Source organism: Oculina patagonica, chromosome 11 (genome assembly GCF_052425735.1).
Source record: "Oculina patagonica isolate OP01 chromosome 11, crgOcupat, whole genome shotgun sequence".
NCBI lineage: Eukaryota > Metazoa > Cnidaria > Anthozoa > Scleractinia > Oculinidae > Oculina > Oculina patagonica.
This window is the reverse complement of record NC_135768.1, coordinates 6,128,130-6,200,218: the sequence shown is the minus strand read 5'-3', so window position 1 is coordinate 6,200,218 and position 72,089 is coordinate 6,128,130. Positions and strand designations below refer to the sequence as shown.

General features: G+C 37.3%; 4 protein-coding genes and 1 long non-coding RNA gene across 7 annotated transcripts in view; 2 read left to right on the top strand and 3 right to left on the bottom strand.

Annotated features, from left to right (window-relative positions):
* LOC144629972 (BMP-binding endothelial regulator protein-like) overlaps window positions 1-1,383 on the bottom strand; it is a 26,761-nt gene extending 25,378 nt beyond the window's left edge. The window contains exons 1-2 of one of the 3 annotated variants that reach the window (XM_078488232.1): window positions 472-1,383; window positions 286-371 (exon numbers count right to left, since the gene is read on the bottom strand). In XM_078488232.1, the coding sequence (XP_078344358.1) occupies window positions 286-371; window positions 472-568 (183 nt within the window). In that variant the 5' untranslated portion in view covers window positions 569-1,383. The remainder of the gene's footprint in view (window positions 1-285; window positions 372-471) is intronic. The other 2 variants (XM_078488230.1, XM_078488231.1) reach the window with 2 other exon arrangements.
* Window positions 1-11,814, top strand: part of LOC144629976 (uncharacterized protein RP689-like) — a 137,665-nt gene extending 125,851 nt beyond the window's left edge. Inside the window, exon 2 of the mRNA XM_078488236.1 lies at window positions 11,804-11,814. The gene's annotated coding sequence lies outside the window, so the exon portion shown is untranslated. The remainder of the gene's footprint in view (window positions 1-11,803) is intronic.
* A 12,768-nt stretch (window positions 11,815-24,582) lies between these two features.
* LOC144630490 (uncharacterized) lies at window positions 24,583-25,974 on the bottom strand. The gene is made up of 2 exons (XR_013566559.1): window positions 25,930-25,974; window positions 24,583-25,151 (listed from the first exon to the last, which is right to left on the bottom strand). It is a non-coding gene; the product is annotated as an uncharacterized LOC144630490 (long non-coding RNA).
* An 8,394-nt stretch (window positions 25,975-34,368) lies between these two features.
* On the bottom strand, window positions 34,369-36,287 carry LOC144631010 (uncharacterized). The gene is made up of 2 exons (XM_078489371.1): window positions 36,009-36,287; window positions 34,369-34,738 (listed from the first exon to the last, which is right to left on the bottom strand). Exons 1-2 carry the CDS (start codon window positions 36,241-36,243, stop codon window positions 34,389-34,391), a joined length of 585 nt encoding a protein of 194 aa, XP_078345497.1. The 5' UTR covers window positions 36,244-36,287; the 3' UTR covers window positions 34,369-34,388.
* A 2,677-nt stretch (window positions 36,288-38,964) lies between these two features.
* On the top strand, window positions 38,965-63,524 carry LOC144631035 (uncharacterized). The gene is given in 27 exon segments (XM_078489397.1): window positions 38,965-39,220; window positions 39,341-39,613; window positions 42,027-42,338; window positions 42,773-47,760; window positions 47,763-49,410; window positions 49,939-50,202; window positions 50,924-51,232; window positions 51,629-51,682; window positions 52,012-52,113; window positions 52,658-52,752; window positions 53,262-53,450; window positions 53,935-54,003; window positions 54,491-54,602; window positions 55,326-55,454; window positions 56,126-56,192; window positions 56,291-56,393; window positions 56,627-56,673; window positions 56,891-57,017; window positions 57,922-58,028; window positions 58,297-58,346; window positions 58,914-59,200; window positions 59,701-59,775; window positions 60,024-60,098; window positions 60,364-60,438; window positions 60,860-60,934; window positions 61,249-61,364; window positions 61,561-63,524. Coding segments are annotated over 27 exon segments (9,894 nt in total). The 5' UTR covers window positions 38,965-39,135; the 3' UTR covers window positions 61,622-63,524.
* Window positions 63,525-72,089: the final 8,565 nt, after the last annotated feature.

Here is a 72,089-nt window from a genome sequence, read left to right as displayed (position 1 = left end):
ACAAGTGGTCGGCACAAGGCACAAGTTATCAGCAATAATTTTTCCTCCATCTGAAAAGTAAATATGTCTCTTTGCTTTCCACCCACCGAATGTTTACGTTGAAATTTGAACAGCAATTTCGCCCATTTCCTAATCCTATAAAAACTTCGCTCGCTTTTTATAGACCCGCTTGAGTTTCATGCCAAATTTGTCACATAGGTAGGCAGTTCTTGTCGAAAGACTCCGGACAAATGTCACGATGTCGATGTAAATTCTTTGATAAGAAAAAGGAAGAGTCTTACAAACCTTGCAGCGGCACACAAAGCAAGGATTTCCCGCCAAAATTGGTAGGTCAATGACTTCGTTCTCAACAGTGCAGGCTGCCAGACTCCCTAGGTGTAAACATATTCGCAGTTAGTGGTTGTAAAGGTGCTCTCCTGCGGTTTTCAACCTTAAAAAGAGCCTTACGTGCGTTAACGGAGCCATACAAACCTTCTAAGCCGGGTGCTGTTCCATCCGCATGGGAAAAAAGCAGTAAAAACGCGAGCGAGCTTAACAGCTGTAAATTAGCTTGCCGTGAATCGAACATGCCAAAACGATTTTCTAAAATATAGTCAAACCTAACCCGATTACCAACTACCACTTCACTGTATCTTAAGAGTCCAAGCTAGTGCTTTGTAATGACAAGTGAGCGAGTGTGTCTCGCTTTTCAACAGATTTTTCCCACTTCCGTCACAAAGACTCGGAAATTTCTCGCCAGCCAGGCGCCGGCGCGTTCGGGGGAGGTGGAGTGAAGCGTCGTGTGATGTATGACTTGCACTGCGCGTCTCGAGCACGCGAGCGGTAATCGATGACCGCATGACATTAATCATTGCGTTGGGCACTAGCTGGCTCATTTCAAACATACCAGTGCGTAGCTCGATCATTTATCATCGCGAACATACTTAAAACAGGTCAATCTGTCAACAGAGATTTACATAACACGGTCGCGAGTGTGTGTGTGTCAATATGTACTTTTCCATGCTGTAGGGGCTTGGTGCAAATTGAGTTTTAGCTCAATTGTTTAGCAGACGCCACGAGGAATAGTTTGTTAGTGTTGTGCGTAAGTGTGTATTTTTCCCTTTTCTTTATTTGTCTGCGGGTTCTTTGTTTGTTCCCGATTTCAATGGACAAAAGGTGTCTGATATAATCGCTAATGCGCTATTGATACAGATCTTTATGATTGAACTTCTACAACTCATCGAAAGCGCCCGAGTATCTGTCTGTCACTGTCGATTCCCATCGCGCGTTGGAAGTGGCTAATTTGTTTTTAATTCCATCACACTCCTATGTACACAACACAGCGAATACGTTTGGGTGTAATTTTGAAAAAATTTCGGCACTAAGTGCAAAGTTTATTCAATTCATTATCAAGAATGATCTCTTGAATAAGCCCCGTCACCCTGGCGCCCGTGTTACAAGGCCCAAAAAATTGGCTTAATTTTGAACGATTTAAATAAGTCACTTAAATCTCTGAAACGTGTGTCGCCTGACGCCAGGAGATGTATAACCTTGTTAAAGTTACTTTCCTTGTCGCTTAAAGTGATTTCTTTAATTACCCCTTATCTCGTAAATCTTTTAACGAAATATACGTCAACGCTGTTGAATAAACTCGCAAATGACACGTTATCTACCGGGAAATAAGATCACTCGCCGACCTTGTTATCTACTTTGGGCTGAGCGGCGAACCTTTGACTTTCCACATCATTGAAATAGTTAAAAAGAAAAATTACATATTCGTGTAAAGACGCCGTTCTGGCGAGGTTGCCTCTATGTTCTTTCAAATCTTTATACCCCTTTATAAGGTGTTAAATTGATAAGAGTTGAAGCCCAATCAATGAACTGTTGACTGTTTTTTTGTGTTATCACATAATGAGAATCGAAGAGAGCTCGCCCCAACGGTATTGTTCGTTTGTGTACAACTTTGAAGTATAATTTTCGCAAAGAGTTTTGCTAGTTGAGTCCACTTAGCTGATGTCAATTCTTTTTGTCATCTGCTACCTTTTCAAGATTATAACGTCTGCTCTTTCACTTCCCTTTTTTAATCTCAATAAGCAGGACTTCTTTTAGTAGAATTCAATGATGGATTGCTTGAATTACTTGGACGCTGACATCTGACAAGCTTAGTCCCAACATACACATATTTCTCTGCTTAAAAAATTCGATCTTTCTAAAGCTTTAAAAACTCTGACCCCTAGCTACAACCAACTTAGTCATGCCGTAAGTCCAGAACACGGCTAACAATATGCCGTAAACGAAACACGTTGTGCCCTATATAATCGCCAAATATCTTTGACCAGCAGGTGTGTTCGAATAAGGACACAAATCTACAAGTTGTCAAGCCGCTCGTTTTCAATATCAAGACCACTTAAAACATGTGATATTCAAGTGTTTTTCTACAATATCATACGTTAAATTAGTTATTTTTTGTGTTATTCCTTACGCCATCTCATGACTCATTTGCCAATGACGTTTTTGTATTTCCTGTTTGTCATATAAAATGATATTTTCAACTGCTTTCAGTTATATTATTTCCTTGTGATTTGAAGTTTTTAGTGTTCTTTATAAGTGGAAATTCCACAGCGAATTCCAAAAGAATTTACTTTTCAATTCTTAATTCAGAGAAGCTGAAAAACATCTACCCCTCCAATATTGCTGCCCAATGAAGCCTGCAAAAAGCACGTTCAATTATGTTATTTAAAATAAATAGCGATCGTTTCACGTAAGGAAGGGTTATTACTTTTTACTTTTTTCAGCAGTTCATTAGTGAGCAAAAGGAGAGATAAGTTAAAAGCTCTCTAAATTCTAGAATCATTTTGGGCTGTGTACTTTGGGACAAAACAAACTGGACAACGCCAGAACAAATATCGTTTTTTATTCAAATGTGAGGTTATTTTATGAAAATGATACAAGCGCTTTTATATTCAAATTAAAACGCCCAGCTCTGCCAAAAATGCATACATACATACATACATACACATACACATGCAATGAACTAAATCGATAGTTTTTCGTGACGACCAACTGGAGACCCTTCATTAATATCGGTTTCAAGCATGTACAGAAGTTTGCTTAACAAGTAGTTAAAGTGATGAGACAACCTCTTTCACCATTTCAAATAGTTTCAGTTGTATTGGAGCCTCATTTGCCAGTAACCTTGTCAGATGTCTTGGCCGTGACAGATTTATACTTACAAGAACGCAAAGCACTCGCGTTCAAAAATAGATAACAAAGATCTAAATTAAGCAAACAAATCGGTCTTCTTGATTTGTGAAACCACTTGAACTCGTTAACAACACGTGCCGGGTCGAGACATGATTTGATACAAATCGTAAACACAGGGAATGTTGAAGACGTGATCATGATTTAAGCATAAAATAAATATCGCGCCCCTTTAAACTACATGGTTTGTGGAGTTGCTGCTCTCGCGTCGCAACATTTCGTTGCTAAGCGACAACGATTTCACCTTGTGCTCGATCTGTGCGTTGCAATATGTCTTGAAAATTCCTGAAAATCCCAATAAAAATACACACAGTGAAAGAGAATGAAAAGCCGTGTCGAAAATCGGATTAACGTAATGAGGATTTTGCTCTGAAAAATCGTAATCCCCCTTATGAAACTATGGCAAAATTGCAAGTAATTGAAAATCTCTTTAAGTAATTTAAGATTTGCTTATGTTTGTGCTAAGTAGCCCATGCCGTGATTTTGTCCCGGGTAAAGGCCGTGGGGGAAGGGTGGGGAAAAACAATTCCGTTTATTTTATCGCTTAAGCTTTTCGATTTCCATTGTAAGTGTTACAGGGAAGGCGAAATGATACCTCCGCATTGAAATCCAGAATATAAAATTTTGCTGCCACGATTAATTACAAATTTTTATTTATGAGTAACATTCTACTTCCCGTCGAAAACAAGACGCAATACGAGATGTCTTATCCCTCAAGTAATTACTAATTGATATTGAAATTGTATTACTCGTCTTGTAGTGAAATATACACAACACAATCTTCCATTCCAGACCCAATCTCATAATTTAATTTTACGATTGTTCAGTGGTATTTATATCAATCATTTCTCACATAGTTTTCTTCGCCCCAACCGGATCTTAACAAACACTAGAATTAAGGAAATCACGTTAAATCTTCACGCTTCAAACGGCAAGAAGCTAGAATTTTATGTTAAAAATAAAAAGAATTGGTGAAAATAAGTGAAAGTGCAAAGCATCAGCGCACTAGTTTTAAACGGTTAAGGAATTTTTCAAAACGCTAACTTTAAGAGGATTTTGCAGCACTGGAGGTCACAGCTTACAACAAAAAGCATATAAACTTGTAATTCCTTGCTATTCAAGCTAGTCTCCTGAAGCTTTCGAGTTATAGTAATTTAATTTTGACCTTTTCTCGTCAGTTCTACGAGCAAAGATTTCTTACGTGGTCGTTGTTTTAGCGGTGTCCATTTCGCGTGACGTGGCGCTTCCATTACGTCATCCCTCACGAGTCGAAATTGAAAGCTCTTAATAAAAAAACTGTCACGAATTGTGGAGACGAAGACAGACAGCTGTCAATCAGCCAAGCTGAAGTAGGTATGCCCGACACCTTCGGTCTGTCGATACCAAGAACATAATTTCACTTTTCTGCCTGCGTTTGTAAATGAAATTCAAAGTCGGCTCTTACCCGGTGGCCCAAAAATTTTAGGCAGATACAGTTACCAATTTTTTTTTATTTTATTTTTTATTGTTGTTGCTGTTTGCATGCGTGTGGCCTTACACAATAGAAAGCGGAAAGAGATTTTGTTATTATAGTCAATTAAAACAAGGTATATAAAGGTGAAATGTCATTATTTAACCCCGTAAAAAAATTTTAATGCCATCAACGTTATTGATATTGGTATAAATCGTCGCTTTTGTCTCTACCTTACAGACCTTATATAAGAGCTTTCCCTTTGTTTTATAATCTGTGCACTTCTTTTTCTTAACAAGGCTGCGACTGTTGGCGCGCACATTTCCAATAGGGAGTTTACGCAACCACGATGGCAACGCCGAAGGCAACATTGATCAAAAAATAAATTTAAATTCCACTTAAAAATTTCGCGATTAAGTCTCTAGATCTATTCAGTTTGTCCCTCGGTGTCAGAACTATTCTCAGCTGAACGTGTAAGGATAGCGTTCAATTTGGAGATAGAAATATATATAATTCGCCAACGCAGGAAATGGTCAATTTATGTTGCGTTTTACAGAGGAAGGCTTAGAAATTTAGTAAAGATGTATTTCGCGCATGCCAAGCCATTTAACAGCTGCTCTGTTAAATATTTTGTTCCGGACAGTTCTCTGGGCCTTCGCGACGTGCTTCGCTTAAATTCTCTTATTTAAGTGTCGTTCAGTGCTCAATTCTTGATAAATGAAAAATGGTTAGAAGTGCTGTCAGGGTCCTTCGTGCCTTCCCTCTCCTCTACGGGCCATTTCTAATAAATTCAGGCGAGGCGATTGAGAAAATGGCTATAGATAATTTCCTGGCTTCTTTCCAACAGGTGCGAACATGAAACTTGGATTATTCTGAGATTTCACAATATGAACTGAACGAGAAAAGGAAAAAGAAAGCTGAGATCAAACTTTCCAGTTGGTAGGTTTGCCTTTATATTCGAACCTTTTTTCGCAGTCTTCGCGCTACCTGAAGCGCACATTAAATTTCACAAGTTTTTAGGAAATCATGCACTGTAAAAATAAATGATGACATAGGAAACATGGCTGAATTTAAGTTTGCGGTCTTAAATCGCGATTTCACTTTTTGAAAATAACTTCGTTATCTTCATTCCATAACGTGATAAACATCTTCTCCATTTATATTCGGTTTAAAATTTAACGACAACATGGAAAATCAATCAATCGGCCATTAAATCGTTCAGTGATGTCCCATTAGTGATTTCAATCTTTCATTAGTTATCTGCGAGGCTTAGGAACTTGTCACGAATATATTTCCTACAACAAGGAATTTACTTTTCAACTTGATGACATGCCTTATATCATCACACATAAAAATAGAACAACAACGCATATTTCATGATTGTTTCAGTGCTTATCACGACTGCAGACAGTTTATCCAGCATTTGTCTCAATCACGGGACAAAAGGAAGACAACGCCCTTCCGTTGAGCCGTGAAATATCACGAGTTATCAGCCCTTTTATCCAGGCTACAATTCTTGCTGAATGGTGCTAGAAATAGACATACCCAGAAAAAATATTTATATTACATAAGACTAAATTTTCTACTTTCCATACCCAAAAAAATCTGTAAGAAATAAAATAAATCTGTTTCATTTTGGATATTTTGTATGAAAGAGAACCTGAGTAGAGCCGTGGAGAGCTGAATCTCTTAAATTCTTACAAGAGCACAGACATACTATTTAGACACAAAAACTTCGGACGTTTTATTTCGTAGACATTATTTTTGGAATAATCGCTCGTGATAGGCACTGACAAAACTGATCGGATATTGTAACGTCGAAAGCCATTCTTGAGAAGAACTGGCTAAGGGTTTGCATTTTTCGGCTCGATATGTAGTTCAAAGCCGTGAGTCTTTACTGTTTTCTGTGGATGAAATTAGATGCGGATATGAGAAAACCCGTGGGATATATACGAGGTAATGGACGATTGTGGGAAGACACTGTAGTCTAGGCGTTCCCTGAAACCCTGGCTTTTTAGGAAATGCAAAGTGCGAACGAGTTCCTGGGAACGAGTCACTCACTCAGAGTGACGTCATAATTACGCGTGACGTCATAATTACACAAGTGAGGCAATAGGGAATGCCTACACAACTTTAGGGCTTTCCACCAGTTGCTCGGGCAAAGTTTTCCATCTTTCGAGCATTTTTTTCCTTTCGAGCAACTTTTTGAAACATTTTGCAATTTGGAGCCAGTTTTTGCAACTTCAAGTCTGAAGATTGTCCGAGTGATATTCGAAGACCATACGAACGTTTTCGAGCATTTTTCGGACTTTCCGAAGATCGGTTAACGAAATTTGCCGAAGATTTCCAAGGACGTCCAGAGGATGCTTCAACTTGTCTTCACGATTGTTTTTAGTGTAAGAAATCCTTGTATTTCAACAAATGTTGGCCTTGAAATATTTTTTAGATGTTCCTTTTCCAGTACAATCGCATGGAAATGCTTAGCAATCTTACCTTCAAAGGGAAATTAGCATATATTTGGAAAATTTTCTTATTTAAAGCCACGTTTTGCAATTTTTTGAAGCAACTTTCGACAACCTTTTGGAGTTTGGAGCAGCTTTCGAGCAACTTTTTAAAGAAATTTTTTGAGCAACCTTTTGGAAAATCTCGAGCAACTTGTGGAAATCCCTACCTTCCTAAACGCCACTTATTTTCTTCACGCCAACAAATAGGTAATTCCAAGATATGTTAGACATCGAAATTTCAGCTTCCAAAGAGTATTCAAACCCTATGAAATCCTTGTCTGAAGTAGTCCGAAATTCTAGAAGTAGCCGCCGCCATCTTGGAGTAACTTAGCAGCCAGGCGATGCATGTGTGACGTCAAAGAGCTCAACCTGAAGTTTGGCAGGAAGTTAAAACATTAATTGTTTAAATACTTGAAACTCCTTGCTTATTTTTTATTAGCTTTTCTTTTTTTTCTTTTAAAAAAAAAACCAAAAAAAGATGAAAAACGTTTTTCGAAATGACTGTTAGTGCAGCATCATTTTGCACAAACTGAGCTCCAAGAGTTAGTAAAAGTTGAGCTCTTTGACGTCACGCATACATTTCCAGGCGGCTAAGTTACTCCAATATGGCGGTGGCAGGTTCTCAATTTTTGGATTACTTCAGACAAGGATTTCATAGGGTTTGAATACTCTTTGGAAGCTGAAATTTTTCTAAGTAACATATCTTTGTATTACCTTTTCGACGGCGTGAAGAAAAATAAGTGCCATTTTGGAATGAACTTCCCCTTTAAAGTCATTTAACAAACAAATTATAACAAATTGATTTATAACATGTAATAATCACTTGGCTTACCAACCTGATTGCTGATTACCATGATATGTGATCTGATAGGAAGTATTTGAAGCTAAGACAGTTGACACTTATGGTGGCTGGCAACAGTTTCCAGCACTTTTCGCCACTTAAGCGTTGATGGCCGCGTCAGCCCTACTGACCAATCAAACTATTAGAGCTGGAAAGTGCTCAGGAAACCGTTTTCAGCCACCATAATAAATAAGGTTTTAATTTACTTAATTTACATCTACAAAGTTAACGTATTTCACATTTAAATGGCTCGCTACTCTTCGAGAGAACAATAGAACAAACAACAGGAACAATGCCCATAGCACCCAAAACAATAGCAACTACTATACTAGAGAACCAGTAGAATTAAAAATCAGATTACTAAGACAAATTTAAAAAAATCAAGTTTTTTCGTTAATGGTCTAATAACTTTGAAACGTGCAAACAGTATATTTACAACAAATTTAAATGCAAACAGAGTTGCGGACCTCACAGGAAATTTTTGCTTGTTTCGTTTCGATCCTAACGTTTCTAGTAATTTACGGGTTTGCCGGTCAAAACACAAGTTTTTAAGTTAACGTTTTTAGTAATATCAGTATAATTAGTTATTATGATTATTCGTCGCCAAGGGCGGGATCTGTTAAGTATAGACAGTATAGAAGAGTCCAAACGAAGGTATTCAAAGTTTAAACTATAGGCTATTTAACGTCGATTAGTTGATTGGTCGAATGGTTCTTTCAATTCACTCGAGGCCAAACTTTGACGTTACGCAATATTTCAAATGCCAAAAGCAGCCAATACTCTTAATGATGTAAAGTGTCTTCATTGTTGCTGTTATTGACTTAATGCTTTAAAAAGGAATTTATGAGAAGGGTCTCCATTGCCATGCATTGCCCTTTATTCAGGTATATTAAAATCTTTAACGAGGTGTTAAAGTCAACAGGGAATTTAATATTCCTAATTTCCTTATCTGAGAAGTCCTAATTATAATCCTACTCAAGCTACGAAAAAAAGGTAAAAAAATCGTCGTAGTGAACCTATGTAGGACACACAGTACATGTCATGATTTCATTTTCTAAATAACGGAGGAAGGTGTGAAGTGAAAGGAACCTTGAGAAGTTATTTGAGAGGTACCATTAACCACATAAGGCAAAGCCGTTTTATATCTTAAATAGGGTCATGGTTTTTGCCTTCTTGCTCTGAAATAAGGGATTAGTAGCTCAAAGTTCCTAATAGATATACTGTTAACCCATAAAGCTGTCAGTGGAATCAAGAGAATATGAAGTTCTCTTGGTGAAATCCCAAATCTCAAACCTCTAAGGGAAACGTAGATTGGCTCGAGAAATGGGGGTAAAATTGCATTGTCTGACTGAGTGGAGCAAAACCAAGGGAAACGACTTTGGTTTGAGTTATCGGGAGGTTCGAGAAATTGGGATTCCAGTTAATTATTTTTTTAAACAAAAGAATTTTAAAATTTATGATATTCCGGATGAACATGTTTTTTTTAACTGTCATCAAAGCAGAATTCTCGCGCACTCATTGGTTGCAAGTTATGGTCCATGAGAGTATAGACCTAGCCTGCGAATACAGCCGCCTCCCCGCGCTCCGACCCGCTTGCTGCGTTCGTAGTATAGACCATGAAAATGAAATAACATATAACGCAACGTAAAGCAAATTTCAGAAAACTTGAGAAATTGTCGCGACGTTTCAAAAATATAGACTTCGGCAAGTTTTGAAAAGTCAGCTGGAACATTCTAAACGAAATTTCTCACACATTCATCTATATGGAATAAAATCTTACTACTCGCGCGACTGATTTCGTACTCAGTGATTTTCTATCTAATTTGCCAGTAAATTTTCCTTGTTATTATTGTATAAAACAAATCGACCAAATTTCTCCATGGTCTACACTCTTATAAACCAAATTAAATTTATCAATTCGACCACCTTTTTCCATGGTCTACACTCTTATAGGCCGTAGGAATGACACCATAAAATGTCCAAAACTTTGCAGAGTTTTTTTTTCCATTGCGTTTTGAACATTTCAGGGCGTAATTTCTATGGTCTATAAAAGTGTAGATCGTGGAAAAAGGTGGTCGAATTGATAAATTTAATTGGAATTTTTAAACGTGATCATAGTAAATTCAAAAGTGCAATCTAAACTGCTTTGAAGTGAAAGCGAATGAAATCGATGGCAGAATTTACTTCTCACACAATTATGGCCACCATATTGGTGCCCCGAAGAAAGACATCAATTCAACATGGCGGCTGCATGCGACATTATGCAATTTTCTCCAAATTACTGTTAGAAAATCTCGGTTATAAAAATCACTACAAGGTTAAACTTAGACAAAACGTTTCTCTACCTATAACCTTTTAGTTTGTTGTCGTTGTTACTCATGCAAGGGAGCATATTTATTTTTTGACTTTAATAAAAACCACCAATGACGTGTAGCAAAGAAAAGTTGTTGAATTCGGCAAAACTCAACAGCAACAAAGTTTAAACGATCTGGTCTCATATCAGGTAAAGATTTTCATTGCTCCGACGAAGGGCTAACGCTGGGAAAGTCAGCTTTTTTAAAATTCGCGAGGGCGGTTTTTCTACGTTTATCAAACTCAGTTGATAATCAACTAAGTGTTTCACTTGCCCACCCACCCAGCACAGCAGCTTCTTTAGAAACTAATAACTTTGTTCGAAGCTTTTATAGGTCAGATTTCAGAGAGCGTGGAAATAAAATTCGGTTACACGAAAAGAGTTTGAAGAACTGGAGCGTATCGAACAAGAATTTAGAATTTTTGCTTATAATAGCTTTGTTTAATAATAGTCGAATTTTATTTATTCCAAATTTCTTTTCCTCGAGGAGACTGGGGAGACCGTCATGGCGGCTACACGCTCATTTTGACGGTCCGGCAAATTAGGATCTTTTTGCCAAATGATAAAAACATTTCAGCACTTGGAATGGAAAAAAGTTGCTCCTTTTGAGTCCTAAAGCAGTGGTGTTCTTTAACCGCCTTGTATGGGCGGTAAAAAAAGAAAAAAACCAAAACGCGGTTCAAGTTCATCAGGCAACGAAGAAGACATGATGGCTGCTTCGAGCGTCGACAATGGCGAGAGCATTTACAGCGACCTCAAATACTCCATCGATAGTCTTAGAAAAATAGTGACAGAGGGCTTCGCAAAAGTACACACCGATTTAGACGTATTACGGGCAGAATTTAAAGCCGACATCGACCAAGTCAACTCATCGATAAAGGACATTGAGAAGAGCTTGTCCTCCACGCAGAGTGAAGTAGAAGAGCTCAAAGAACAGTTTCAAACGGAGCAGAAGGCACGTTCAAAAGACTTGGACGCATTGAATAAAAAGATTGTTGACCTGGAACGGAGATTGAAACAAGAAGTGGAAAACAATATTACTCTGGAACAATACACGCGGCGCGAAAACCTTCGCTTTAACAACATTGAAGAAGACGAACGCGAAGACAGCAAAGTGGTGGTGTATAACATTCTGGAGAAAGAGCTTGGTGTCGATGTCTCAAACATCAGATTTCACGCGGTGCATCGAATTGGCAAGAAAACCGAAGGCAGGTGTAGACCAATTATTGCAAGATTTGTGTGCCGGGAGGACCGAGATCGTGTGTGGTCAGTCAGAGGTAAGCTCAAAGAATCAATTTTTCACACTGATGCATATATCACTGAGGATTTTGCCAGAGCCATACAGGAGGAGCGGAAAATTTTGATTAAAGCTATGATGAAAGCTCGCAAAGAGCATGGCCTCAACGACGCAAAAGTGAAGGGCCGATTTCTGTTTATAAACAATGAGAGATATGACTTTAAAAACATTCCCGAATACCTTAGGCAATCTCAGGAGTAGTACTATTATTTACTAATAGGCCTATGTGCTTTTTCTTTCGTCATTGATACGACGACTTCTTAGGATTGAGGGTTTTTGTCGTTTATATTTTTTTCAATGCAAATCTCTCATAGCTAAAAGCAATCCCAAATTACGATAGTTATTTCCAATGTGCGCATCTAATTATTCCGATTGGCAAAAGTCCTTTGCAGCTTAATGATGGACGTTAACACCTATGAACTCTGCTGGGACTCTAGTCTAACAATTAGAATTTTTTATATGTTAATGTATTTGTGTTATTTGTTCAGCCGTGTAATTCGTAAGCTAAAATGCGCTCTCCATTTTAATTTCATTAGCTTCGACTCACGCTTGTTTTTTCAACTTTATGGCTTTCCAAAGCGCTTTTTTCTAAGTCTAAATGGCAACGGATCTTAAAATATGCTCACTAAACGTTCGGGGTTTAGGAGAAAGACAAAAAAGAAGGGAGATATTTAACTGGTTGAGAGCAAAAAAGTTTTCAATTTATCTGCTGCAGGAAACTCATTCTTCTGAGAACACAACCACAACTTGGTCTTCGGAATGGGGGTATAAAACTTTGTTTAGCTGCTGCTCTAGCGCTAGCGGAGGTGTCGCAATTCTCTTCAATAATAATTTCGCCTTTCAACTTCTTAGGTCGTATTCGGATCCCAAGGGCAGGTTTATCATTTGCGATATCAAAACATGCGAAAAAACTTTCACCCTGGCAGGACTTTATGAAATGGTTGGCTCAAAATAAAATTATGTTGAAATCCAACACCCTTGCCCCCGCTATAGTCATTGGTCTAAGGTCGGATACCCTTTCCCACACAAAACAATACTTTTACTTTCTTGTGGCCAGGTATTTCATATGGACCTGCAGAACAAAAGAAGTAAAGCCCAAAATAGAACGATTTCCAGGCTTTCTTTCTTCTTTTGGTGTATATCGAAATCTTGCACCCCCATAAAACAGTTTTCACTAGAAACGTTTGCAAAGGAAAAGCCATGCATGCCTGAGAATACATTAAATGACAATAATTTAAGTGCTAATGAACCTTTAATTTATCTAGCTTACTGAATACATTATATGTAAATTAGATCTTTTGTGTGAATATTTATGTTATGTTTTCCTTTTCTTTTTTTTCCTGTAAATATTTGTGTAATGTATTGTAATTTGATGTAAATAAATGCTGTTAATTAAAAAAAAAAAAAAAATTCTTTTCCTCAAAAATAGAACGTATTCGACAGGAGTTGCTTTTATGACCCATTAACAGCTAAAACAGCACTATTGTATACCTTGTCTGGTGATGCATTGTATACAAAAGTGGCCTCCTTTTGTAGACAGAATCTAGCTTATAATTTAATGTTATGACTGTGCATGGTATTAATTTTACCTAAAGCTACTACCTTGTTTTTCCAGCCCAAAACAGTTATGAACTGTCAAGTTATGTTGTCTTTTGACATTATTTCAAGATTCTCGATAAAGGATGGCTTGTTGTTTTTTCTATTTGTCTCTCAATTGGTTACATAACCACGTTATTTTCGTCGAGTTCGTCCGCAAGGCAGACTATAACCGAAGCACGTTTTCTTCTCAATTTTTGACTTTTATAATATAGCCGATAAAGCCTTCAAGAAACTAACCGTTCAAGAGTACAAAAAACTTCTTAGCCTGGCTAAAATAAACAAAATTTTCCACGTCCTTTTTATTCTATACATTCTCACAATCGCAGGCGAGCGACGGTTTACATCATTAGATAAACTCCGTCTGACATGTTTATTCATGTCAGTTACTAATGTTGTCATTTCTTGCATCAATACCATTTTTAGAGATATTTTTGGCACTTGTGAAAGTTACTGATAATATGGTGTTTACTTGTGGTCTTAAATTGTAATCTTTGCTTTTTTTAAAATATTGTGGTCCATTATTGACCTTGTTTTTCTTAGTTCAGTGAAAATGCCAGAGCAGATTTCAATATAACATTTGTTTATAGACTTTTATTAGAGAAAATGCTGATTATTAATAGTTTTTCCAATTTTGATCTAAGTCGTATATTTTATGATATTTTCAGATGCTTGAACTGCTAAAAATAATCTCAATCTTTTCAAATTACCTAACTAAATTCCTAAAAAAGAAATAAAAATTCGTCGAAATACGACTTCCATAAGGATTTTTCTGAGGATACAATACAATACAATACAATACAAATTTTATTGTCACCTCCCCATGGGGGCTTTTCAGAGACAATGAAAAAAAAATCATCGGCCATAAGACGCTGTCTAATTTGATCAAGCTCGGCGATGCATTTTTCATTTGCACTCTTTAGAACCTCGATAAGCCTCGGCACAGAGTTGTTTAAATGTGCATTCCAACTGTGTTAAAGGACTTTTGACATGTTTTTAGTGAACTTTCCATTTTTTCAAACCCAGTTATGCAAAAAATGGGTTTAAAAAGTGAATCAATACTGCAATGCCCGGTTCATGAAATGAATACTCTTGGTGTTTGAAACGTGTTCAAACTTTGTTTGGCACGTTTTCTAACACAATGATGCAATTTCACTGAGTGTTCTTAGCAGTTTCAATTTCACACTAAGGAACCAATTTATTACAAATTTGGTCGTGATATTACATACCAGAACACAGAAAATCTTTCAAAATAAATACCAAAGGTGACAAAAAATTAAACCAACAAGTCAGTCAGTCTTGATTTGTGAAAACCACTTGAACTTTCACGAGTTGATTTCGTTCTGGGCGAGATGTAATTTGATGCAAGCCCTTTATCACATAAGTATTGCAAAGTTGCATGATTTTAAGACTAAACTAAAGGTGTCAAACTGAATTAAAACACGAGGCTTACAATGTTTTCTCAATTTTGGCACACACCAAAGTCTGTTGCTAGGCAACAAAGCTGTCACCTACATTTTATGTGATTCAATAAATTGATCGATGAGTTGAGGAAGTGTATTGATAATCCATACAAATCTCAATAAAACACAGTGGAAGACAATCAAAAGCCTAGAAAATGTCATTTAAGAAGAAGGATTTGCTATTGAAAATCACTAATCTCCTTCTTAAAATATGGCAAAAATTGCAATTAATTGACAATCCATTTAAGCTTAATATTTACCTTGCTTATTCTGGCCATCGCCAGCTATTCACAGCTATTCTTATAATATTTTTTAATAATCAGTGGATATACAATGATAGGTGGTGGAGCGACAAAGACTTCACTTCTTACTGACCTTCCCGTCTCATTCAGAGTCATACCTTAACCTTAAGCAAAAGCGAAACTGCAAATTGCATACAGTTTTTTTCCATGAAAAGTGTATGAAAAGTGTTATGAAAAGTGTGATCAATTTATTTCCTTGATACTTTCTTATTTCTCTCGAAAACAGAGCGCGGTCACTTTCACCCACAAACAACAACACTTCGATGTCGAAAGTGTATTACTTGTTTAGGAATGTGATGTACGCAGCACTTTTTCCTTCGCAAATTATTGAATCTCATAATTGAATTTTATGATTGTTCCATTGCATCTCTTGCACTCATTTTTGTCATATTTTCCATAATTCTTACGTCTTGTTTTGATAAATGAAGTCACGTTCGACTTTCATGTCTAAAACGTCGAGAAACAAAAACCCTATTTTCAGTAGAAATGAAAAAAAAAGAGTCCACTGGCTCTCATAATAATGTTTACAAAATAACGGCAGTTTAAAACAAGAAAAACGAAGACGATTCTACCAAAACCGTGACTCAAGGTTACGTCCCACAGTAGCCACCCAGAAAGAAGCCACATACATAAACCCTTATTCCTCAATATTGATGTTAAATATTCCAATAATGTTTGCTTTGTTTCATTTCTACAGACAGTTTTGTAGCGTCATTTGTCGGTTCATCTACGAGGTGAAGGGAATATTACAGATGTTGAAACACACCATCACAAACTGTAAATAACAGCCCTCTAAGAGGTCATGTGGTTACCGATATTTCAACAGACGTGTGTTTACAGTCGAACTGAGGAAATAGTGAATAGCTAAAATGGTTCTGGAATGTTCATAGTGTAGTAATGATGAAAGTAGTCCCCCCACTCCCGCCTTCATCAATTATTTTACAAGAAATCAGATCGACAAAAATATGTTGAAGATTTTCTGAGAGATTTTTGGTGAACGTAGTTGTCGTAGGCTTTCTTGCAAAACAAATAACAGATATTGATGTTGGCGGGTCTAAATGTGTTTTTGGTTTACCTCTGGTCCTAATAAGGGGGAAAACATATTAAGGCAACGGGTTGACCCTTTTCTGCAAAATATAACGATCTCCTTATACTCAGAGATAAATTCAGATATTGATTCCAAGCAATATAAATATAAATAACACTTCACTGCATTTCAGACCATGTGCGTTCGTACTGTACGTAGTACACAACTCTTACCTCGATTTCGATCGATTCATCGGTTGTATTTCGCAGTTGACGATCAACATCAATAGACATTCTATTATTACTTCCTTCTTGTCGTGTAGGCCACATTCAAATTTGCGGGGGGATTGGGTAATAACCTTGTCACGCATTCTACCAAAATTTTGTAGCGATCGGACGAAGAATAAATTTTGAGGTGAACTATTTACACAGTGGAGGCTACTATCCAATCAGGAGAACGCTCGCAACCTCCTCGCAACCACAAAGTAAATAAGTTTGACCGAAGGCAATTAATTTCGTAAAAGCATGTTCTTCAAATATCGGAAAGATAATAATCAGCAAGACCAAAAAATATTGAGATTCCTTACAAATACAAATATCCGACGACTGCAATGGTTTTAGGTTTGATTAAAGCGATGTATTGGAAAAAAACTAGAGTAAGTTCTTTTAGCGTTTAATTGTAAAGTAAACATTCTAGCTATAGTCTAAAACGGAAGAAAACTTCCACCAATCAGAGTGTTTGCAACGCAAACAAAAGCGTGATGACATGGCATATCCGCCGTGTTTGCTCGCACGGAAGGGCTAGCGTGCCCCGAAAACGGGCAAGTTGAATGAAGAGAAGGGCATATATGCAGGAGAGTCACAAAGTTTTTTTCAATTCATGTAACAGATTAATGTATAAATGTATATAGGAAAATTCACGGCATCTTCGACGTCACAAGCCGCACGAATACACGCAAAATTGCGTGGGTTCTCGCGTGGACGTATCCGGAGTTGCGTGATCAGTGTCACGTGAATCGCGAAAACATTCGAGTCGGCACGAAAAGTTCAGAACGAAAAAGAAGACAGTCAAGTTCTGTTAAAACATCAAATTTCGTATGGACAGTTTCGTATAGCAAGCTGTGCAACTGCCATGTCGAACAACATTTATCTCCTTGATGTAAAGCTCAAGATTACGTTATTCTCACCCTACCGCAATCTGGAAACGAAACACTATTTCTTTTTTGAAATATCTGCTTGTTGGTAATTTTTTAGCCATCGTTCCTGAAGAAACGATATCTAAAGGGCAGTACGGGAAAGAGTTTTATGCATGGCCAGAAGTTATTAGGTAAATCCTCGTGCCGTTTCAGGTACGCTTTCGTTCTTCCTTCGTGCTTCGGAAAATATTACTTCGAAGCAATATCCACGTACGAAGCATTATGTTCCAACTACGTTCGGCCGCATGGACGTGGCAATCATCATATTCCAACTACGTTCGCCCATATGCAGGTGCCAAGCATCATGTTCCAACTACGTTCGCCAGCGGTTCATCAAAGCAGTCGATTGTCGATCGTGGACAGTTCGAACGCGCCATAATGATTGTGAAAGTGGCTTTTTTTTTATCGGAATCCTCATATATAACTAAATCCTAACAATTCATCACCGTATCCTTCTAAAGAATAGTATTGTGATCTTAAAAAGCTACCAGGAGAACTTGAAAAATCCTCGTGCCCTTTCGGTACGCTCTCGTTCTTACTTCGTGCTTCGGAAAGTCTTACTTACACTTACACTTACACTTACACTTACTTACCCAGATGGTAGCATAATGGTTACCTTGGTAACCACAAAAACTAGACAGACAGCTATCAATCAAAGATTCAAACATTCGTGACCCTTGACTTCGTTTGCTCAGATTTGGTCCATGTTCTCTAACTTCGTTTTGTAATTTTTAAACTCAACTCAGACGCTTTACACTTTCCCTAAACACGTTATGTTTAGCAATCCAGCCATGTGAAAAAAGTTCTTTAAATGAACTGAGACGGCTCAAAGTAGAAATTCCCTTTATACCGCGTCTTCGGTGGTCCCAATTCACTACAATTACCGAGAAAAAACGTTTTAACCTTTTTCCATTATTTCATTCGCCCACGCTGAAAGATTATCTGTCTGCTGACCTCACTGCAACAGAATAAATGTACGTTTTTGTATAGTGGATTAGATCAGATTTTATATTAGCATGGGCGTTTAATACAAACTTTTCTTTTCACAAAAACTTTTTTTATAATAATTTTAAGGCTTAAAAGACCATTATTTTAAGAACTTTAAAGTTTCTTTTCAGAATTCTCGTTATTTTGATGAGGGAAAACGACAAATCCTAATTATTGTCAAGAACTAATCATTTAAAAGAAAAATTTGTTTTGAAATTTGAAAAAGTAAGAACCAAAAATGTAAAAAAAAAAATAGGAAAAGTTAGACTTCAGACTTAAAAAAGTGTGATGTGGAAAAGTTCACTTTCCAGCTCTTAAGTTAGTAGCTGCTTAAAGAGGCTCGAAGTAGGCTGTTTAGCTCGGAAGTGCGAAGTTTGTAAACTAAACTTCCTTAAGTTGTATTAAAATAATCAGCACTTGCTTTTTTTTTTTAATAAAAAAATATATACTTTTAAATAACTTTGAATGATGTTTCAATAGAAAACCGAAACGAGTTGAAATGACAATGAATCTAAAGTTTTTACATGACTGTCATTTTTATACCGGAAATATTTCATTCATATTTCAAGCATATACCCATTTCGTAAATCTATTTTTTGGTGATTTTGGGGAATGTTTGGGAAGAAATAGATTTCTCATAGAATTTGAAAAATTTAGAGAAAAGAGAAATATTGAAGATTGAAATTAAAATTTAAAATTCGCCGTTTTGAGTGACAAAGTGCCACGTTCTTATTCGATTCCTATGGATCTGGAGAGAACATTAGACCGAATCCACGTGGTGGCATTTTCCCAAAAAGGCCTAAAATGTACATACCGGCAGTTTTTGCTGGATCTGGAGTAAATTTTAGGCTTGATCTACGGTGTGTTTTCATCACAAGGGCCAAAAATCGCCATTATTAGTGACAAAGTGCCACTTTCTTATTCGATTCCTGTGGATATGGAGGGCACATTGGGCAGAATCCATTTCGTGACATTTTCGCAAAAAGGCCAAAAATGTACATTGCAAGTTTCAAACCGATAGTTTTTGCTGGATCTGGAGTGGAAATTAGGCTTGATCTACATGGTGCTTTTCATGAGTTATAGTGCAACTTTCTTATTCGACTCCTTTGGATCTGGAGGGAACATTAGGCCGAATCCACGTGGTGGAGTTTTCGCAAAAAGGCCTTATATGTACATTTTTTATAGTTTTGCTGGATCTGGAGTAAAAATTTGGCTTGATCTACATGGTGCTTTTTATTACAAGAACCGAAAATCGCGATATTGAGTGACAGTGCCACTTTTCTTATTCGATATTCTTCACGTAGATTTGTTTATTTTCTTCACTTTGTTTACTTTCATCCTTTGTTCAATGAACCTTGTCTTCACTAAGAAGCCCTCTTGCCATGATTCAGATATGTACCTGATAGCGATCAAACGCACTGCGGGTGCCCGCATTTCCCTCCAAACCTGCCGCTTGTAAACGTCTCAACGGTCTGAAATCCTCCACTTTCGATTCAAGCCGAAAGATAAGACAATCACTGAAAAGATAAGTTTTCATACAAAATTATTTTCATGTACCTATCTTTAACGTTTTCTTACAAAAACCTTGCACATTTTCTCTCCAAACTTTTATCAGTAAACTTCGAGGCAATGAAAACCAGAAGCGGCAATGAATTTGTGCGTTTGTCCGCTTTACTGAGGGACCTAATTCGTATTATGGCGGCTTATTTAAGCGCGCTTTTGTTTTATAGCGCCATTGGATACCGCGCCTTCATGTTGGTTCGTAAAAAGATGCCAAAAAGCGTGCTTAGAGGACAATAAATACTCCCGCCATTGTTACATGACGTTATTGTCTGTGATTGGTTGCAGCTTATATTCCATATTCATGCAAACTTTGAATTTGCATTATTTCCAACAGTTCGTACACGTGTGAAGATGTGGCTTGATCTCTTACTCCTGAAGAACAACTTCTGTCCTCGACGAAGATGAAACAGGGCTAGCTTATGAACGTTACTCTGAATAGTGAGTACATATCTTTGAACGCTGTTAATATTTGTTCCTACACCTAATGAAGAATTCCAATATTAGTCTAGTTCCCGCGTTCGTTCACTAGTCAGTGGCGCGTCGCGTCGCTCAGGCCATGCTAAATGTAATGTTATCGAAAGTTTAGGAATATAATTTTCCAACTTTTGTTAGAGAGAACTAAACCGAATTATTTCCACGTTCTGGGGCCTTTTGCAATGTGGCGTTGATAAACGTTTTGATCGGACCGTTGCCGCGAGCACGTGTTTGTCATGTATCCTGCATCTGCATCGTTTCGTGGGAAAACTTTGCAGTAACATACTAGATTTCGCAGAATCCTTCAGAAAAATACTCTTAAAACTTTTTTTCAGAGCAAAGAAACACGTTGAAGTCAGATTTGTACTATTTTTGCCCTATTTTTACTAAACTATTTCCGTCAAAGTTCATTAAATTAAAATTTGAATAGAAATCATTATAGTACAGGTTTCTTCGTTTAAAGACTATTTTATTATTTAACTGTTAACGTTTCTATTTGCTTAATTCATTTTAAGGAAGAAAATTGACTGAAGGATAAAACAAAGATGGAAGGTCTAAAGAGACGAAGAGGAAGCCCTCGGAGGATTTGGAGAGAAGACGACAAAAGATGAGAATTTGTTGTTAAATTTCTAATTAGAATGGTGGCTATATGGTTCAAGCTCAAACCGTACGTTAAAATTCCTTTTAAAAAATGTTTTTTTTGTTTTGTTTTGTTTTTTAGTTTTCTTTATTAGGGTAATTTGTCGGGTTGTTTGTTTTGAACGACGCGTTAAATGTTTTCAGTATCTCACTAACCAAACGCAAAGTATATTGTTAATTTGAATCGAGTTCTTGAAGTATACTGGCCACCTTAATCCTTTCGACAATATTTAGAAACAGAGCTTTAGAGTGGTTTTGCAATGGCTTTGAAGAGTTTCAAGAGGTCAGTAGACCTGGATAATTGATATTTCCAACGCATCAAAACTCGCGAACACAGCCACGGTCGTTGGGTTTTCACTTGAAATTCTTGATTTTCTGACAAAATTTATTTTCAACCGATTGGATAAGGGTATAGCTCTCAGGATCACCTTTGCAAAACCACTCTTGCTTTTTTGTCACATTAACTGTTTACACATCTCTAAGTGTTTGTCAGTGGCTCAAGGACGTGGAACTCTTTAAGGTCGCACTGCTTAAATTCAATTTTCATTTAATTGGGATTTCAATAACTGGCTTATTGACTGATTTTACGTATTGTCGGGAAATTTTTTGTATACGTGCTAACGGATATCGAATAAGATTTGAAACGATGTTTAGATTTGCCATTGCACAAAGAAAGAAGCACTGTCGTCCCACATTTTAAGGATGGTTCTAAAGAAATTTTCACTGGTCTGAGTGTCGAAAGTATTTCGCGTTTGCTCTGATTCGTATTACAACACTTAGTGAATGGTTTAAAAATCTCGTGGCACATTCTCAACCAATTAAAAGTAAAAGCAAAAGTAAACACGTTTTATTGCGCTTCGTGCCGGCTACATGAACTAACTTCTAGTTTAGATTGGTTCACTGGATAGGCTGGATTTTCTGTGTCCTTTATGATCGGCTTGAGTGATTACTTTGGTTATGGTTTTACGACACTCAATCGAAAATCACTCAAAAGAACGCAAAACTTACCTATTGGTCACGATTTGATTTTGTAGAGCAATTTTTGACGAAAAAAACATAGGCATATGCAATTAACACTGATTTTGTGTACAACGGAAGATGAACTAGGAGACGCTAGGCTAAATTTAACAAAGTTCGATTAGAATCAATCTTTTGAATGTAAATCTCGCAAAGAGAAATTATTGCAAAATGTATTCCTCCAGGATCTGTTTCGATCAACTAACCTAACTGAAAGCTTTTATTTCCAAATTTTACGACTCGTTAACCTATTCAGGTAGGCCTATTTTGGTTTTATGGGCTGAAGTGTGTAGGGTGAAAATTACTTGCATCATTATAGTAGTAGTGAAGCTTTATGATTGATACTTGCACGGAAACTGCAATACTTCCAAAACTGGCTTTCTTAACTTCAGGTGTACCCAATAATCTGCAGCTACAAACACGTAAAAATTTATTAAAATGGACCATTCAACAATAAAATTATTTTTTATGGGGGTGCAATTGTTTTTTTTTATTTCACAAATAAAAAGAAATTTTTGAAGCAATTACCGGTGACAGTGCTTCTTTAACTTTAGACACATCTGAAATATGTTTTGCTGGTCTCTATATATAAATCAAGACGAAAAGATTGATTTTCCAATTGTAATTATTGCGAATTGTGCACACCACCTTAAAGTTCCACGTTTCTACAACCACTTGCAATTACTTAAGTCAGTTAATTTACTGTAGTAATAACTGTTTAAAAGGCTCTCCATAAAATACGAATTGCTTTAGAAACGATGTTTTAATCGCAATGACGGAAAATGTTTTTTTTTTTAGAAATTTCTTCCCTGATAAGGCGTGTTATGCATCCAAAGTTGCCTACCTGTACTGTGAATGGAGAACCCTTGAAACAGTTATGCTTTCTTAATTTTACTTATTGTTAAGATCTTAAAAATCAATATCTGGTTCACACATAAGTGAGACATTCAAAAACATGCGCGTTTAATTTCTGATACAATCAAGTAAGATGCATTGTATTGATTCACATCAAAATTCTCAAACTAGCATTGACGGAAAAGAAAGGTCATTACTAAGGGGAATTAAAATTTTGATTTTAATCCTAAAGGAGTCGAGGATACAACATACAAAGTATATACACGTTTTCCAAATCGCCGTAGTGTTGTGATTAAAAGGAATTGTTATACTTTAATTTCATAAACCTTCCGACTATTTATTTTTCTATCGTGTTTAATTCTGTTTCTCGGAAGTATTTTTCGTTTTTTTTTTCCTTTGAAAAATTTAATATCGGTTGACATACAATTCTAAACTATCACTTAAAAAATTTGGCTTACAATGAAATAGGGATGGCTTTTGGTCAATAAAATAAAAAAAAGAAAGAACTGCAAATTGAAGACAATTTTCTGTCGAAATACGATTTTCGCCATCGCATCGTTTGTTACTTTCAACGCTTCAGTTTTTATCATTTTTGTGTTCTTGATGTTGAAGACAAAATGATTTCATAATACTTTGAGAAAAATATATCCTTTTAAATTTAAAATAATTTCTTAAGGGGAGTATCCAGATTTAATTTGGCCATTTGCTCTATCATTTTAATTGTTTTGTCATCCAGTTCTGAATACGGAAAGGTTTTATTCCATTTTGCTATGAAATTTAATCTCTCTCTAAAAAACCAGATATTGATTTTGGGATATTATTATTATTGTCACACTATTGGTTGTTTCACCGGATAAGAGAAAACAACGAAATATCGCAACGAAACGGAAGACTTTATTTCATAGCAAAAATAAAATGAGATGATTTCAATTACAAAACTGGGCTAAATTATCAACAATCGGATGTATTACTATTGGCAAACTTCTCTTGTTCCTGTGTAATAGATCAAAAGTGATTACAAAGGGCAGGAAGATGAAGTGGCAAGCTGTAAACGTTTTAAAAACTCCGTATCAAAAACCTAATAACCAATTGGTTATGTTTTGGAAAAGTAAACCAGCGTACGCGTAACATTTCAATTGTCACAAGCCAAAACAATACAGTTCACTTTCTGGCTAATCTTTTATTTGTTGATTTACTTTTGGCTGTCTATTTTATCGGAAAATTCTTGTTTATAGCTTGCCATTTCATCATCAACTTAAGAGTAACTGTTGCACTATCTCGTACTTCAACACAAAGAGCGTTCAAAACTCAAAAATGCTTTAAGATTTAGCAAAGAATTAGTCAAGAAAAAGAGTGCGAAAACGGGAGAAAATTACAGATACAAAATCAGAAATTTGTTTTTTTTGTTCGAGACCGGTGCAACAGTTTTACGTTTTTGGCGGGAAACAATTTTTTTTGCAACGAAAAATTTGTGAAGGGTACCCTCTTAATTTTTTTCTGGAAATAGTTGTCAGGGGAAACGCTGTGCCAATTTTTTCAAATTTTCCCGCCAAAAGTCTTGGTATATATAGGAAGAAATTTTTCTTGACACCTTTTTATTAAATTTAATTGACTTTTAAGTGAGTAACCGATTGAATTGAACAGCTTTTGATAATTGAAATGAGTATTTGTTAATTACTATATTGAAATATTGTTAGACAATAAATTCATTAACAACAATGGTAGATGTGAGTAATCTTTATTGGACTCTAAATATGCAATAATAAAGACAATGAAACATGAACTGAAATTAACTTTATTGTCTTGGAAATAATTAACTATTATTTTTTTTTTTTAAAAAAAACGGCGCATGCGTATTTTGAGCGCCCGTATTTTTTCTAAGTCTTTTGGCGGGAAAATTATAAATTTTTAAACGGCGGTTACTTTGGAAATAAAGTTGGTAAAAAAAATTAAATCACTGGATTTAAATTGAGAAAACTAAAATAAACGTCAGTTGAAAAGCATTTTGCAAGGTTTGGCTTAGTAATTCATATGAAACAACGAACTTGACTTTCAGCTTGAAATGTTTTGCTTCACAAATAATATTTTGCTAATCTCCTTAAATCTTTCTTTAAGATCACAGCGATGTTTATTGAAGCGACAGGCAAACAAATCTGTTGGATTACTTAAACTTCCCTCTGCTTGTTGATCCCAACTTTAGATAGCAAAACATTCAACTTCAGTCCTGGTCTTCGATCTTCTAATATTCTCGCCTTGTTATTGAAGCGCCAAGCGAATAAATCTAACTTCCCTCTGCTTGTTGATCCCAACTTCAGATACCAAAACATTCAACTTCAGTCCTGGTGTTCCTGCAAGGAAAAATACAAAAATAAATCAAATGACCAAAATCTAACGAGAATTAAATTTCTAAATTTTGTATTTTCTAAATTCTGTATTTTGCGTTCATCTGTGTTCCCTTGCATTCTACAGTCACTGAGCAGCAACTGTCACCAATAATATTATGCTCGTTTTGCTCGAAATTGGTTCGATTTCTGACGATTAACGTCGACAACACAGAAAAATTACTTTTTTCCCTAGTGTAAATAAATACCTTTTGGTTAATTCTGAAAAAAAATTGAAAGTTTGTACTTAGAGCTTTGGTCGGGTAGCAAAAATACAATCGAATTGCTAAATGAAGTTCTGTAAAATGCAAAATTAATTTGTTATTAACAATAAACAAAAACACAACGCATTCTCTGTATTATTGTCCGTATTCTCTGGGTATTGTTACTACAAGGCTGAAGTCAGCCGCTACGTTTGAATGCCCAAGGAGGCACCTTAATTTCATAAATTTTTGGCTTTATAAAAGTTTTGGAAGTCTTTAAAAGCTTTAGAACTCGCGATTTTGTGTCCAAGATAACATCACGAATGTATGATTTCAAGAATTAATACCGGCACAAGCGAAGTAAACTTCCAAAGTGCATTGGTGTTGGGACCGAATCTAAATTTTAAAACGCAGATCAAAATATTCAGAGTCTAATGTTGTAATACTTACTGAAAACGATCACTTCTGTGCGCCATAATCAATAGTAAAATTTCCAAGTAATTACTAATGGTTCCGACCCACAACAAAGAATCACAACTCACCATGCACAGAATCCATTCTTTTGCTGTTCGTCTTTTTCCGCATCATCATCATCATCATCATCATCATCATGCAGATTGTTTGCTGTCTCACCTATCGATAAACAAAACGTTTCCATTAATGTGATAGTCACAGTCTTTTTCTTACCAAAAACAAAAACCATGATGCGCATTTCATAGCGCTGTTTTCGTATTGGAGAACATGTAAAAAGATAATTTCAACAGTACTGGAGAGAACCTTCCGTGGGGAAATCAGTGATCTATTTACATGTGTATCCTCACTTCAAGATTAACACTTTTTTTATTCTCCCAAAAACTTAGTTCCAACATGATCGCTAAATCTTCAAGAGATTCGAAAACTATTGAGACAGATGAGAATCGTCTATTCAGCACACGCCCTATTTGCATTCCCTGTTAACAGCATTCTGTGTAAGAGATGACACTGAGAGATAGAGATCTAAGGTAAGGTAGGTAAAATGAAAATATACAGATCCACAATCTGAAAATCAGCTTTGTTGGCGGTGAACACAACATGTTTGAAACAAGTTTGACGCACAATTTATGCCAGTATTACATCCCGAGCAGGAGTGGGGCTCTGTGGAATTTTCGGCGAGTTTGTGTCAACCGGTTGAAGTGAAATGTCGCGATTCATTTTATAATGGTAACAATTTTGGGTAAAGAGAGAAAAAAAAACGTGTTGATGCAGAAGTGTATAGACTTCTGGTTTGTGTAAATGTGTTGTTCCAGAAAATATCCATACCCCTCCCACAGAAGTGTTTTTGATTTGAATCCCCCCACCCCTCTGAAAATTCCAGTTAAGCCCTTGAGATCCCTCCACCCTTTCATAATTTTCAATGACCTTCCATGTGGTGGGTATGGATATTTACCTATTAAACTACACCCAATTTCAGACCAAATAGCAAACATTATGACCCTCTTTCACACCAAAACAGCTCAAAACCTATCCCTTTTTTGGGCAGCACAGACATTTATAGCTATACAAACTTGAAATTGTAACGTGATTGTTTTACCACTTGATGAGTGTCGTTAAAGACTTTAATAAATACAAAATAAGTTACCTCTATTTATACATGGTTGTATATAAAGCTAGCCGGAAACCTGTGGGGTTGTGTATTAACCGCCGCCTGGTTAGCTCAGTTGGTAGAGCGCCGGACTGCTGTGCGGGAGGTCGTGGGTTCGAACCCCAGACCGGACCAACACTCAGGGCCTTAAAATAACTGAGGAGAATGTGCTGCCTTTGTAATTTCATCTGCAAATGGTTAGACATTCTAGTCTTCTCGGAAAAGGACGATAAACCGTAGGTCCCGTCTCCTGTATCTTCACTCTTATAACAGGGGACGTTAAAGAACCCACACACTATTCGCAAAGGGTAGGGCACGAAGCTCCCGGTGTTGTGGTCTGGCCTTTACAATTGTGTAGTAAAATTACAGTACATGTAAAGCGCATTTGAACATATACATATGAAAAATGTGCTATATAAATGCATTATCATTATCATTATTATCATTGTATTCCCAGCAGAATTGGAATTTGGAAATGTTGGCATTTGTAGAGGGAGGAAAAAGTACTGGAGAGCCCCAAGAAAAACCTCAAAGCAAGGTTGAGAACCAACAACAAATTCAACCCCCATGACACTGGTTCTGGGATTCGAACCCGGCCGCCTAATAAGTGTATTGATAAGAAGAAATCAAATATAAGACGTACTTACATCATAGCAGTGTTAGTGCATATCCATCTTGAATTTCATGGTCATGTTCATTATCTAAAAAAAGTGCAACCCTGTTGTTATTTTGTGTATCTTGGTACAAAATTAAACATAAAGAAGGGGTATAAAAAAGCCATTTCCAAATTAACTATTTCTATTCGAAGTGCTAAAATGCTCTGTGGTAAGGCTGGTTAGATTGGAGGGGGGACTCATACCCAGGAAATATATTTTTGGTGTTGCAACAGATGGCCCTGGCTATAATTGGGAAAGCGCTAAAAAAACTGTACAGCTATCCCTTTTTTGCACTTCATGTACAGTGGTGCCCCAATTTCTCCAACCTCCTTGGGAAACAAGAATTGGTTGGAAAAATCAAGGAAAATCAACTGGGAGTAAAATTGCAGTGTTCGAGTGGGTGAAACAAATCCAAGGGAAATGACGTTTGGTTTGAGTTATTGGTAAGTTTGAAAAATGGAGGTTTCAAGAAACTCAAGATTCCAAAAATGCCAGGATACTGGGTAACTGGGTTTTGGTCTACAACTGGTTATCACATTAATCAGAAAACTGCTTGAGGTATGAAGAATTTAGTCCAGCCTAAAAATTGACACTTGGGAGTTGAAGCCATTACCTAACATAAATTGAAATACAAATTATTATGGCAACTTTGAAAGCAACTGACTGTGATGCGGGAGGTGCGGTGGCCTAATGGTTAGTGCGTTGGACTCCAGATTGAGCGGCCGGGTTCAAACCCTGGGTGGGGTCATTGTGTTGTGTTCTTGGGCAAGACACCACTCTCACAGTGCCCCTCTCCACCCAGGTGTATAAATGGGTACCGACAAATTTAATGCTGGGGGAGTAACCCTACGATGCTGGACCTAAACCTCCAATCCAGGGGGAGCAGAAATACTCCCAGTTGCTTCTTGTGACTGAAACTAGGATAAGCTCCGGCCTGATGGGCTGGCACTAGGCTCAAACACAAAATTTTAGGAATTGACAAAAATCTTACATAAATGGAAATACAAATTATAACTAACAGTAGCTTTAAAAGCAACTGACTACAATAGAAATAGGGCAAGTCTGTGGTAGGGTAGAAATTTTTGGTATTTAGAGGCAAAATGCAGCTGAACACAGTCTAAAATGAAATAATGGTTTCAGAGCCCAAGCAGCACACCCCCGCCAAAAAAATCCTAGAGTACCTCCCCTGGAATTGAAAGGTTGCAGTTTTCTTCAACAGGAGTTGAACTAATCAGATACATGTACAGTAGACTGCTGTAAGCACTAAACATACTTACATCGATCAGTTACATGTATATGGATCAACTTCCATGTAATGAGTTTCCTGTTGCATAGTTGTAAGGCATCCAATCAGAGTGCAGAATGTCACAGATAATTTCCTGACAAAAGAACCAGGCTTTGTCAGTTGTGTCACTGACTCAAACATTTTGTGTGGTTCCAGAAAATATCCATACCCACCTCACAGAAAGTCTGAGGAAGAAACGCATTGAAAATATTTAAAGGAAGTTATGAAGGTAAACAGGAATTTCAGGAGGGGTGACTTGGGTGTGTGTGTGTTAAAACATAAAACCTTCTGTGCGGGAGGCATGGATATATTGTCTGGAACAGCACAGGTCTAACTTCTCAAAACTTAATAAAATTTACCATCATTTTGTCCAAAAATGAAAAGAGTTAATATATTTTAATAAATAATGTCTTTTGCCAATTTTTCCAAAATACATCAAAACAGTGGAATCCCAATCTCTTGAACCTTGAGGGAAGTAAAAATTGGTTTCAAGAAATCAGGAAGTTTATGAAATTGGGGTAAAATTATATGTAGTAGATAAAATATGAGCAGGAGATCTGTATGGGCATTTACAATGGCGAGCCGATAGGCGAGCCACTGGGACTGGTTTGTACCCACTGGGACTGGTTTGTACCCTCATGAATAGTAATGTTAATGAATTTTACAATTTGAGTTACTAGGGGGTTCAAGAAATCAGGATTCCACTGTATGTGATTAAATTATCTTGAAATAACTGTAAATGTTCCAGATAACTTTAGGATTCACATCAGTAATGTTAACATTAACAGTGCACTACATAATACCAAGTGGAAGGCAATTGGTGGCTAAATGGTTAGTGCACTGGACTCAGGACTGAGCAGATCTGGTTCGAGCACTTGCTGGGTCATTGTGTTGTATTTTTGAGCAAGACACTTTACTCTGCTCTCTCCATCCAGGTGCATAATTGGGTACCAGTAAATTAATATGCTGGGGGTAACCCCGAAATGGACTAGCAACATATCCAGGATAAGCTACGGCCTGATGGGCCACTAGTCTTGAACACAGGCTTAATCTTGCCTGCCTATACAGTACCAAGCTAGTACCATAAATTTACCACTGGCATTAATCACTCAAAACCACAGTCAATATTTACACCTCACCTTATGTATGTGGAATCCATTTACATCACGCATAACTCTCTCTTCACATCACTCTTAACAGATTGCTTGCAATGTGGCTTGTTTTATGTCTAATGATAAAAATATTTGATTACAGTGTAATGCATTGATGTGTACTTTTAATCCCAGTATACATTTCTATACCCTTTTTCAATGATCTAGATAGTATGCTCTTTGGACAGCTGAGACTGAAACATGATGTACAGCAAGGCCTTTTTTCACATAAGTTACAACAGAATTCAGGAACCAACACCAAGCAGTGGGTTTAACAAAAATAAACAACGTTGTTGGGGAGGGGAGCTCGAGGGGACAGCATTAAAAGTTTCTTTGCTTTAAGCTTACATATTTTTTGGTATTTTCACTTCTAAAATAGCCTATAATCAACAATTTTCACACATAACATTCCAAATACAACTGAGGTAACTTTGAAGTCACGCTCTCTACTAAGCTTTCTTGCTTAACCACTCTATCAATGTTAGCTCCATATCGATCTACCTGCTGCTTAACTGTGGAAACAATTTGGTTATTGTCCAGCCTGATGTTACCGTTGTGGTGTCAAATCATTTTTTTTTTTTATGAGAACTGTAGCATATGTATCAGTCGCAGAAAACAACTAAGGATGTCCAGAATCTGTCCAGATTCCGTTCCCTTCATTCTTCATGTTTTTTAACGACCGCTTACTAGTTTGTTCAACGGCTCGGTCAAAAATCGCTTCTTGTACCCAGGTTTCTACTTCCGAACTGGCTGGGCGCCTGTTGAAATCGATTCTTCATTGCACGTTGCTGCGTTTAATTTGCCATAAATTTACATGAATTAAGAGAGAATTTACCAGTTTTCTGATCCTTTGCCATTTTTTGCAGAATAGTACAGCGGACGTTTTACACCTGCAGCTGCAGCCGAGGGATGGAGCTTAGCATGCCACTGATATCCGGCCAGAAGATCTTGTAAGTACGATCCACTTGTATTTGCACTCTTGCGAAAGCAAGTTACAGTGTACCGTATAGTCCTACAGTGTACCGTATAGTCGGGGTTGAAGGGTGGTAAGGGGCCCTGGTGGAGTGCACTGGGGCCACCAGGTGCACTTCGTAAATGCCGGGAAATGCCAACCGTGTCCACCATGTCCTCGTCATAACCCTGGTAATGCAGTTGTACTGCAGCTGAGCGACAACGGCAAAAGGCGGGTATCCGGCGCCTTTCAAATAACGGGATGTTGTGGCTAAGGGAAGGACACCCTGACAGAAAACCCTGGCCCTCCAGGTTGGGGGTTGGGCATGGGGCCAATCCCCCCATCTCGTAAAAATTACTGATTACGGAAACCTGAAATTCTAATAAGCAATGTTACATGGGGAGCAGCACAACCACTTGCCTGACTCCAAATGATGATTCCCGACCCTATACCCACCTAGGGTTATGGCCATAAGTCAAGTTAGTCACAGTGTACCGTATAGTCAACATTCAGTGGGAATCTTGAAGTCGTCCAACTCCTCCCTTTTGGTTGGATGAATGAACCCACCCCCCCCCCCGCTTTTTTAACGAATCTGCAATGGAGGGGGGAGGGAGGATTTTCCTTTTTTTTCGGGTGGGGGGGGGGGTAGCAAACTTGAGGTCACTTTAATTTGGGACAAGTGAAAGAAATCAGTACAGTTAATTCGTTTAACTTGGAGAGAAAGAAGGTGCCGGTACAGAATTTGACTTGTAAAGGCCTGAAGGGGTAAAATGGGAACTGGGATTTGGGCAAATTTTCACTGGGAAAATAAGGTTTGGGTCACTGGGACTAGGAATCTCAAACAATAGAACTGGGACAGGGATTGGGTAAAATTTGGGAACACTTTAGGCTGGGAAATGAGAATTATACCCCCACCCCCCCCCCCTCCCTCCTTCCAGGACCCTCAATAGTAAAATGTCTATTCCACATTGACTGATCCACAAGTACATTGTATGTTTCGAAATCAGCACACTCTGATATTACTTTAATAATTCAGTACAACATACTTTCAACAAGACAGAGAATGTACAGTTTTACCATTTTTGAAAAAATCTGCATTTCCAAGTAGTATGTATGCATATTTGCTCATAATTTAGATTTCAGATGATTGAAGTTACCATCAGATGGCAAAAGTAATTTTAACCATATAACAGCACAAATGACAGCAGTGAAGTATTTTTTTCAGTGGCCCTTGAAGCTACAGTTGCACACACACCACTTATTTATTAATTGCTCTTTAAAAAAAAAATCTCAACTCACCATATACAGAGTCCTCTCTCTGATTAATGTGTTCATTTCCCACAATACTTCAGGAAGGTTGCTTGCAATGACACTTGTATTTCTCTCTCCATCCAAAATGTTTGTTTTTGCACTAAACTAACAGCAAAATATAGAAAAAAATTGAATCAACAAAAAGCAGCTATGGAGTTTGCAGATCTTGCCAGCAATATTGTAGAACGTTCACATAAGAAACATTTGTGATGTTGCCTTTACCAACAAATAAATTATTTTGGTAAAATTTTCTATAACCTCAAAACAAGTGGTCAAAAAAGTATATACTGAACCATAATCATTAATGAATCTAACAGAACAAAATAGCCTCTAAATAAATGATTTTCAGCTCGGCATTCTGCTGTCAGGACTTTATTTTCCGTTGAGTTATGCGTATATAGTATGAAAGTAACAAGCCAACGAGGCCAGCTGTGAGCTTGGCACTAGTCGGTCTTGACTCTTCCAAACTCTGCAAACTCTGGCGTCAGTTACGTCTAACGAGAAGAGTAGCGTTGAGTTAAAACTAAATGTGGACTTACGGGAGGAATAAAAGTAGCTAAAACTGAGATATAACGAATATCGTTTAAATAAGCTTTGGATATTTACCTCACTAACATTTTAGAAGTCCCAAATCTTCGGGGAGTTTGAGTCCGTGTTGGACACTCGTGACCGCCATGTTTGCACCGATTTTATCCCTTAAAACTACTTCATTTTACCAGCGGTACGGGGGCGACCAGTAGTCATAACCAAATTAAACGTTGAAGAAGTTATTTCCCCGTCGACGACGTTTTACCGAAGAACCGAGATATCAGCATAATTCCGATAACTAACTGAGGCAAGCTGCATGTTGAAGTCTTTCTTCAATCCTCGCGAAAAGGTAACACGTGAAAATGAATATGGAAAACATGGTTAACTAAATTTGCAATTCAAATAGAAATATTCCCTGGACTTCACACAATTATGTGCATGAATCAAACAAAATCTAGTTCGTTAATACTTGTAAGTGTCCAGGTTTTATCCTATGGAACTGGGCTCTCAAAAAACCCAGACATTTTTTATTTCACTCCTAACCTCAATAGGTAGCGATTACCTTTCATTTCTTTTCCTATTGTTTTTGATAAGGATGCCCCTGTGTTTTTTTTTTTTTTTAGTTTTAAGTTTAGTTTCAATTTCAATGGGTGTATCAGGGTAGGTAGGCTTGATTAGGAAAGATTCTTGTGACCAAGATTAAATAATTACTATTTTGAAATACCACGTTTTATTTTTTTTACACTTCATCCCAATGTTCCCTCTGCCCAAATAAACACAAGCATGTACAAGAATGCTTTAAGCATGGTCATATCATACCTCAGAATTGTCCTCTCCCTTCAAAATAATCGGCTTTAGGGAGAAGTTACAACTTTTCCAACAGTTTTTGTTGGCTTTCAAGCCAGAAGGGTCGTCTGACAGTTAAAATTTGCCCCAAATTAAGTTATACTACAAACAAAAGAAAAAGTTATCCCTAATTCTTCAAGTGCCCTTGTAAACCTTTCAATGTCTTTACAATAAGAGTACCTAACTTGCTACAGAAGTGGAATTTAAACGTAGATTTATTATGCGTGTATTTCCAACCCCCTTTCATAAGTTTGTTCGGGAATAACCTCCAAATAATCCTCATATGAAAGAAAGGACTAAGCTTTAAAATGCTCTGTTAGACTACATGTATGGCTAGGCCTTGATGCAAAGGTGTCCTCCAAGAGCTCGAATTTGAGTTCCTGCCCTGCCATTCTCTTTATTTGTCTTGTCTTCTTGAGCAAGCAATTCGGTACGTGTCGGCTATTTCTTATCCGCTTTACTAAAACTCGCTTAATACGGCCTGTATTTCAGGGCCTCAGTTCATACATCATACATTCATCAGCTTAAGGTTTACTGCAAAATCTGGTCAAATTTTTCACAATTTCGTCTTTTTGTTCCTTGCTTGAAACTTTTCACTAGAAGAGTACCCAAATTGGTGTTCAGACTGCGGTCATCAGTGTTCCTCCGATGTTACATGTGTATGATAATAGCCTTTTCTCCGCGTCTTATGCCATCGATGAACGCATAATGCTTCTCACCGTCTTTAGGATTCGTAAACGCGTAATACAAGCAGTCCAAAGATAGAAACGTAATGCGGTAGACGCTGACGAGAAACGTTGCACTTAGCACGTGACTCGCTTCTTGCACGCCGCCAACGGTGTCAAAAGCGTGTGCTATCACGTGGGTCCCCAACTTTGAAAGAATGACAGACGCAGCATTGAAAAGAACAAGATGAACGTAAGAATTGCGTTTGGTGACGGGTGCTGCGTCTGATAGGTCCGTGTTCAATATAAGGACAGTTATATTTAGTATAAATACACCTGTAACAGAAGATATGAAGAACACATTAAAAGGGGGCAGAAATGTCTGTATTGATCTGAAATTCGATCGAATTTCACTTCTTCTCACGTGTTAACTTTGTCTGTGTTTTTATTGCCCGTGGGAGGCTGCTTAAGGTCGTTTTGAATCCGCTAACTGTATTGTGTTCGACCGTTGAGTAGAAACTCACCAAAAACTGAACCGAACTCTCAGGAGCCTCCGCCGTATCAAGCTTTATCCCTACTCTGCCGTGTCGTCTGGTCACCTTCCTTATAAGGAAACTCAAAAACTTGACGGTGGCATATTCTGTCAACGAAGTCAGCAACGAATGACCCGACGCCGGCTTTTCAAGAGGGCGTCAATTAAAACAGAGGTCTCGTTTCATTTAGTAGCGTAGCAACGAATGACCCGACGACAGAAGCGTTCGATAGAAACACAAGAAAGAAACAGCAACCGAGGTTTTATTACTTGTATTCGCTCTGTTTACAGCTTATCTGAGGAAACGTGTTTGTATTTTTTTGATCGAATTTTTTTTCGGGACGGAAATGACCGTTAAAAAATCGCTTTGAGTTCTTCACACCTTTACCCTCTCAAGAACATTTTTACCACCTTCATGCAGTCACGGTTTTACTTTGAAGATTAAATAAATTAAGGAGATGGTTTCTAAACTAGTCCGATAACATTTTACCCTGCCACACAGTGGAGACTTAATACGACTTATTATACCATTTTTTGATGTGATATCAATTATGATTTCGCTTATTCTTGTTAGATATAATTCATGAAAGGACGCAACGTTTCAACGTTTTTTTCGCTAAATCAGCAACTCAATAATCTTAGAAATCCGCCGTTGAAGAATTTTGAAAATACGTCTTCTTTTTTATCAGTCTTCCAACCTAAACTACACATTACTGAAACTTTGAAAACTTATACAAGTCAAAAGAGAAAAGAAAGTTTGCGGACCTTACTTTTTATAAAAAATGCTATGCATAATTATTGTCTGAGTCGTTTAGACAAAACATGAAATATTGTCATCCGCGAATCAATATGGATTGATGCATTTTGATTATGCGCCTCAAAAATGTAAACTTTAGATTTACTAGCAACGAAGCAGCCATCCCTAAAATTTAACACACTCGGTTATCTTAATTTTATACAATATTTTAAGCTCTTTAACTCAACAATGTCAATAAAATGTGCGTTTGGTTTCAAAAAAGTAGATAAAAAATAATTCTCAAATTTATTTCAAGTGAAAATAAATGTCGTATTTACCTGTCTGAAGCAAAACTTGAGGTTGTTCGCAGATGCAAGAAGTAACCAACCACACGTTTTGATCCATTGCCAGACGAGCAAAGGTTCCAAAGAAAACCGCACACCAATCACACAAAGCCAAAATGAGAAGAACACTAGGCTTGAGACCTCTACACTCACGTCGGAGGCAAAATGTGTTCGTTAGAGAACAGTTCAATATGAACACGGAGATATCTGAATCGCATTTGACTAGCATGGTGATGTGATTGAAAATCAGTGCCGTCAAATCAAAGTGTTTATGAAATGTACGCTGTTAGAAATCCGTTAAAAACCAGTCCAGATCTAGCCCGCTGTTGTTTTGTCCGTCTAAAATCAGTAGAATCAAAGCTTCAAAAAGTTCTTCTTGAAGCTTTCGCTCGACGTATATATCTCCCTGAAGATTACCTGGATAAAATCCGCGTTTCTTGGTTCGCAGCTTCGTGAAATATCAAGCTTAGTAACATGTCAGCGAGACTGTCAAGTATTTTGTGTTCATTTTAAAGAGCGACGTGGCCCCTTTGAATCATATGATAATTATGCATATACAGCTCAAAACGGAAATATAATTATAATACAATGAACAACAAGGATGCTTTGAAGAGATCTTTCGTCGCCATGGAATTGATGTCTAAACGTCGTTTGGCGGACAGGCCATAAAAATTGAAGAAGTCGAAGTTTTTGAATCACGTTTTTCGCTGGTTGAAACAAAATCTTATGCGAATAGATGGACACAAGTCTTACCAATTAGGTTACAGGCAAAAAGAAAATGTTTTCGGCAAAAACGTTGGGTTTATTATCATTCATGATTTCAGTAATTAAAAAAAAATTGATGTTTGTGTTCGAGTTTAAAGTATTGATAGTTTGTGCAAAATGCTTTTAGTTTGACATTTGTTGATTTATTGAAACTGATTTGCGGTGGACATTTTACGGCAGGTGGGAAGACAAAAGACTCAACTCTTTAATAACTCCAAATGGCACCATTTGTCCGTTTGTTCGGTGGAGGTGTTAGTTATGGATGATCGAAGTCCAAGAGCGTGACCTGGATTCAATTCACAGAGCAGTACTTTTATATATCCCTCGAATCTTCTACGTTCTATCAAACTTAACATATTTAGAGCATCATTTTTTCCACCCAGTATTTCTATGAAGTATAGTTTATTAAAAATTAAATAAATGATCCTCGCAATGAAATTGCAATTGAGGAAATTGCAAAGAAAAAAGCTCCCCAAAAAGTTAAGGGCTTCAATGGGCTTTGAACCCGTTGCCTCCGCGATACTGGTGCGGCTCTACCAACAGAGCTATGAAGCCACACACATTAAGAGCAAGCTAAGGTCAACTGTGAGTTTTTATTTCCCCGTGAAAGATTAGAATGATGTAAAGTATACGAAAGAATTCATATTAAAACTGCGGCCGGATAAAACGTAAAGAAATTCACTGTTTATTATGCTGTACAAGGTGGTTTTAGAGTCTTGAATCTGTTTATGAAACCCTAAAGTGTGACCATGCAAATGAAAGCTATTGAACAGTAACTCCGTGTAGTGCTGTTTATTTTTCAATATCTTGCACAATGAAATTTATGCCACAGGATTCACTAAGTATTTTAATTTTCGGTTGATTGACGTGTGTCACGTCCAATTTTTGTAAGTCACTAAAAAAATCGTAGTGTTAGTAACAGAAAGTGATCTCGACTTTTCGTAATACGAGTTAAATAATCAGCAAATAATTTCTCGCTGAACAAGGAAAGGTCGCCTAGCGTTATTTTGGATGAACGTGTGGCGTAAATTAAAGGATCATAAATTGCGCTATCCAATTTAACTAACTTTTTACGCTTAACGTCGTTTGGCTGACAGGCCATAAATTACAAGGTCAAAAGTTTTTTTTAGTGCAGAAACAATCACACAGAGCACAAAGGATTGTAGAAGGGGTTTCCCTTTATAAAAAGAACTCGCAAACGGGAAATAAAAAATTATGGAGAAACAGCAAAAAGGTCTGAGGAAGATATGAGAGCCTATAACCATGCATGGTCGGTTCCCCACAGAATTTGCCACACCGTACAACACTACTCTCACTCTAAATTCACAATTTTCAAGAAAAAAAGACGGCATTTAGTCTTAAATTGATGGTTCACTAAAATCTCAGACCTTCCTTTTAAAAGAATGAATTGGAATCATTAAAGAGAGTTTTAAAAGCGAATTTAAATTAACGGTTGGTAGCGCGTAACCTTTTCACAAACTGTAGAAAGAGGTTTAGTAAATTTTACTCGATCTAATGGCCAAACTGACTACATTGTAAAACAAGCGAATACGCTCTGTTATAAGGGGCGTTTCAGTTAAATAAACGGCTTGTTTTGAGGATTTCCGTGAAGTGCGACAATTTTTGTTTTCGTGAAGTTGTGCGACATATTCTTTTGACTTTCTTCTTAAAGCCGCTTTGACAAGCGTTTACTCGCGGTTTATCGGTTTAAAATTAATTTTAAAATTGTTTTTTCGTTGGCTTCACTGAGCGAAACAGCAACAATCAGTGATCCAGTGCAGATTCAGTGAACAAAGATCAAAATTCATTGCATTCAATGAACAAACTATTTTCTTTCTTCAGTGTAGCGATTAACAACCATTCAACATTTGCGTCAGAATTTTTCCGCAAATTTTTCAACAACAAAATATTTAGACTCGGGCCACTTAAATCGGTATTAAATTTCTTATTAAAAGCTGTGAAAAATTCACAATTGCACTAAATAAAGTCCGAAGATTTTCGTCCATTAGCTTATCGGCAAAGAATGTTTCCACCAGAAACAGAGAAAATTACGGGGCGTGTAGTCAATAAAAATACTGCGCTCTGATTGGCTAATTTCGTCAAACACTTGTCACGATTTAAAAATAACTCGAAAATTACGTAATGTCGTTTGCTGTGGTTTCGAGCGCGGGAATCCGAGATCTCGAAAATCGTGTAGCGTTATAGCGAAATTTGCTCAAGAATCTTGCTTTTTTCAAGTAGTTTGTGGATTATAATGGTGAAGCCAAGCATTGGAGTCGGTTAATAACAAAGTTCTTTCGTCGCTGGTAAACTAAAGCCCCCGACAGGCGTGATTGTTACACTATTCAAATGCTCTATGTTGGAGTTTACACAACATGCTTACAGCCTTCGAACACGGATTTTAATCTTAGTAGTTCTTGCAGTCTTCGCTGTGTCCAACGGTAAAGCTGGGCTTGTAATGGTCACAATGATTTGTCCATGATCGCGATTTTGTCTTCCGTGCTTGGATAAAAAATCACACCACTTATTTTTACCATTCGTTTGTTTTTATTTTTAACCAGGAGGCGCCACCGATCTTCACTCAGAGTCCTGCACGCGCGAGCAATCGACCGCACACAGAAAATCATTCAGTTTCCGCACGTTTGGAAACGCTTCAGACTTGGGGCAGTGCGTGGATTTCTGTTGCAGAGATGACACATGCGAACTGGCAATTTTTTCGCGCGGATCTCACTGCTATGGAGTGGCCTGTGAAGACCCAGAACTTTGTCATAAAATACTGGATCGCTTGTTGATGGAAGATGAAAGACAACTGCAACGGAACCCAAGAAATGCAGGTGAAATATTGATCTCAAATTTAGTTTAAGTTAAATTGACAAACTACATGACGGTAAGAATTCAACAGAACGGAAAACCCCATGTTTGTTCTTCTATAGTAACGGCTTGATTCTGCAGCGTTGTAATATCCGAAATTAAATCAAAGCCCAGGTAAAGGATCAAGCATTTTCATCCAACATCTTTTTGGATAAACATGTCTGATCGCTTTACCGCCCCCAGTTCAAACGTCGATCTTTATCTTAAATTTTGCGCGAAGAGCAATGTTTGCAGTTCATCTAGCCAGTTCATCCAAAATGCCTTTGGACAAAAAATGTTTCATCCTTTAACTGGATCTTAGAAAGAAGTGCGTGATGGAGTTAAAAAAGAAGTGTGATGGAAGTGGATTGGACTTAAAACTAAGCACAATGTTTGCATTGCTTATTTCCCTTCAGCTTTTAATTTAGCAAATTCTCCAACACAGTAGACCAAATTTACTTTTGCGCTGATCTAACTTTGCGGGGAAGAAAAAGTTGTTAGTGACCTTATTCGGGAGGTGTTCCCTTTCCGACACGCCGTTACATGACGAATTCTAAGCTAACGATGGTAATCTGCAGGAATGATAGTTTCCACTGTCTGCTTGTCTAGTTTGTGGTCATTTGTGTTCACTGCAAATTTATCTGAGCGTAGCCAGTTCCTGAACATGTAATATTTCACTGCATGCAAGTTTTTAAAGCTCTCGCTTGTCTTTCTTCACAAAGGATCACAAAATATCAACCAATCAAAAGACGTTATCAGCTTTGTGAATTTCTTAAAGAGTGAAATGCAATAAATTGTTTTCTAATAGTTCTGCCCGAGGACACGAATTGGTTCTTCGTTCTCGTCTTGAACGAGCCATGTAAAAAAGACAAACGCTTGTCTGGTAAAATATTTGCGTAACTGCATGGCTAGAAAACATGGTTAACCTTGCATAGCTTTCTGTAGGCCCAAGTTATTTCAGAAAAGTCCGCGTCGTTAAGAATACCTACCTCTCAAAACAAAAGTTTCGAAACTAATTCCTATTCTTCCAATTATACTATTGTAGTCATCAACTACAAGGCTGATAATTTGGGGGTATTAATATTTCAAGTTGGAAGGGGTTTTTCGCTGGACATAAAAGGTTTTTGAAAACTGTATCAGTCAGTTCAAGAAAAAAATTTAATTAGTACGAATAGCATCTCCAGTACTTGACAGCCCGATTCGATGCAAAAGCACACATTGTTTCAATGTTGAATGTTTTCTCAAAAGTAGTTAGATTGAAACATTTATCAGGTGTATTTTTCAATAGCTCAGGTTCGCCAGAAACTTACTTATCGAAGAATTTAAATTTAAACGGAAAAAATGAAGAAAAATACAGGATATTTTAATGACAGTTTGTTTTTTAAAATATATTAGAGCATAAATCAGCCAGGTGTTAAGATTTACGTTTAATTTAAATAGCGTAAAATGTTTGCAAGGTCTAGTGTGGTTATCACAGGTGGCGGTATAGAAGAACTTTCAAATACACTCAGTTGGAGTTTGCCCTAACCTAATCAAGCGTTTATAAACCAAAGAAGTAATATGAGGGATATATTTTATGTTCTTGGCTAAACTTTCAATTGAAAGGAAAATAAAGACTCTGTAGTCCATTGGGACAATTCAAGCATGTTTAATATAAATGATTAAAAAAATTATTTTCTAGAACGTGTTGTGATACATATCAACCGGTAATTAAACCACTTATTAACCTTGTTATCGACTTGGAGTGAGTGAGACTAATTAACTGGCGATTCAGTCTTCATTTAAACCGCTGACTGTTCGAGTGTTAGCTTATCATCAAGGCCAAAATATTAATTCTCCTTACCTATCGGGAGATCTTGTTGTATCAGCAGAATATCTCTAATGAGAAGGGTGTGAGCGCGTGGAACAAAGAAGCAAAATGTGTACCCGACAGAAGTTAAACTCATGGCCTTCCGCAACGCCGGTCGGACGCTTCAACCACTAAACTTCAGAGAGATTTGTGACGTTCTAGATCAATTACTAGGTCCATATGTAACAAGAATATCCCTTATTAGTCTGGCTAGTAAATGGTTTTCGTTATTTTCATAACCTGTAGGCAAGAAAGGGTTTGATCTTGTGAGGACTGTAAGGAGAAACTAGATGTATCTGACTTAATTGTCGACTGTGTAGGGATTATATAGACTGGTGCTAACACGAAAATTTGCAATGGCCCTAAATTTTGTCCGTACAGGCTTTCGAGTTCTCCTAGATCCTCCTAAACGCAGTTTATTGTCAGTTTTCTCAACGCCGCATCAGTGATTACCCGAGCCAAACTGCCAGACTTCCAATCAGTGCAAATGCAATTAACTATAATTTTAACAACATTAATTCATATATAATGATTGCTATCATTTTTAGGGAAGAAAGATTTTATCAGGCACACTTCACAAGTCGCCAACCCAAGATGCCCGAAACGATTCGTACCCAGTTTCCACGTCCTCCTTCTTGGTACCAGTACTCCTCGCGAGGTTCGAAAACTGCGAGAGCAGTCAGACGTTGGTACTGGGCAATGTAGTGCGCAGTGCTGTAAATCACGTGACTGTTTGTTATCTTTCATCGAAGACAAGGAGTGTTATGGCGTAACTGGAGTCAAATCTGGGAATGACAGCACAAAGGCTACACAAGAACCCAGGATTGACTTACAGGTTGCCATAATTGATCGAAATAAAGGTTGGTAAAATACACGTTACTGAAAAAAAAATTATCAATCGTGAAAAGTACAACATCAATTTTGTTTGTAACGAAAACACTATGACGAAAAAATGATAAAATACAGTGTGTCTTGATTACTTTCATATTTAGAAAAAAAAATTCTAATATTTACATATGTTACCATCTAGCGTTATCGGTCTTGGCTGGTTCCAAATCAAAAGCAATACTTCTTGTAAAAAAAACAGATACAATTTATAACAAAACCTCTTTACAGTTTTAATGCCAGCTGTTACCACATTGGCTCTGATTTAATGAATGCTTGTATATGTTTAGCCCGCAATTTGCCAGTAACCATTCATACACCTGTGTGGTAAGGAGCACTTTGAGTGTTCTGTGTAAAAATTGTTTTCAGATTGCTTAGGATGGCTGCTCATCGATATCCTTTATTTCAGAGGTGTCCAGAAGCTTGGATGACGAGGACGAAGACCCGGACGACCTGGGTTCTGATGAAAGCGACCTCGAACAGAAGGTCGCCACTCAAACACAATCAAAGCCTAAACAACCTGAGTTAAAGGTCAAGGCAAAGCTGCAGACTTCTCAAACTAGCAAAGTGTCTTCAGCTACAAACACACCTAAGGCAACAACAAATGGCAGCAGCGTTCCTAATATTAATTTTGTGAAGACTGTGCCAACGAAAGGATCATCCCAATACCCAGCACACCTTACCACTAAATTGCACAAAGTACAACCGCCAGTTAAAGCAAATGCAATTCCTTCAAAAGGATCGAATAAAACAAAAATTGTGAGACCAAATGCACCATCACTGTACCCTTCTAAAGGCATCTCGAGTCATGTAACTCCACCAGTTACCAAGACCAAAACATTAAATCCAATTGACGCGATTGTAAAACTTGCGACCACGCATTCAAGTTTAGCAGCCGGGCCATACAAAACAAAAATTGGGAGACCAAATACAACATCACTGTCGCCTTTAAAAGGCCTTTTGAGTCATGTAACTCCTCCAGTTACAAATATCAAGACAATAAATCCGCCGATCGACGCGATTGTTAAACTTGCGACCACGCAATCGAGCTCAGCAGCGAAGCCGAAAGAAAGGGCCGGCCCCTCTAAAGCCAAATATGCAAGAAAGGTGAAACCAACAGCAAAAGATTGGAAAACTGGAACAAGACAAGGAATCCAAAGGATTCACCCTGAGGGATATCCCAAGATAAAGCATGATGTTAAACATCCTGAACAAACCACAAAGGCAGCTGCTGTTAGCAAACCCAGTGGTGCTAATTCCAAAGCAGTGAAAACTGGCAAGACTGATCAGAGGAATAGTTACAAAAGTTCTGTTGCCAAAAGCAAGTCGTATATTTTACACTCTACGGTTAGCGTGAAAGAAGGAAGCTCTAAAGATGACGAAGGTTCAGATAGTGGAGATGAAGACTTTAGTGGAGAAAATATACACTTGGCTAGGGAACATAACGATTTCGGTGGAGAGGGTACAGATTTGAATAAAGACAATAAAGACTTCGGTATAAAACATAACATTTTCAGTGGAGAAGATAGCAATTTGAGTGGAGAAGATAGCGATTTGAGTGGGGAAGACAACGGTTTAAGTGGAGACGATAACGGTTTAAGTGGAAACTATCTAGATTTGGGTAAAAAACATGACGATTTCAGTGGAGACAATAAAGGTCTGAGCAGAGAAGGTAAAGATCCGAGTGAAATTAAAAAAGATCTAATGGAAGATAATGAAGGTTTGAGTGGAGATGATGAAGATTTGCGAGGAGATAGCGACGACCAACAGAAGATAGATCATCGCGTAACGCAGCAGAAAACGTATGTTGGAGAAGACAAAGAAGGGCTGACAAGAAAAGAGATTGATCTTGTTAAAGATCTTGACGAGCTTGGCTCGGACGAGGATAACAGTGACCAAAGTAACAAAGTACACAATAAACTGGCCTCAGGGAAAGTTGCAAATTTACCACAAAAGAAACACCTGAAATCTGCCATCTCAGATACGGTAAAGACCAGCAAAAAGAATAGCGATGGGCAAATGAAAGCAAAAAGAGTACATTTTCATCCAAAACAGCCACATGCCCAAAAAAGGAAACAGGCTGCAAGAATTTCCAGAAAAGAGACCAGTAGACCTTCACCTAGCGAAAGGAAATTAAAGAAAGACTCAACTATTGCAACACAGGTCAGTCAATCTGGTTCTGAAAAGCATTCCGTAATTTCTAGTAGACCAACAACCGCACGGCGTTTAAAAGACAGCGCAAAGAATAGAAATGGAAGCAGTCGAAAGGTAGACAATAATCATAAAACAAATGACATTAGTCTCAATTCAAAGCCCACAGCAAAGAAAACTACTCAAAGTAATAAACAGGTTGAAGGTAGAAAAGAAGGGAAGTTAAAACTTCGACATGACCATAAGCGACCAAAAACGAAAAACGCTGCGTTTACCAGAACAAAACACGCCAAGTTGAGTAGTCTCAAACATTCATCTGGACGGGGTAACAAAACAAAGAACAAGAACAAAGGCACAGATACTAGCCAAACACATACTAGTGGATTTGGTAAACATGGCCAAAGTATTAAGAAGTACAAACAGGTCACAAATAGACCAAAACATAAAACAAAAGAAAATCCTGGTACGTCACCTTTATCAAGGAAGACACTCAAAGTTGTATCCACTGCGCATAAAGTTAAAACTGTACCCAAGACTATGCAAAGAGCACATCAGAAGGCGATAGCGTTACCACAAAAGACAAAAAGCAAGAATGTGAAAGATCAACTAACAAGCCAAAAACAGGTGAAATCCAAGGACAAGTCATTAAAATCAAAATCAAGCTTGGAAAACTCAAATGGTTCTAACACTAATACAAAACATAGGAAAGCCTTGGAGTCTGAAAAATTCCAAGAAATTCACAGCTTACAAAGTAAGAAAAAACTTTTAAAAGATGACCATGAGAAACCTTCCATGCTGAAAAATGATTTTGAAGGTCGTCGAAAAGAAGAAAAGCTTAAGTTACTAAATTCAAACACAAGACTGGAGGACAGTGGTGACCTTATGCATTATGCACATCGAAAAGTATCCCTTAAACATAAACCATCACTGAACCGTCATATTGAGCATTATGTGCCCACTAAGAAAAGAGCGGCGTTTGACAGCACTACCCCTCGCCAGCAAGAAACAACAGTTCCAAAAGAAGACTATAGTGATAACAAATTTAAGGCCAATCATAATGAAACAATGCAAGTAAAAATGCCGTCTGTCCATCCAAAGTTCAACGCTCGGCAAAAAGAGAGCATGTCTCAGCGTACAACAACGGCTCCTTTTAAACATCAAAAAACCGAATCTTTGGATAAGAAGAAACACGACAAATTGGGAGGGCATAAATCACTGGTTACAACACCAAAAACCCCGTCTTTTCATGGTCGTCTCTTGTCTACAGCTGAACCAAAAGTTGTATTCTCTAAAGAGAACAGTAACTTGCCAACTCACCCTGACTTTACAAGCCATCCTCGGCTGAAAAATATAGAAAGGAATTCGTCGAATTCAGTTCTTACATCCTCAAACAATGGATTACTTTCAATAAAACAACGCAGTAACACAAACACTTCAGGCACGAAAGCAAACTTCTTGGCTCATTTCCATCAAGCAGATAGCAGCGGGAATGATGGTGTCGAGTTCTCAGTAAAATCTCGCGGGAAACACCACAAACGCAGGGGAAAACAAGATGAAGCCATCGATGTAGATGATTTAGGAGACGCTGATTTCGATATAATGATGTCAAATGATATTCCTCACAAGGACTTGCCTACGAAAGGGAAGGGTAAGCAAAGGGAACATAAGCACGCGGGGAAAGACGAAGAGAAAGAACATGACACGAAGGATGATGATAGCGAAAAGAAAAAGAAAAGAAAGAAAGGCAACTCTCATGTGAAAGATGAAGAAGACGACACCGACGAATCAGAAAAGAGTTCTACGGCACACCATTTGTCTCACAAACACAAAGACAAAAGCAGTAAAGAAATAAAGAAGAGCACCCCCCGCAGGCATCATCATCATCATCACCATCAAGAAAGTGGTGATGCTGACAAAGATAACGATGAACATAAAGACGCTGAAAAGGAATTCCGTCAACACCACCACAAACACGACAAATCCACAGGTGCCGAAGAGAAGGACAGCGAAAGTGAGAATCACCATCATAATGCGCACAAGACACACACGCACCACGCCAATAAAGGTGAAAAGGATGATGACGATGTCGACCGTGTCGAAACTAAGCATGAAAAACATCACCACAACGATGTTAAGAAGGCCAGAAAAGAAGAAAGTCGAGAAGATGATTCGCAGGATAACGAAAGAAAGGAACACCGTCACCATCACAAGCATAAGAAGCACTATGATGATAATCATTGGGAAGGGAAGATCATCCCTGGCAAAGTAAAACTTACTTACGAAGTGGATAGTGGCAGGAAACGACATCACAAGCATCATATCAAAGACAGTGATGACAATTCCGAGATGAAGAAGGAACACAATAAGAGAAAACATACGTTAAAAGTACATGAAACCCATAGCGATAGTGACGAGGAAACTGGGATAAGAAAACACCACAGACATTCTAAGGAAAAGTCGCTTCATAACGATGACCGTGAAAATGATGATGATGATAACAAAAGGAAAGAAAAGCATACGGAGAATAGGGAAGACGATCAAGAAAAACATCATTCCAATGATGAACATATGAAAGAGAAAGAAGAACATGCAGAAAAAAGAACTGATGTAAATTACGAGGTGGTTAAAAAGGATCGGCATAGGTTGGTTCACGAAGAAGACACTGATGATGATGACAACGAATCGTCAAAAAGCAAACATGATGATAAAGATGACGATAGTGATGAAAAACAAAACAGCGAGGAAGACAAAAGCAGGGCAGATGACGATGATGATCACAGTGAAAGTGCGAAACATAATCGAGTTGTTTTGGGCGAGGATTCTGAAAGTGACGATGAGAATGAAGACAAGCATACAGAAGAAAGTCACGAACGTCACAATAGTCATAACAGAAAGGAACATAGAGGCAATGAAAGGGAGGACGAAGATGATCACAAAAGTAACAGCCATGAAGAAGATGATAGATCTGCTTTTCACGACAGACATGAACAGGAAAGACATTGGAAATCAAAACACAAGCAGTATGAATCCCATGAAGAATCTGATGAAGCTGATAATGATGACGATGATGAAAGGAATAATTTCAGAAAATCATCTATACATCACCGGAAAAAGAAGAAACAACAGAGATTGAGACAACATAAAGAAGATGAGCGGGACAGAGAAGAGGAATATAACAATGATAATCATGAAAAGGAATTTTACGCTGTTAGGCATCATCCGTACGACAGACACAAACATCGTCACCTTATCATTACAGACCTAGCGATGAAAAGGACAACAAAAAGACCGAAAACTATGAAGACCACTATGAACCAAAGAAAACACACGAGGAAGAGTCTTTCAGACATCATGAAGGAGAATATGGAAGAAAGTATGAGCACAACGAGGAAAAAATGAGTGAATACCACAAACAACACGAGGAGTCAGAAGAGTCTCGTTTCCGTGACTACATGAAAGAACATCGGCCAGATGTTGAATTGGAAGAACATAGTGTTAAACACTTTCATCATAAAAAAGAGCGTCACCATGGTGGTTACATTTCTCATGACGATGATCAAGATAGGAAGTTCGAACGTCCTCCATATCGACATGATCATCAAGGCAAGTACGAACATCGGTTCATGGGAGGTGAGAGGCCAAGTGAAGATGACGAAGACTATAAGGAGGGTCCCAAATATGAACCGAGGCATAGGAAAAAGGGTCATTGGAAACACGGCCACCACTTTCATGAGAAAGGATGGCACGACTTTGAGGGTACTGGAGGTTTATTTGATTCGTCGGCGTGGATGCACGATGACTATTCTGACGATGATTACGGTGGAGAAGGCAACCAGGAATACTACAGAAGGAAACATCGCAAGCACAAGCATCGTAAACATAGGCAAAGCTATGAATACTGGGGTTACAGAGATCAAAATCCATACTACTACGATTACAACTATTACAAGTCTAGACCTAGATATAGATATTACAAGCCACGGCCTGCTTTGCGTCCTCCGGCTGAGTGGCATAAACAGCGATACGGAGGATATAATCGATGGAAACCAAAGCCTACTAGCTGGTACCAAGATAAAGAACATTGGGATAGGAAGTCGCCATGGCGATCGTTTCAAGAGAATAGGCCAACGGCAGGATACCAGTGGCATACAATTTACAGTGACCGTGGTTTCACAAATCAACCCAAACCTACTGCTTACCCGAGAGAGCCTTCTCATGCTTGGCCACCCACCAATCCGAGATGGCAACAACCTGATGAAACGCACCGAGGATTTGGTGGCAATAACTGGCCACCTGGCCACAGTCGGGGTACTGAGAAACAATATAACAACTGGAGTAAGAATGGACCATCTGCGCCATTTAGTCAAAATGGAAACATTTACCCATCACAACGAAATCCGTCGCATGGCTTGTCGCCGTCAAGGACTCTCAGTGCTTCCAAGCCAGGCAGCCAGCAGCAAGCAACAGGAGTACAATCAAAGTACGTTCCTCCCGCCCAACCAACACCTACTGGAGTGGGTAGCCAGGCAAGACTTCGTCCAACGGTCCGCAGGCAGTACCCAGCCACTCCACCCTCACATGCAATACAAGGGTCAAACCCAACAAATATCAGCCAAATTAAGAATATTATGGATAACTTAAACACACCACCCTCGTCGGTGGGTGGTCAGCAGGCTGGCAATACTCCAACTGTCAATCAAGATCCAGTACAGAATACGTCCAGCAAAAAAGATGGAATTCCCAAGATGAACTTAACGGCCAGTGATCAAATGCGAGACAAAAACCGTCTGAATGGATTTTTTAATGAAGAGAATGGAGCAAAGAAAAAATCGGACATCTTAAGGCCAGCGAACGTCAGTCACGAGAGACAAGCTGCAAGAAATTCATCTTCTTCAGGTAAAAAATCTTTTGTTCTGCTTTAAAGTATCTAGATTCCTGAATTAAATGTTAAACTGAAAATAGAGGAGAAAGCCGTGCAGTGAGTGCAATCTTCGCAGTCGTAAGGATTTACTTTAAGCGGACAAGGACCACTTTTATCAAAGAACCGAAGTATTCCTTTATGTCGTCCAAACGAAAAGGTATTTTGATTTCACAATCTAGCGACCAACAAACAACAGTGAATAGATACTTTGCATAAATGGCGCCCAAATTTGAATCACAATACCTATGTACATCCTTAGCCTCAAGTGGATGTTTACAGACAAAAGATTTTTTGCGTGAATGTGAGGCTTAGGAGGTATCTGTATTGTTATTCAAATGTAGACGCCATTTATGCCAAGGGTCTCATGACAAACACGAAGAAGAACACTTCATTGACACTTGTCTGTTTCGCTTCCATCTTCAAACTCTTCCTTCGTCCGTGTCTCATATGCTGTTACCACGTAATATATATATTTTTTTATAACTCTCTATTCTCTCTTGCAGCAAACGCTTCACAGCACGTCCAACAAACTCCGCCCAGGACCACCAGCACTCCAGCTAAATTGCCGCCACAGACCACCCAAGTAGCAAATAAAACTACCACAGGACACACCACCCCGATACAGACGACAAGCAGTCACACCAGCAAGCCGACTTTACCTAAGCAGAACAGCTCCACAACAGTCACGCCAACGCAAACGACTACTACTGAACAAACTCCTGCAGCACCGAACTTTGGAGACGTATCTCAATCTGATGATTCCTCAGGTAAATGTCTGCACATAACAATTTATTTAATAGCGACACGGTTGATCTGATAGTTAAACAACATGATTTAACGAGAGCAAACAGTTACTATTGGTGGCCGAGGCGTCTTCATAATAGCCTAGAACTAAATTTACAACTAAGAAAATATAAAATACGAATTAAAATGAATTTACAAAAAGTGGTGCCAAATCTATACGACGGACACCTGGTGGTGGTCCTGTCCCTGCCGTTTTTCAGTTATTTTACTGAAACTAGACTCCTCTAGACACCTCTCTAAGACGGACAGTTGCAGCCGGTCGCGACGGTTTCCATCTTAGAGAGAGTTGGTGTACATTATAGTCAAGTGTTTTGTAGCGGTATTTTTGCCAGCAACCTTTATCTTCAGGATTTTAAACTGAAACATTAAGGTAATGCAAAGGACACCCCCCACCCCCCATTTAAAGAATATGTGCAATACCCAATTTCTGAGGGGTGCTTCGGTTAAAATTTGTTCAAGTGACGTATGCCATTGGAATGGAAATTTTTGAGGTCTAAATTACTATTTTCTGTCGTTAAATGTAATAGGTGCGTTTCTAGCTTCACATAACTAATGATAGGATAGAAATAGTACGGTTGTGGGTTGAAGTTGGTTTTATAAAACAATTATGTTACGCATCGGCGAGATCGAGCTATAGAGACGGAAAAGTGCCAAATCTGTAAAAATCCTCATCTATATCATCAGAAACAGGAAAGAAACATCGCAAGCACCGAGCTCCTGTGTGTATCGCGGGTAAAACCACAGATGACGTCACTCTGCTACGAGGAAAAAGAGCGGGAAACTTCACCAACATCGGTGACGTGGGTGACTTCGAGATGTGCATCAAACGGTGCTGCCAACACCAGAAATGTGACCTAGCCTTCAAATCTGCAGAAACTTGCTTTCTTGTTAATTGCTTCAGTAAAGAATCTTGCAAAACTTCCCCTTCCATTGACGACATATTCAGTCCCCGGATGTGTTTTGTCAGAAGGCATTCGAAAGACGACGAAAAAGGTGACCGAATTTTGCCGATTAATAATTAATATTTGTAGACTATGTTTCCCATCACATTTATTTAATTTTAAGGCTTACTTGTGACCTGTTAGAGCAATATTCATTTGAGTGCCGAAAGCAAGTCGTGTTTGCTTTGGATTTGCATTACTACGCTTTGATTTGTTTTCGCGTCACTTTCTCGACTAATCAGAACTGTAACCAAAACCAATCGTGACTCACTCGCGCACGTTTTTCCACGGTTCGCGCTGGCTTCATTCATGTATTTGCTTTGCTAAAAGTATTGATTGGTTCACTGATTTGGCCGTGTCTTTTTTGATTGGTCAGGGTGAGTCGGTTTTACGACACTCAATATGAATTGCGCTCTAACTACAATGTTGAATTATTTTTTTCTTAAAGAATCTCAGGGACAAGATGGAGACGATGAATGGGATGACAAAATCTCTCCTTCAGGTAATTTAGTGATCAAAACAAAAGTCAAAATCTTTGAAGAGCCACTGTCACAGCTCGGCTTCTAAGAAAACATAGGCGGTAATCTTATTCCAAAAAAATGAACTCAAAAATGTCTTTATAAACAAATTCCTATTATCCTTTGTATTACTAAACCTTTCCAAACTCTCATAAATTATTGTAGTAGAACTGGCTAAATGAATAAGCAAACCAAAAAGAACTACGACGGGAGAGGTGGGGGATTTCGTGCGCTCACTTGCCCGTTCGATAGCTCAGTCACAATCTGAACGAGTTAACTTTAAATTAAATTTTTCCATTAACCACTATTTTAGGAATTCGTGAAGTTTGCGATGCCGAAAAGGCTCTTGGAATAATGTGGAAGAAAACGGTTGCTGGACGTTACTCTGGGCATCCGTGCCCACGTGGTGCTAAAGGTAAGAGAGTAATTGCTACCTACTTCTAAAGATGACCAATTGTCCGTCGAATTATGTTTGTGTGTTTTACTGAAAGTGTTTGCTATTTGTATGGTCGCTGATAAGTGGGAAAAAGGACAAGAATTTTGACATAATTTAAGTGAAATTGTTTCCCAATCGTAAGAGTAGTCACATGATTACTATTTGGACAATTAAAACCTATCAGGCAGACTCGGTAACGAACTTAATCTCACCTTTTGAACTTCTTCTCAGGGCTCAAAGGATGTCGTACTTATTCTTCAGACACGCAATTGAGCAAAAATCCCCCAGCTTAATTAGTTTCTCCATGTGTTTTCCAGGTGTTTTTTCTTGTGCTAAAAAGTCGTTTTCGACGCCACGTTAGAAGTTGAATTTGGAAACCGAGAAGTCCTAAGTTTAAATTATTATATTCTCCTTATGGATACAACAGACGTAGATAGCACAACGAAAGCAAAAAACTGACATGCGCATTTTGCTTACCTGATGAACGCTTACAACGTGATCATTTCCTTTCTCAACCAATCAGGTTTTGTCAAGCGGCGCTGCGAAGCGGATTCAAGATGGCTGCCACCAGATTTTAGTGAATGTGTTTCCAAAGATTATCAGACGCTCTTCGACAAGGTAAACCAACATTCACAAAAACAATTCTGTTGGAGCAATACTACTCGGACACAAAGACTGTTACAGCAAACACTACCTAACCAGAAAGTGAACATGAATTAATTTACGTTTCCTATACAGCTATATATTTCATTGTAAGTTAGACTGGAAATAAAGAAAACGTCTCAACTGGGCATTTGCATAGAGTTTACCTTTAATACCATATAGTTTTAAAATGACTGTTGCCGTTAAGTAAAATCCAAATGAAAAAATCTAAAATACAAATCTGAATCCTTTGCGTGACGACAGGCTTGTCGTCACGCAATTGTTTGAGCGTCACAGAAGCTTTGCGTGACGACAGATGCACGTTTGAATCAATTCAGTGATCGCGCGCTGTATACAAGAAACGCAAGTATTGCATTGTCTCTATAAAGTCGAAGTGGGAGTTATTTAACCTGTAAGTCAACTAAATTAATTCCAGTGCCGCTGAATGAATAAGACATAATGCAACGTACCTCTTTCATCCATAGTCGAAAAAGCTTGCCACTGGAGCCGATCCAAGCCCTCTCATCCGGGAACTCTCACAGCTGACAACTCAGAATATCGACAACTCGCTGATCTTTGGAGGAGATCTGAACCGAGCCACGGACATCATGGCGGCCATTGTTCAGCACAACGGACAAACAGAGCTGCTAGACATGACCAGAGAAGACGTGGAGGTACATAAGAACATGTACTGCATGTGAAGCTAACAAGTTATTAGCTTTAATTATATAATCATTGAATATTATTAAATTATTACAAAATTTTTCAGAGCGGAGCCTATACCCCATTCACACCAAAGCTAAAGCATGTTTAAAAGCTGTTTTGTTTAACACGGTTTAAAATACTTTTTTTTCATTGAATTAATTTGCTAACTGATGTTCGTCGACTTCAAATTTGGCACAGTGTAACACAAGTTAGAGCTTACTTGAACCCTGTGTAAGATTCACTCTTTCAGTTTTCTGTTTCCGATTTTCATTTTGTTAAGCCTGATTTAACTAGACATGTTTTGCTGGTGTGGATGGGGTTCTAGACAAATTAGCGAGAGACTAGTTAGCAATTAGGTTACTCAAGTAACATATACCATGATGCCAGGATATATAGGACATATAGATGTCTGTTTATTTATGTTAATTTGTCATATTGTTATATTCTGAACAGAATTTTGTAAGAGCGAGCAGCAATTTACTGGATATGACCAATCAACAGGAGTGGTTCAACATCCAAAGGGTAAAACAAAAAAGTTATCTATAAAATGAAAAGTACGATGGTTTCATTTCCACGTCACCTTGTTCCCTTCCCTGTACCAGAACTCTGACCTTTCCAGCTCTTGTCTTCTAACAAAAAATTATATTAAAATTGAAGGAAAAAAACGGCTGCGCACTTCAAAGCTGTTCCAAGTCATACACTCTGTGTCGAAGGGTGAAAAGACAGTATATATGAATGATGTAAGACCTAACGTCTTCGGGACCCAAAATTTTCGCTTTCGTGTAAACTGCTTTTCTTAAATCCACAAGCAGCTTTTCTGTTTTCTGCTAACTTCTGTTTCTCTTTAATTATTGCGACAAATAAAAGCAAGCAGGTTAATGAGAATAACAGGCCTGATCATCTCAAACAAATTGTGATTTAAACCAAATTTTCCTAGCAGGAATTTAAGAACTGTATAAAAAAAATGTAAAGGGAATTCTGATACTGATCTTGGATAAATTTTTTCCAGAATAAACCTGGAACAGCAGATGTACTACGATCAATGGAGATGTTCGCGCTTCAAGCAGCGATGCGACTTCCTCGTGAAGACATGGCGGAACCAACCATCACTAACAATATCAGTGAGTCAATATATCTAAAAATAATTTTACACATGGACCAACAAGTGGCACAGATCACCTAGTTTTTCATGTTAATTGCATCAATTAGTAAAACATTTTGTTAATCAATAATTAATCTGTAACTTGATTTTTAAATAAAGAAACAATTTTATAATAGAAAAACTTGTTAAGGACCCAATAGGTGACCAATCTGCTGCAAGCATTAGCATTTTTGATTTATTATATTTCTGATACCTAAACTGAGAAATAAAGCTTGCTTAAGGTGATTCCCTAGAAATAGAACTGCTCATAGATTTCCAATCAAACTTTGCCAGTTGGTTGTTTACCTTAAGGGAAGTTAAATTTTGAAATAAAAAAGGGGGGTCACCGTATTCGTTTAGGAGCAGGAAGACCTTGAATTTTCCATATAATTCCTTATATTTCCTTTGCGAGTAATGCTGAAAGTGCACGTTTTCGGTGATTATGTACTATTCTGCCATAGAAATTGATCTGTATTCATTTTATAGAAAGCATTTGATCGCTACTTTCGAACTAAGAGAAAAAAATGATAGGTCACCGAACTCGTTTACGAGAAAACGATGATTTTTCTCTCTCGCGAGCCAAGCCGCATAGAAAATAGCCGCCATTTTGTTTATGTGCGCGCGCTATATACGCGTAAAATTCTGCGCAGTAAGGATGCGCAATGCAATACTAGGGAATCACCTTAAACGATGTATCTCATAGTAATCAAGATGGATCGGAAGTCTCCTGGAGATGGAGGTTTGACCTTCCCAGACTTTTCCAACCCAAAGATCAGCCGCTGGGATGCGAGACATGACGTCATCGCCCTGCCTTCTTCTGTCTTTGACCGAGGTATGAAAAGTACGGTGTGCTTCAACCGCAGACTGCAGATCTGCCGGACTTGCAGCTGAAATCGCGTTACCATTACCATTATTGAAAGTTAACCGAAATCAGGCTAACCGGAGTGTTTTCAGGCTAAACGGAGTGTTATTTAGGTTAACCGGAGTGAAAGTCTGCAGATCGGCGTCTGCATTTTTCATGCACCCTTAAAATTGACAGGGGAGCTATATCGCGAATTTCTCGGCAACATTTAAACTTTCTATCTGAAGGTCTTGACTGCTTTTTAACAGCGTGCTTTTGACGAATCATTTTTTTGGTTAGAGATGGAATAAAAACTACAATAGTTATCCCAGTGCAACTTCCCAAAGAAAACGACAACGGGAAGGCTCGAACCATATGAATTTTGGGAAGGGCATATGCAATTGACAATGATCGTAACTTTGAGAAGCTTTGAGAATTTTGATCGGATTCATTACATTTTTCTCTGATATTGTAAGTTATTTTTGATACAAATTGTAAAACATACAGCTAGCCATTGTGTTTTAACTAAGGGGGCTATTTATTCTGATGAATATTTGGACGTATTCCAATAAGCCTTCAATTTTTTTCTGGCGTGTGCCTTTCACTGCTCAGCTCAGATGCAGCAATAACCTTGTAATGTTTTCTGATATCGATCTTTGCAGGAGAAGTAAGCACCGCCAGCATCAGTTTCAAAAGTTTATCATATTTACTCCCGGATTCAAACGTCAGGTGAGATTTCAGATCAAATGAGTTATTGGCTTTAGATATGGTTCAGGAACTGTCTTGTTTGGAAATTAACAATTTACCTCTCGAACCTTTCCTCACAGTACTGGTCTTGGTCCGAATTCGAAAGTGATATCTACAGTGTTACACCCTCACCCTCAGGAAAAGATAACCCCACCCGTGACAGTAGTCCTAAGTCACATTAAGGTAAGTAAGATACGAAGTTGATGTCAGTAAATCAAAACAGAGCATTAAGGACAGATAAAAATAAAACACTGGCATAATAACGGAAATAGCAGCGAATTACAGAATAAATAGGCGCGAGATCGCCAGTGAAGGATACTTGGTAAATAATTTTTATATCACCGTGTTTACTCACAGGATATTTAAGATGGACGCCCGTTGCAAAAAATGTTTCTTTTTCTTTTTTCTTCTAACAGCGAAGAAGAGGAAATCCTAAATGCGTGTTTTGGGACTACACATTAAAGTAAGTACCAATGATCTTCGTTTTACTTTTGTACCGACTTTTTGTTAACCACTGAAAGCAAAAATTCAATCTTGAAAATTAAATTATCATCCTTCGTTTATCGTTTATAGTAAATGATTAACAGAAACATAAATTGTTAAAAAGTAAAAATTTAAAATTTCATACTACTGGTTATTTTAAATTTTTAACGATCCTTTTCTATCACTATCTTCACCAGTCCCCATAGAGGCGGTGCGTGGTCGTCACGTGGTTGCTGGCTGGCTTTTAGTAACCATTCCCACTCGATCTGTCAATGCAGTCATCTTTCAAATTTTGCAGTTTTGATGGACCTTTCATCTGACGAGGTAAAAAGCTAAACGCTTACGTTTTAAGAGGCACTATGATCTGAAGGGCCTTTCATTTAAAGGAACTGTGTCAGAGCTGAGTTGATTTTTTTTTTAAAGTTTTGCCAAATACTCGCCATGAAGCTTAATGTTTGCAAACAAATTACTTCTGTGAATCATAGTTAATAGAGGGAAATGGTTAAGAATCCTGGCAAAATTCTTTGTTGTATGTTTTTGTTCGCTATTTTGGGGGTTGACCCTGCACAAAACCTGACAAAATACAATAGGTGGTTACGTGTGTTCATGCAACTAACCAATAAAAACATTGCGATTACGTAATTCATGCATAGTGTATGAGCGCAAAACAAAAGATGTGCAGGGTCGTGGACCGTCCAACATAAATATTGGCCTCTTTGTTTGCTCCTTTGATGTTTGCCGGGCTTCCTAACCATTTCCCTCTATAAACTATGTGTGAATCTAAATGACAAAACAATAGCTTTGTAAATTCATTACAACCAAATGTGTCTCCCGGGCGTTATAATTTAAAGTTACAAGCAAACAAGATTAACTTTGAAAACTTTTCAGCCCAACAATATTTCAAAAACCCATATCGCAATCCGTTTCAGTCTTCTTCACTTTTGGCCATCCGAACCTTCTTTTTTATTTGCTGTGTTATTGAAATATTCCTTCACTGTTTTAAGAGGTTATTCTTTATATTTCATTGAATTTGATGGCCATTTCCCATGCCTTAATTCGCCTAAAATACGTGACACAGTTCCTTTAATTTGTGGGATAGTAAGAATGGAACTACTTGAAACAAATTTGAAATTCATGCAGGGCGACGTTTACTGAGAATTCGAAGGTATTGGCAATATGTCATTTTCCAGCAAAGAATTAGTAGTAAATGTTTCTCTTTTGTTAACAGGTTTCACAGAAAGAGCAGAAGAGGGAGCGAACCATGGCTTTGATGTGGATTGGGATTCCTGTGCTTATCGTAGGAGTGATTGGTGGCCTGTACATGTCTTTCAGTTGGTAAGATTTGCTAGTGGACTACGTGAACCTAATTTGACAGATATCCATATTCCCATTTATTCAACTTATTTATCAGTTACACATAACACAGTTTCCTTAGCTGAACCCATTCTTTTTTAATTTTCATTTTTTCGTTGAGGCAATCCTTTAGTCTACTTTAATTTGATAACATTACAATGTAGTTGTTTTAACATACCCAATCCAGAGCGAAAAAATTTCTTTAAAGTAATTATTGCCTGATCCACAATTTTTTTTGCTTGAATCATAGGAATCGCAAATCAGGAATGTCTAGCACTGTAACGAGGCCTTCCGCGTCACGTAAGTTGACTTTTCATTTCTTATCTTGACTTTCATTCACAACGTTTGTTTTTAGTTGGTATGGTTAATTGGAAAATATACCTGCTAATTTACAACAATTGTAGCTTGAGACGTCATAAAAAATACCCTTAATATGCATGCAAGATCGCGCATTTCAAATTGTTTTCTTGTTGTTTTTGTTATTATGTTTTTTGTTGTTTTTTTTTATTTCTGTGCGAATCACACACTAACCTTTAAAAATTGCTACTGTTTAAAACGTTGGGAATTAACTTTTTTTGTCTCGTGATCAAGGACAGGGTGGCACTGACTTATATTTGTGAAGTTTGAATATATAATTGTATCAGTATTAAACATTATCAGTAAATTACAAGCGATCATAGGAATACACGCCACGAGTACGAATGAAACGTTCACTAACGAAAATTTCTAATGTTATGAAAAATGTCTTGCAAGTAAGAGAATTTACGTGAATATTGATAATGGAGCGTAAAATGGTAAACCAATCAACCCAGAAAAAAAAAATTTCATTTGGACTTCATGTTCACGTATTTTTAATTTTCCTTTCAGTTAACGAAAAAACTGGTTTACTCGGACAAAGAGTTGTGACGAGTCAAGTGCGCGAGGAATTTCCGGCGTCACCAACACGTGACCTCTACCGCGCACTGTCTCCTGGGTATTCACCAACTGGTGATCTTGAATGGCAGGACGAGTTTGATTTCGAGTTGGAGTCTGGTGACCAGGGATTTAAACAGATGCTTCTTCCTAAGTTACAGATGTTGCAGAAGCACCTCATTAATGAGTTCTATGATGGCGAAAAAGTTGAAACAAAAAAGTTAAAGCTTCTAGAAAGCAAGGTGGGTAAATAAAATCATCCGAAAAAAAAAATGAATAGGGTTACAGCGGTTTTCGATTGAATGTGGTAAAACAAAACCAAAGTAATCACTCTGGTCAATCACAAAGGATACAGTCAATCCAGTGAACGGTAATCCGTATGAAGCGCGGATAGAGCGGTTTTCGATTGAGTGTCGTAAAACAAACAAAACCAAAGAAATCGCTCTGGCCAAACACAAAGGACACGGACAATCCAGTGAACAAGCCAAGTCTCGGAGTAAATACATGTAGTCGGCACAAAGCGCGGGAAAACGTGTGTGAGCGAGTCACGATTGGTTTTGGTTTTACTTCTAATTGGTCGAGAAAGTGGCGCGATCGCGAGTTTTTAAAAGCGGTCACTAAGTGTAGTTTTGTAAAACCAAAGCAAACGCGAATAACTTCCGACACTCAAGTGAAAATCATTCTATACTTTGCATCCTTTACTATGGTTGACCAAGTTTCTTTTTTCTTGTTTCACGCATAGATCAAACACAAGTCACATGTTACGGTCGAAAGCCCAGTTCAGTGTGATGCAGTGCAACCAATCAGTTTACAAACGGTAAGAATGCTTATGTCTTAGAGATTTTAATTTTTTTTTTTAGTTTTCTTTGCATGACATGCTTACACTGTCGCGTTGTTTCTTTTTTTCACATGGTTAAGAATTCTTTAGATCTTACCAACTTTAGCATTCTATCAAAGCTAGCCTGACGATATTAAAAAAAAACGAAAAGTATTGTGAGCCACCGTGATGGCAGTTTGACGTAGCTGATTTACCATTTATATAAACATGCTTTGCTTTGTATACAGATTCAACATAAGCCGCAGATCACGGCCCTGAGTCCAGTTCAGCCTGGCGTAGTTCGATCTGTCCGTAGTCAAACGGTAAGAATAGTTTTATTGCAAAAAAGAAAAAGATTTTACTTTTCTTGCCAATCTTCGTTCACAAAGTGCTCCAACCTTAATAACGTCGATTGTTGAACTGCGATTTAACTGAGTACAATTGGTGAAATTTAAGCTTTGACTTTAGGTAAATTCTCATTATGTCGTACAGTGTCCCCAATTAGCACAGCCGTGCTAAATACATTGACACTTCAAAAAGTGATTTTTTTATTAGTTTAACTACAAAATAATGTTATGTCATTTACAGATCCAGCCAAAGCCACAGACCACGACCGATTGTCCTGTCCGGTCCGAAACCGTTCGGACAGTTAATAGACAAGTGGTAAGGATGTCCACATTCACAAGTTGTACATATTTTTCTTTTTTATTGTTTATCATACATATTGACAATGTCACGCTCTTTTAGTAAATCTCTCTTTCTCCTACAACTGAGAGCACCAACATGAAAAGTTGGAAGTTGAAAGTTCAAATAACACAACCGTAAAGAAAATCAAGGCGAATCTTCAAGTGAGCGTTATGAGCAACTTTATATAAAACGACAAAAACTATTTTTTTCGAGCCAAAAAAACAATTCAAGGTATAGTTTATGGTAGTTTTACATCCCCCCTCAATGTCGACCACTTTTTCTAGCATCTGTACCTACCCTCTACGGCTGTCTACAATTCATTGTGTTTTTTATATCCGAAAATCAATTATCGACTTTAATGATCCCGACATTAATAGTTCTTCTATTTCTCACGCAGACACAAGCAAAGTCACAGAACATAGCCGAGAGACCACTAAAATCACAGACATTTCGAATAGCACGCAAACAAACGGTAAGAATTTTTTTTAGTATATTTTTACATAAGTGATACATCGATCAACTCTATATGCATACTTACCAATCACTAGTCTTGTTAAGGCCCTGTGCTAAAAATCCCTCTGCATCTCATCTCTTCTTGCATACCCACTTCTGCTGCAGTTTGGGGTTTTTTTTGCTACAAATAATGCAAATTTGAATTAATTGATTATATTTGGTAGCAAGTGTAAATAAATTGACCATATTTTACTTAATAATTTCCCTTCGTTACGGAGAAGACACGTGAAGAGATTGAAGAAAAAATCATTCAAAAAATCATTTGAATTGCAGAAGACGACTGTAGGCAAAATACTTCGAGTGAGGTTTGCAGATGATAGTCTTCCTGGACGAAATCTCACGGATGAAGATAAAGAGCGTTTTAAAAGGCTTCAAAGAATGGAAAGAAGGTATTGTTAGCAGGCTTGTCTAAACGAAATACCCTGGTAGATTTTTGAGGTGTGACTTTAGAGGTTCTTAAACAAAAAGACGACAATCTGCCCTGCACTTGCACTCTGCACTCGCTTCATGGAATATAACATGACGTCATGAATTTTTTAAACTCATTCTTTCTCTTACTAGCTCTTACTTTTTGTTCTTTTGCAGAGTTTTCGTTCAGCATCTTAGTAGATGGACAGCCAGCAGTCGCCTTAATTTACCAGATTAGTTTTATTTTTTTTAAGAATATTTGTAAATACATTTATATATTGTTAGTTCTTTATGGGAATAATGGGGATACAGGAGCCAAGCTCCATAGTCATTTAGTAAATTAGTACAGTAATAGGTAAAAACCAAATTATATTGAACAATAGGCAGTTTTAATGGAATAATCCCCGCTATACGTCCTTGCTAGGTATCTACACGTGTGACGAACACATTATTTGGTTCCTGCTTTCCTGACATGTCTCGGCCCGGCGAGATGTCTCCTTGTGTTAAGGCACCTTTACAAATTTATATTATTAATAATATATATAAAAAAAAACACTTTATCGTATGGAAAGCACTTTTAGATAGTCTTTAAGTCGTGAATAGTTTTTGTTAATTAATTTTACTACAGGAGTAAGTTGTGATCTGAGAAGCGAGTCTTCAAGCTTTCAGTTCGATTTCTTTGTGTTGCCATCATCAATTTCGTAAAAGAAAGAAGCAAAAGGCATTAAACATTACCACGGTAGCTTAGATAGCTTAGCTTATAATTTTGAGGACGAAGCATTCTTTTTCATCTTGTAAATATTATATATCTGAGACAACAGCCCAAGTGGCCATGTTGTAAATATTTATCCAGTGTTTTAATATATCAAATTGACAAATGGGTTTGTACGTTAAATTCACTTTCTTTCATTTTCTTGGAAGACAACGTAAACAAAACAGTACTTGTGTTTTATCTCAAAGAAATATTGTTTGTTTGGTAATTGTAAGGAAAATTTGTCTCTTTGAGATTCCCTTCAGCTCTATCTATAACTTATTTGTAATTATAAATCTTTTCATACTGCTATTTTATAAAAAAAAAAAAATTCATGAGGCGAAGGAAGCTATTGTCAATTAAAACCAACCATATAAACGGTTATAATTTGTCTGGTGTATTTTTACCAACGTGGTTGATTCGGGACGGGATAGCATTTCACTCGCATTTAGAATGATTTTCACTTGAGTGTCGAAAGTTATCCTCATTTTCTTTGGTTTTGCATTACTTTGCTTGGTGATTGATTTAAAAAGTCCCACCACTTTCTCAGCCAATCAGAAGTAAAACCAAAACCAATCGTGAGCTCCGTCACATACACGTTTTCCCGCGCTTTGTGGCGGCTGTATGTATTTGCTTCGAGTTTTGATTGGTTCACTGTATTGTCTGTGCCCTTTGTGATTGCCCGGAGTGTTAACTTTGGTTTTGGTTTAATCAATTGAAAATCGCTCTTTACACTTAAAACGCAAGTTATCAATGGGGTTCTAATATTAAATTTTTTTTTTTTTTAAAAAAATTTATATTTTAAAAAAAAAATATTTTATCATATTATAATTATAAATATTTTTACTTGTAAGGGCATTGAGATTTTAAATGTAATGCACTAGAAATAAATTATTATTATTATTATTATTAAAATCTTTGGACGAACCCCTGGTGCGAGAAAGCGTTACTTCCATGTTGTTTTTAAGACACTGGAAGAAACCCTAGTGTGTGACAAATCAAATGAAAGCTATTGGCTAGTCCTTCTATGTGGCACTTTTTATTATGTAGTACAGGGTGGTTTTCATCATTTAAGTTTCAACTATTACCCATTTTTCTTAGTTTCAAACCCATGGGATCGCACAAGATAACGTGATCACTGTAGCCCCGATATAATTACACTTATTAAAAAAATTTGCACATTTAAATATTATGTCTGAAAACGTGGAAATGGAGTCGAATGTTATTAGTTACGTTTAAACCCTTCTTGACACCCTTCGGCTTGAAAATGTACTGTAATGTAAAGAGAGTTCTGATAACAATTCCTTTTTAGAATTATCCAACATTTCCTAATATTTACCTCTGTGTATATTATTTTGGTATGCTTTAGGTCTTCCCCGGGGTGAGTAATCATTATAAAACAGGCACTGCAGATGACATTGAAAATAAAAACAATCTTAATTATTATTTTTGTTGTATCCTACCTAGCAGATGTTTATATCCAGAATAGTTTGCTATTTAGCCTGCAAATTTCGGCAAAACTCCCGCCTTGCCTGTCTACGAAGAGTTCATTAGTCTCGCATTTGCTGTGAATGCCAATTTTTGTTGTTGTTGTTTTTTATAATTTTTTCCTAAAGATAAAAATAACACTGAGAAAATACGAGCATAATCAATGGAGGGAAGTGGATAATCGCTGCTGGCCTTAGGGCAGGTTGCTTAAAAATCCTTACTGAAAAAAAAAAAACGAAAATCCTGAAACAATTCTGAATAATATTCTAAACAGCATGCAAACATCTGTAAAACTAATTTGTTTAGGTCTGCACATCAATTAGCTGACAGGCAGACAATTTTCTATTTGCATGCCTCAAATGAAATTCTGTTACAGTGCTTTGTGTTAGAAAAAATAAGTTTCCGTATTTGAACAGTTCTTTGAAGGTTGAACATGCATTCGTCAAAATCGATCGTATTATAAAGGTAAGCGCTAAACACAACAACTGATTTAAAAAGAATAATACGAAAATAAACACTTTAATTTAAAAACATTCCGATTTTAATTATAATTCTCAAACATTTATTCCAACTCATAAACATTCATGCAGTATTTGGCGCCCAATAAATGAATTTTAATTTGCAAGTGACTAATGACAGCCCGAGGTAGAAGTTTCTTCATCTAAATAAAATATCTTTTTCTTAAGTATATTTAACTTTTTAACTAACTGGGCGATTTCTCTTTTTGGGCCACAAATGCGAAACATAAAACAATGATAACGCGGAAAAGTGATTCTGTTGCGTTCACTTTCTCACCGAAGAGTCACTGCATGATATTGTTTAATTTTCCTGACGCTACCATTCAGTCATACAGTCTGCAAATTAATTGTTTTCAGTCGGAAAGTCTGGAAATTAATTGTTTTGGGTCATTTATTAAAAGTCATTTTAAAATGCGATCCTTTTGCAATTGGCAGCACGTATTTTCTCGATTTGGTCGGATTGGAACGACCCAGCTACATAAAAAAAGCTAAGGTTAGTAATTCTGTTACATGTCCGATCGTCGTTAAAAAGTGTGAAGCTTGTTTCAATCCAAGTGATCGGATGATGAGCTAGGAAAAAATTCTTTATACTTTTACTTTAATATTATTTATATTCTTATTAGGGAAGGAAAGTCTGCTTCAGTGAAAGTTGTCACTATATTAACGGTAGAAAACGCTTTCAAGTTATTTGCTAGAATTAGCTAGGAAAAGTGTATATTATTTCGATGCGAGTTGTCTTTGCTTAATATTTCTATATTCCAAATAGAAAGAGCAGTTTGTTTGGAAAATGGCGAGCGCCTCCCAGGTGTTTTTGGGAACAAGGGAACACGGTTGTTTAATTCACGAGAACAGGGTAATTTTTTTTTAAGGTAACAAGGCCGGGTTGTATTTACCATTAATGCAAACTTTTTGTGAAAACAAGGGAAAAAAGCTAAATTTTCTAAGGAATCAAGGGAACGGGCCTGATGCCCCTCAATACCCCTATTATAATAGAAAGAAAGAAAGAAAGAAGAAATTTAACAAAAAAAAAAAATACCCCCAAACAAAAATTTTTCCTTTTTCTGAATAAAAAAAAAAAAAAAGATAAAGAAAAGAATGGGGGAAAAAAGAAATAAAGGAGGAAAACAATTTGGTTTGAAAACTCGACCGACTCAATCTCGTACTCGTAGTCCAATCTGAAGGTCGCTAATATTTAAATGTCACAAACAGCAAGAAACCATTAATTAAATTTGCTTATTCCTTTCTAAAGTTTCATATACAACATTTTGACAATTTGTTCTAAGTCGTGTACATACCCTAACTTTGTCTGGCAAACTGAATGACATGGAACATAAGGAAAAAAATTTTTTTTTTTTTTTAGTTTTCTAAAAAATCATTTCTGTTGAAAGATGCCTGCACCAATATTTTTTCATTCCCACAAAAGATTAGCATCTTACTTCTCCTTGCACCATCTATGTAAAGAAGACAGGTGCGATATATGATATATCTAAATTTAAGATATACAGGGCTGATCAATCAGCTAGGGATAAATTTATAACATTAGTCCCTAGCTGTTTGCAATTGATCAGCCCTCCATCTAAAGTTTGTTTATTAAGTCTACTACTTATCCTGATCTTCACCAAGATCCGGCTACAATTTTCTCCCGTTTTTCATAGTGTTCCTTCCATAGTTACAGAAGTATATGATATATCTGCCTTGCACGTATGTGTTTTGGTTTAATTCATATAGAATACATGGGTGCGCGGAAAGATGATATACTGATAACGAAGTTTTTTACTATTTTCCGAAGATTTCCGACCATTTTACCGAAGTTTTTCCAAATGTTGTCCGAAGGTTATAAGAACGTTACCAAGCATTTTCGAAAAGGTTCCGAAGATTACCGAGGATCACCGAAGATTTTCGAAGACCAAAGACCTCCGAGGAAGATCCGAATATTTTTCGACTATTCGCCAAAACATTTAAAAGGACCAACCTTGGTGTCAAACATAATTAAAGTCATCGATATCACCACAAAACATTCGTTTTTATGTGTTTCCTTGTCTTAGAAGAAATAAACGACCGTAGAAAGTAAATGTAAATGTGACGACAGCAAAAGTTAAGGCTGCTACATCTGATAAATCCGAAGTAAGGATGATCGTTAATTTCTGTAAAAAATAAACAAAAAAATAAAGGGAAATAGGCTTACTTTAAAAAGAGAGATGAATTTTAGGAGCTTGCATGATATTTTCATTGGCTTTTCTTTTGGTCTACTTTTTGACATTAGCCGACTCACACCCAAGAAGAGCAAGAGAAAAGAACAGATAGCTCAAAAAGAGCCGTCACTTTTTCTGATTCCTACAATTTCTTTTGCACTTTGTTTGGTGTACTGCACCTAAAAGTGCTTCCTAAAATAAACGAGGAGTCAAATCGAACAATGCATCTTATCAGGGCTGGGACTTTATCAAAGGAGCCGTCACCTTTTCTGATTTCTACAATTTTATGACAAAGAGATCTTTCGCAATTTTTTTTGGTCTACTGCACCTGAAAAGTGCTTTCTCAAATAAACGAGGAATCAAATCGAACAATGCATCTTATCAGGGCTGGGGCTTTATCAAAAGAGCCATCCCTTTTTTGATTTCACATTTTGACAGGATCTTTCGCTTTTGTGTGTCCCCTGTCCCGAGGAGTCAATCGAATCTCATCTCCAGCTTGGAAGTTATCAAAAAATTTAGTTGAGTAAGTGAAAGATATGTGCTTAGCTCTCCCTGGCGTTCACTTGCTCAAAGAACTATCCAAGCGAACTTCTTATACTGAGCCCAAGTGTGAACCTGCCTATTATAAAGGATTTTGATCATGGACACGTGACCCTAACTAGTTTATAACAACTTTCGCTCCAACACAAAGAAAATTTGGAATTTTATTCAAATTCTAGCGTTTCTCTATTTCCCATTAAGGCGCTATACGGCTGATGAATTTACAACTTAGTGATCTCAATTTGCACGGCAAGAGCATCATCTAAAAGCATTTTTGAATATGCAAAACTATTCAGTTTTCTCTGTTTAAATGGATCATATTTGATAAGGTTATCAAACATGCACGGTCATTTCCCAGATCAACCCCTAAAGGGCAGTTGACAGGAAGAAAGCCTCAGATTACGAAAGTTCCTTTTGCATCACACGAAACAACCCCGTCAGTTCAGAATAAACAAAAAATCGACGGTAACAAGCCCAGACTATGAGTGAAATCGCTGCAAATGTTAGTGTTTGCAGATAGTACCTTTTTCCTGGAGTAAATAGCAATAGAAGCACTTATAACGAACTTAAAGGGACTGTGCCAAGGATTTTAGCTCCTTAGGCATGTAAAATGACCTAATGTAATTCTTATAACAGAAAAGGAACATTTTAATAACACACCAAATACAGAAGAAGGTAAGGGATAGCCAAAAGCGACGAAGATTAAAACGGATTGCGATATGGGTTTTTGAAATATCGTTGGGCTGAACACTTTTTAAGTTTAATCTTGTTTGCTTGTAACTTGCTTGCAACGAATTATAACGCCCGGGAGACACATTTAATTTTGGTTGCAATGAACCTCTGGTTTTGTCATTTAGATCCATAAAAGTAATTTCTTTGCAAACATTCAGTTTCAAAGCGAGTATTTGGCAAAACTTGATCAAATAAACTTTTAAGTTAAAACTCAGCCGTGACACAGTCTCGTTAAACAGTATCATGCGACCCGATAACAGTATCTTCAAGTTGGCATAATAAAAAAAAATAGCTCAACATTTGCATGACATTTTTGATAATTTTCTACAAATTTTCCGCTCTAATCGAGATATCGTGCATACAGTAATCTGTACGTGTCGCACTTGAGAGTGGGTGGACAGTAAAACCGAATTGAGCAAGATTACCTCGGATAACATTTTAATAACGTTTGATGGTTCACTAAAAGGGAGGATTTTAATACGTTTTTGAGTGCTGTGTGCTGAAGCCACATGTAGAAACAACTAGATTAAACTCATATCATTCGGTAATTGATCACGTACACGATCGTGAGTTCTATCTATAAGAGGAAAAAATCAGATTGATTTTACTGCGAGCATCTTCAACACAAAATTAAGACGCTTTTCTTAGGTAAGATCCAAAGCGAAACAACTCTATACAATTTCAAATTTACGACTTTACCGTCTGAAATGCCGTGTACTTTAGTGCAACGTTCTTTAAGATGCGTACACGCCAAGAATTCAGCCAGCAGTTGAAAAACCACCATTGTAATGCCAGTAATTGATATGCGCCTCTTACCAGTCAATCTTGGAATTGGAATCATCATCTCACCAGGTTTTTTATTGGCTCTCTCATGGTATAAACCGAAGATTTATTTTTTTTATCGAGGTTATTCTGGTATTTTACCGGCTCATCAAGAGGTTTACATATTATATAAATGTGATTCGTTCTGGAATGGATTAAAACAGTTGAACTAAAGCTTCTTGGCCGGGTGCAATGTGGGTAAACAAATTGTACGGTTTTACAATGTTTTCCACTTTTTAAAAGCTTGGTTCCAGATTTTAAACTGTTTGTCCAGGTACAATTCCCATTACATTCATTTTTTGTCGATTTTAGTTTAAAACGAGTGGTATTACAGCATTTTAAATCGAACTAGAATTCACACAGAGTAACACAAAAAAAGTCAACTCACAAATTCCAATTAAATGCTAACAGATCAAGAAAACACCATTGTGACGTTTCCATGTAATTCTTTAGATTACCTCGTACTTTTTTTTATTTTATATTATAACTGCGTGCTGGGAAACCTGTATGTGAATAACAAGCATCGTGGCGGCTTTTTAAAACCCATAAAATTTCTTATCTTAACAAGGATTTCTTGGAGAATCTTGAAATTAAAATCTTTCTCAAAAGCTAGGGTGAGAGCTAAAGCAAAAGGCAGACGCGTTTGATATTTATATTATTTAATTCTAGTAAATAAGATAACTAGTAACCAAAGGAAAACATTTACTGGGCTTCAATAAACCCCTTAGGCAATGCGAACGCAGTTTAAACTCTGGAGAGTGCCCCTATATTTTTATCTTTGCTTTGCGATGTTTTGGGGGCATATCAGTAACCTTTCTACCAAGAATTCTGTTTATAAGAGAAAAAAGCATTAAGAAAACGAGACATCGTTCGCTTGCAACGGACATTTTTAATACATGGCAAAACGTGATTAACCGATTTATCGCCGGAATTTACTCGCTTTGCAAACGATGCGCTGCCAGTTGGGGCTCTTTTAGTTCTCTGTTTCTTGTTTTTCTACTTGTTTTTTCTTTCCTCCGTTAAAAAATATGCTGCATTTTTTAACAATTATACCTTAAACGTAGTTTAACTTTACGCTGAAGATATTTTTTCAAAAGTACAGTGTATAAGAAATAGATAATGTAGTATTAAAGGAAGAAAAGTCACGTGACGATTGTTTGTCCCAGTGACCGGAAGAGTGTCTCATTCAAGTTATCTTCAAATCCGGCCTCCATTCCTCGTGAATCAAACTAAGTATTTTTTATCAGTGTTAAGGTCGATATTTTACGAAGTTTGTTGCATGATGGACTTTCCTTAACAAGTGCTTTAAGTTCAACGACATTTTAAACGATAAGGAAAGCCCGAACGTGCTTGATGTTTGCATGCACAAGCTCGGAATAGCAAAAGATTCTGCCCTCGGCGACACTTGTCTTTCAACCTTTAGAATTAAATTCAAATATTCTACCAGTGATAAAATTATATCAGTTACGTACTGCAAACATGATTTTCTTGGACTTGTTTCCCATTTTTATTTTTATTTTTTTTTATTTTTTGATCCATTAGAAGAGGAAGGTTGACTAGCGATGGTTAAAAAGAAGACAAAACTGCAACGTAAAATATTTTTTGATTTGTTTAAAGGGAAAATAAGGAGCTAGTCAATTGGAAACCAAAAGCGCTCCGTTTAATTTACCGCCCCGATGATTGCTAACAAAGACTCAACATTATGTTGTTTGTCTGGAAAAGCTGTTGTATCTCTGCCCCATAAGAGCTCTAATTATAAATAGCGAAAACAATTAAAACTCTTCCACTAGTAATAAAAAAATATTTTTTAATTCAACCTCCTAACAAAAAATGTTTTCGTTGCCTCCTCGGAAAGACTCGTCGATAAATCAGCTTAATTTTGTAAAGCTCCCAAGACAAATTTCAAAATCATTCTGTTACTTCCTCTTATGAAGGATTATATTGCTTTCTGCAGAGGAAATTTGATTTGGCATATCAAATACCTCTAAAGCTATGCCAAGAAAATGTATTCCTCTCCCTCAAATAGCTTTAACATTGACAAAAATAATATTCATGTTGATAACTTTTTTTAGGAGCTTATCATGGAAAAAAAATTCATGAAAGATAACGTAAATTTCATCGCAAAAGTATTGCGTGCAAGAAGGTTGCGGTGATTCAGTTTTCGCAATTAAACGCGAAAGATTACAGGGTTGACATGACATATATCCACAATAAATCTTGTCGATTGTTTGCCTTGCAGTAAAATCCTCTCTACCGCCATAGATTTGCTTTTGCTGCGATGTTTACATTTAAAAAGACGAATTAATGAGCATGTGAGTGGTTGAAGATCAATATAAAGGCGAACAGGAATACAACTACAATAAACATTTTTACCTCGTGCTCGTGAACAGGGAGCTCTCTAAGGCAGGGAGTCGAAATATACCTTACAGCCGGTGAATTATCAAGAAAGAAAAACGCTAGAAATATTTTTCATGGTCTATGGTGAGTGGAAGTATATTTTTTATTATAAACCCTCAAACGAAACCAAGGAGATAAATCCAGTCGATCGCACTAAGGCAATCATTTGGCTTACAGAAACGGTCGCATTTTCATGTAGTTCTAACCTTTTTTATCAAAAACTGTTGCTCAAAGGTACTGCTCGAAGGTTTGAATGGTCACACTCTAGAATCACTTTTTACAGGATCATAAACTGGCAGCACACTTGAAAGTGCGTGCGCTCTGTAGCTGTAATAAAAATGGTTTCAAAGTTAGAACTTTAATAAATAACACGAGTTTTCACTTCAAGAATGAATCGGATAAATTCAGTTTCAGAATACGTGTATCATCGACGGCCGGAATATTTATAACAAGGTTTTTTTTAAAAAAAAAAAATTGGAGTTAAAAGTATTGACATTCCCATTGGCAAGATACGGTTGCTACGCTCTAAGAAAATTAAATTAAATCTCTTTTATATGTGACCTAATTTTAAACGCAGGCAGAGCTCATACTTGACACACAAATAAACCCGAAATATCTAAAATCACATATTTTTTTTTCCAAATTGCTTTGAAGTAGGTTGTTGCTATCACTTCAAGTCAATAACCAAATGTTATTCGCCGGTTGATACAATATATAAATACGAGGAACGGGGATTCTCTGGTTGTTGAAAGGTTTAAATGGACAGTAGAAAAGACTTATTTGATGTCTCCTACGTCATACCGTGCAATAAATACTTCCCCAAAGGCCAATTACAAATATAAGCATTTTATCGTTTTTATTTCATTTCGAGAAGTGATTTATAATAAGAGACAGAAAATGACAATTTAAGTTTTCACTTTTTACACCGATTATGCTATACATTTTTCTAACTTTTAAGTGAATGAAATAGTGGTAATTTCTTCTCGAACGATAATTTCTTCTTCTCTCTTGATATAATGGTGGCCAAAATTTTGCAATAATCGGTAGAAATCAACAAAGCCTAAGACATGCTCCTTTCTTGTAAAACAGCAGTGATTTAACTCTTAATCTGCCGTAGCGTCGTTTTTCTGTTTCCTTTTTTAAAATTACTCGATAGCACGCTTGACTTGAGCAGATCAACAGTCGGCTGCCTTAACTTGAAAACCGCGGCTTTAAAAATAACTTTTTTAATATCATGCTTAAAGACGTCGGCGTTCAAAAGTAAAT

Coding starts and splice junctions, on each gene's coding strand:
- LOC144631010 (XM_078489371.1), bottom strand. CDS start 36,243: ATGCTAGTCAAATGCGATTCAGATATCTCCGTGTTCATATTGAACTGT. Junction 34,739..36,008: donor TCAAGTTTTGCTTCAGACAG/GTAAATACGACA, acceptor CTTCTGTTACAG/GTGTATTTATACTAAATATA.